Raw genomic sequence first — 72,089 nt, 5'->3', positions numbered from 1 at the left:
GCGAGTGGGATCAAAACCGGTGGGGGCACGCCAAGTGCACCCACTGGGTGTAGTCCCCGAGACCGCGGTCGACTGCTGGCAGTCGACTGGGGTCTGAACAGCTTGTTGTCCACTTCTTTCTTGACGGCGCAATTGTTCTTTCTCTCTCTTTTTTTTACTCCCAGCACTCGACTCCGGCGGGCCGGTTAAGTGGGATCAGAACCGGTGGGGGCACGCAAAGTGCACCCACTGGGTGTAGTCCCCGAGACTATGGTGGACTGCGGGCAGTCGACCATAGTCTTAATATTTATTGTCTTTGTCGTTTTTCGCTTTAAAATAACTTCCCCTCCCGGATTGCAGAAATCTTGTGATCTTGGAGCTCGCTTTGCTGACTTGGAGAAACAGCAGATCCAACTAAACCTTGACTTGGAATTGGCTCAGCAAAATCTGAAAAAAGCTCAAGACGAGGCCGCTGGTATGGAAGGTAACTGATTGCCGACTGAACTTCAATATATCTCTTTGGTCTCTTTTTTGATTTGATTACTTCTTTTGCAGAGAAAATGAAGTTGGCTCTGGACAAGAAGGACTCGGACCTCGCCGCCGCGCAAAAAGCAGCCCAAGACAAAACCGCTCTCGTAGAGAAGAAGCTTGCTTCAGTCGGAACGCTTGAAGGAGAGGTGACTAGACTGACATCTTGTCTAAATGAAGCTAACCGCGAAGTGACCAGCCTGAAGAAGGATAAGGTCGCCCTGAACGAAAAGTTGGAGTCTGCGATCCGCAAGAGGAACGACACAGAAGCTTATCTGAGGACCCTTGCCAAGAAGCTTTATCTCGTGCTGGGAGGTATTTCTTTTAATCCGACTGTGTTGATGCTTGCCATCGGATTTTGCTAGGTTGATTGAACTGACTTTTGGCTGCAGAACTTTGTCAAGACTTTGATGAAGAAACTGGAAGGGTCGAGACGGGTCTGGACCCTATCTCTTCCCCGGTCTGCGACGAAACTGCGATGAACGTGCTCCGACTGGAGTCCCGTATCGCCAGCGCCACAAGCTACCTCGCATGCCTGAAGGAGGTTGTCTCTCGAATCGACTCGATGCTTTGGCCGGGGGCGACGCTTCAGAATGATCTGGAATCTCTGATGACTCGACTGAACGAGATCCCTGGCCGAGTGCAAGAATGGAAGAAATCCTCCGCCCGGTGTGGTGCTGATGTGGCTCTGTCTTTGGTTCGTGTCCACTGCAAGGAGGCGCGAGAAGATAAGCTGGCAGCAATCAAGGTCGCCAACACCCAGAGGCATGACTTCCGATCTTTTATGGAGACTTTTATTGCTGCAGCCACTCGGATCGCCGACGGTGTTGACCTGGACGAGTTCGTCGAGCCTGCCAGTCCTCCTCCTGCGGAGTGAACAAACTTTTATGCCCCACTTTAAATTTGCCTCGGAATGCCGAGTGGTTTTTGTAACCGTTAACCTCTTTCGGGATGAATGCCCGAGCACTTCGATCTGCGGTCTGGAACCTTTAGGATTTATCCGAACTTGGTTTATCGTTGAATATCTTCATGAATTCTCCGTCGAGTGGAACTCGTTCTTCACTCGAGACAACTTTTGTATTTGTGACGCAGCTCCGAAGGAGGAGGTAGCAGTCGACCTGCACCTCGTCGTCCTTGTGGGTCGGGATGGAGCGCACGTTGTATTTGTGGCGAAGCTCCGAAGGAGAAGGTGGTAGTCGACCTGCACCTCGTCGTCCTTGCGGATTGGGATGGAGCGCATGTTGTATTTGTGGCGAAGCTCCGAAGGAGAAGGTGGCAGTCGACCTGCACCCCGTCGTCCTTGCAGATTGGGATGGAGCGCACGTTGTATTTGTGGCGAAGCTCCGAAGGAGAAGGTGGCAGTCGACCTGCACCTCGTCGTCCTTACGGATTGGGATGTGTTTCGTACTTAGGCGAGTACTGGACTGCAGCTAAGCCTCCGAGTGGGAGGGTCGCTCTCCACTCGGTAGGATTTTTCAAACTTAGGCGAGTACTGGACTGCAGCTAAGCCTCCGAGTGGGAGGGTCGCTCTCCACTCGGTAGGATTTTTCAAACTTAGGCGAGTACTGGACTGCAGCTAAGCCCCCGAGTGGGAGGGTCGCTCTCCACTCGGTAGGATTTTTCAAACTTAGGTGAGTACTGAACTGCAGCTAAGCCCCCGAGTGGGAGGGTCGCTCTCCACTCGGTAGGATTTTCAAATACTTAGGCGAGTACTGGACTGCAGCTAAGCCCCCGAGTGGGAGGGTCGCTCTCCACTCGGTAGGATTTTCAAATACTTAGGCGAGTACTGGACTGCAGCTAAGCCCCCGAGTGGGAGGGTCGCTCTCCACTCGGTAGGATTTTCAAATACTTAGGCGAGTACTGGACTGCAGCTAAGCCCCCTAGTGGGAGGGTCGCTCTCCACTCGGTAGGATTTTCAAATACTTAGGCGAGTACTGGACTGCAGCTAAGCCGCCGAGTGGGAGGGTCGCTTTCCACTTCGTAGGATTTTCAAATACTTAGACGAGTACTGGACTGCAACTAAGCCCCCGAGTGGGAGGGTCGCTCTCCACTCGGTAGGATTTTCAAATACTTAGGCGAGTACTGGACTGCAGCTAAGCCCCCGAGTGGGAGGGTCGCTCTCCACTCGGTAGGATTTTCAAATACTTAGGCGAGTACTGGACTGCAGCTAAGCCCCCGAGTGGGAGGCTGGCTCACCACTCGGTAGGATTTTCAAATACTTAGGCGAGTACTGGACTGCAGCTAACCCCCCGAGTGGGAGGCTGGCTCTCCACTCGGTAGGATTTTTTCAAACTTAGGCGAGTGCTGGACTGCCATTAAGCCTCTTAGTGAGAGAACTTAGGCGAGTACTCGACTGCGGCTAAGCCCCCGAGTGGGAGGCTGGCTCCCCACTCGGTAGGATTTTTTCAAACTTGGGCGAGTGCTGGACTGCCATTAAGCCTCTTAGTGAGAGAACTTAGGCGAGTACTCGACTGCAGCTAAGCCCCCGAGTGAGAGGATTGCTCTCCACCCGGTAGGATTTTCAAATACTTAGGCGAGTACTGGACTATAGCTAAGCCCCCAAGTGGGAGGCTGGCTCACCACTCGGTAGGATTTTCAAACACTTAGGCGAAACGGGTTCGCAGCTAAGCCCCTGAGCGAGAGGCTGGCTCACCACTCGGTAGGAAATTATTTTTGCAAACTTAGGCGAAACGGATTCGTAGCTAAGCCACCCACTGGGGATTTCTCACACAAACAAAAACAATAACAATTACTGGAAAAATTATAACGCTCTTGTCTTTGATAGATAAACTATAGAAGTTTTTCTTATTACATCTCATCCGAGTGATAATTCAAATATAAAAGGGGCGGAGCAGCTCCGCATTCCAGGGTCGTGGCTCATCAATCTGGTGATCAACATTATAAAGGTGGTACGCTCCATTGTGGAGGACTCTGGTGACTATGAAGGGACCTTCCCAAGTAGGAGCGAGGTTGTGTGGTTTCTGTTGATCCACTCAGAGGACCAAGTCTCCTTCTTGGAAGGCTCGATTCTTCACATTTCTGGCATGGAATCGACGCAAGTCTTGCTGATAGATGGTCAATCGGATCATGGCCATTTCTCTTTCTTCTTCCAGGAGGTCGACTGCGTCCTGCCGGGCTTGTTCTGCTTCATCTTCGGAGTAGAGCTCGACTCGGGGTGCGTTGTGAAGCAGGTCACTCGGCAAAACTGCTTCGGCTACGTAGACCAGAAAGAATGGGGTTCTTCCAGTCGATCGGTTCGGGGTTGTCCTCAATCCCCAAAGAACTGATGGAAGCTCGTCGACCCATGCACCTGCTGCGTGCTTGAGATCGCGCATCAGTCGGGGTTTCAGTCCTTTGAGAATTAAGCCGTTTGCTCTTTCCGCTTGTCCATTCGACTGGGGGTGAGCGACTGAAGCGTAATCGACTCGTGTGCCTTGAGAGGCGCAAAAGGCTCTGAATTTGTCAGAATCGAAGTTTGACCCATTGTCAGTGATGATGCTGTGCGGAACTCCATATCTGAATATCAACTCTCTGATGAAACTGATAGCAGTGCAAGCATCAAGATTCTTGATAGGCTTAGCTTCAATCCATTTGGTGAACTTGTCGACTGCTACTAGCACATGAGTGAAGCCGCTCCTGCCCGTTCTCAGTGGTCCAACCATGTCCAGTCCCCAAACAGCAAAGGGACAGACGAGTGGAATGGTTTTCAGGGCTGACGCGGGTTGTTGCAACATATTGGAGTAAAACTGACATCCCTCACATTTGTCGACTATCTCTTTCGCCATTTCATTCGCCCTTGGCCAGTAGAAACCCGCTCGGTATGCTTTAGCCACAATGGTCCGAGAGGACGCATGATGACCACAGGTCCCCGAGTGGATATCATCAAGGATTATCTGACCTTCTTCTGGTGTTATACACTTCTGACTGACTCCAGTCACGCTTTCTCTATACAACTATCCCTTTATGACTGTAAAGGCCTTGGATCAACGGACGATCTGTCGAGCCCCTTCTTCGTCTTCTGGGAGTTCTTTCTTTAGGATGTACGTGATGTACGGTACCGTCCAGTCGGGAGTGATGACCAAAACTTCCATGATCAGGTCGACCACAGCTGGAACTTCAATTTCAATCGGATCCGTGGCACTTTTTGGCTGCGGGGCCTCTTCAGTGAAGGGATCCTCCTGAACTGATGGTGTGTGGATGTGTTCCAAAAACACATTGCTGGGAATGGCTTCTCTTTTTGAACCTATTTTCGCCAAATCATCAGCTGCTTGATTTTTCAGTCGGGGTATGTGATGAAGTTCTAACCCCTCGAATTTCTTCTCCAGCTTTCTCACTACATTGCAATAACCAGTCATGGCCGGACTTCTGACATCCCACTCCTTCATCACTTGGCTAACCACCAAATCTGAGTCGCCATAGACCATGAGGCGACGGACGCCGAGTGAAATGGCCATGCGCAACCCATATAAAAGTGCTTCATATTCTGCTTCGTTATTGGAGGAATCAAAGTGGATTTGAAGAACATATCTGAGCTTATCTCCTCAGGGGGAGACCAATACTACCCCGGCACCAGAACCATTCAGCATTTTGGAACCGTCGAAGAAGTGAACCTGAGTCGGCAGTTGTTGTTCAATCCACTCGGCGATGAAATCTGCTATTGCTTGGGACTTGATAGCTTTCTTTGCCTCAAACTTGATATCTAGAGGAAGGAGTTCAATCGCCCATTTTGCCACTCGACCAGTTGCATCTCTGTTGTGCAGGATCTCTGACAATGGAGCATCGCTGACGACTGTAATGGAATGATCAGAGAAGTAGTGAGCAACCTTCTTTGTGGTCATATAAATCCCATATACAAGCTTCTGATAATGAGGATATCTTTGCTTTGACGGGGTCAAAACTTCAGAAACATAATATACTGGGCGCTGAACTTTGAAGGCTTTTCCTTCTTCTTCCCGCTCGACCGTAAGTACCGTACTGACGACTTGTCCCGTGGCTGCGATGTAAAGTAGCAAAGGCTCTTTGCTGATTGGAGCAGCAAGCACCGGCTGGGTGGAGAGCAGAGCTTTGAGCTCTGCAAACGCTGCATCAGCTTCAGGAGTCCACTCGAACTTGTCTGACTTCTTCATCAATCGGTAAAGAGGCAATGCCTTTTCACCGAGACGAGAGATGAATCGACTTAAAGCGGCCAAGCAACCAGTAAGCTTCTGGACGTCGTGCACTTGCACAGGACGTTTCATCCTGAGTATAGCACCGACTTTTTCTGGATTGGCATCGATTCCCCGTTCGGAAACGAGAAAACCGAGTAACTTTCCGCCAGGAACTCCGAATGTGCACTTTGATGGATTAAGCTTGATATCGTACCTCCTGAGGTTGGCAAAGGTTTCAGCAAGGTCAGTCAGCAGGTCGGAACCCTTCCGTGACTTGACCACAATATCATCCATGTATGCTTCCACATCCCGACTGATTTGAGTGAGCAAACACTTCTGAATCATCCTCATGAATGTGGCTCCAGCATTCTTGAGGCCGAATGGCATGGTAACATAACAGAAGCACCCGAATGGAGTGATGAAAGCTGTTTTGATCTCGTCAGGTCCATACAAACGGATCTGATGGTACCCGGAATAGGCGTCTAAAAAAGACAGTCGCTCACATCCCGCAGTCGAGTCGACTATCTGGTCGATGCGGGGGAGAGGAAAGTGATCTTTCGGGCAGGCCCGATTGATATGTTTAAAGTCAATGCACATGCGAAGTGACTTGTCCTTCTTGGGGACCATGACAACGTTGGCGAGCCACTCGGAGTGGTAAATCTCTCGGATGAACTCCGCTGCTAAGAGCCGAGCCACCTCCTCACCAATAGTTTTTCTCTTCTGGACGGCGGACCGCCGGAGATGTTCTTTGACGGGTTTCACTTTCGAGTCGACTCGTAGGCGGTGCTCAGCCAGCCCCCTGGGAACACCCGGCATGTCAGAGGGCTTCCATGCGAAGATGTCCCAGTTCTCACGGAGGAACTGGATGAGCGCTTCTTCCTATTTGGAGTCGAGTGTTGTTGAGATATGAGTCGGAGCAGCACCGGGATCGGTCGGGTGAATGTGAACCGGCTTCATTTCACCAGACGACTGAAAAGCTGATTTTGTAGCGGGCTTCTTGGCTCGCAACAAATAACTCGGGTCTGCAGTCTTCTGGTACTCCTGCAGCTCCACCACTGCCATCTGAGCATCAGCTATCTTTGAGCCTTTCTGAAAACACTCTTCTGCTTTCTTTCGATTACCCGTAACAGTGATCACACCTTTGGGACCAGGCATCTTCAATTTGAGATACACATAACATGGTCGAGCCATGAAGCGTGCGTAAGCTGGTCTGCCCAAAATAGCGTGATAAGCACTCTGGAAATCCACAACTTCGAACATCAACTTTTCTTTGCGGTAATTTTTGGAATCACCGAAAACCACATCAAGAGCAATTTGGCCGAGTGACTCAGCCTTCTTCCCAGGAATGACTCCATGGAAACTCATGTTGCTGGTACTGAGTCTGGACATCGGAATGCCCATCCCTTTCAACGTCTCAGCATACAGTATGTTCAAACCACTGCCACCATCCATCAAGACTTTGGTCAGTCGAGTGCCTTCAACAACTGGGTCGACCACCAAAGCTTGCCTCCCAGGGGTGGCAATGTGCATTGGGTGATCGGACTGGTCGAATGTGATGGTAGTCTGAGACCACTTCAGATAACTGGGTGTCGCCGGAGCAACCATATTCACCTCACGGTTGATAACTTTTAGTCGACTTTTGCTTTCAACATCAGCAAAAATCATCAAGGTGGAATTGACCTGGGGGTATCCATCATCACTGTCTTCCTTGTCCTCAACTTTGTCCGACTCCTTTTCCTTATCTTTGGGCTATTTGCCCTGGCACTGCTGGATCAAGAGCCGACACTGTCGAGTGGTATGTTTCGGGTAAATGAGCTTACCCTCTTCATCTTTCTTGGTGTGGATGTGACATGGCAAATCCAACACATCATTTCCGTCTTGATCTTTAACTTTCTTGGGGTTCCAAGGCCCTTTGGGTTTCCCCTTAAACTTTCCTTGAGTTACAGCCAAGGCTTCCCCAGGAGCAGCTGGCTCGACTTTCCGCTTCTATTTCCGATTGGAATTTCCTCCTCCGGTTTCTTAGGTGACTGACTTGTGCTTGCCACTCCGGAGTCGATCCTCATCTTCACCATTAGCGTACTTGGTGGCAATCTCCATCATCCGATTCAGAGACATGTCTCCGGTTCGACCGAATTTCAGATTCAGTTCTCTGTACTTGACGCCTTCTTTGAAGGCACATACTGCTTGGTGATCAGGCACATTCTCTACCGTGTGATGTAACGTGATCCATCTCTGGATGTAATCCCTCAAGGTTTCATTCGGCTTCTGCACGCAAGACCGCAGTTCCGTCAGTCCTGCCGGTCGCTTGCATGTTCCTTCAAATGTAGTGACAAACACTCAAGCGAGATCTTCCCAAGTGTAAATGTTGCTGGGTGCTAACTGATTCAGCCACGCTCTGGCCGAGCCCTCCAACATGAGAGGCAGGTGCTTCATGGCCACTTCATCATTGCCACCGCCAATCTGGACGGCCACTCGGTAGTCTTCAAGCCAAGTATCGGGCTTGGACTCACCAGTGAACTTACTAACTCCAGTCGCCAACCTGAAGTTGGGAGGAATCACAGCGGCCCTGATGGCTCTACTAAAGCACTCTGGCCCTGAAACATGTACTCTGATGCTGTTAGGTGCATCTCTGTCGTGACCTTCTCGGTGAGCTCTGTTCCTGTCGACCAAACCTTGAACGAGAATGGATCTCGCATCAAAGCCTGGTTCCCTGGGGTCGACTGGAATCCTTTGCCCAACACTATGAGGGCGCCTGTCATCCTGCTGTCGAGGCACATACGATCCACTCCTCAGGGGAGGGGTGGGCACTCAACGTCGATCGTCACGATCGAATCGGTGATCATACTGCTCACGGTTTCCGTACTGATCACGCCGGTCCCCACGTCCGTCACGCCTCGGGGGCGATCTTGGACTATGAGCCGACTGGACTGTGTCTGCGGCAATGGATCTGCTATGAATCCTGTTCTGCGACTGAGAAACAGCGGAATTCTGGTCTCCTGCTGCTCGGAGTAACGCTCTGATCTGCAGCAAGCTTCTGCCAGCCTCTGATTGGGAAGGCTGGATTGACTCTGCTATACGGGTTGCAGCTGCTAAATTCTGAATCGGAGTTCGATATACCTGCGGGGGCGAAAAGAGCTGACGTCGACTGGATTCTGGAACCCGTTGTCACGCACGCTCGTCGAGTGCTCGCTGGAGGTTCTCCAGTCGAGTGCGCTCAGCCAAGTTTGCCAGGCGCGCGTCCTCCAAGGCACGAGCCTCGGGGGTTTCTCCAACGATAGGAGTGTGCAGTGCATCCATGTTCCGACGACGAAGTTCTTCTCTCTGCAGCGAAGTGAGAGGCTCGGGGAGATATTCCTCATGGGGATGCGACGGGTCGCCTCCACCTGCGCCTCCATTGGTGCGGGGAAAACCGGGAGGACTGCGCGGTCCATCAACCATCAGAACCTCCGCCGCCGGATCACTGCTGTCACACTCGGATGCGGTCTCTGCGGAGCCAGTCGACAGGTCGAACAGGCCGTAGAGGAATTCGTCGAGCTCGATCGCCGCGACTTGAGGGGTGGCCGACTGGCGTGCCACCGCGTGTCTCACCCACCGCTGAAGTCTCGACCGACCGGAGCGCTTGCGCCGGCGGGAAACAGGGAGGGAGGACAACACAGGGGCCGACCAATAATGGGTCGACGGTTGCCGCAAGAGGACGCCGCGAACGCACGCGTGAAAGTGTGTTGCCCTACGGACAGGGAGTGCGTCGACGTCGAGCGAAGCCTCCTGGAGCCAAGCGGAGTCGTCGGCGATGAACGTGAGCGCGCCGAGGCGGATCTCGCGGCCCTCCACCAAAACTCCGCCAGAAACCATGATGATTTGGATCGGAAAAGATCGCAACTCTTCCAACAAATCGCTAAGACACCTGCCCCACGGTGGGCGCCAACTGTCGTGGTTCTAAGTCTGACAGTAATGTAGGGGGGTAGGTATGGAGAGGCAAGATCTTAGCTATGGAGTAGTTGTAAGCACACGAGGTTTACGAGTTCAGGCCTTTCTCGGAGGAAGTAATAGCCCTACGTCTCGGAGCCCGGAGGCGGTCGACTGGATTATGTGTGTATGAATTACAGGGGTGCGAACCCTTTAGACTGAAGAGGGGGGTGGCTTATATAGAGTTCGCCGGACCCCTACGGCCCTCAGTTATGCAGGGTTTTAAGTATATTAAGGTCGGGCGTTACTGATAACGTCCCTAATAAAGTGCTATGATGACCATAAAAGCTACTTAATGTCCGACCGTTAGCGTGCGGAGTGACTTTAGGTCTCCTGGCCGTCGAGTGGTTGCTTCTTGGTCGAGTGATTGCTTCTTGGTCGAGTGTCTTCGAGTCTGTCGAGTGGAACACCTCCAAGTCGATTGAAAGGTGATTTCTTCTAGAGATGTCCTTGGATAGGGTAGTTAGGACAGGTCCATGACCCTACCCTAGATACATAGCTTCATCAATTACTACGTTCCCCAACATGCATCTCTCCAACTTTCTCTTATATTGTCTCCTTGGGACTTACAAATTTCATTCAAATAGAACTTAACATATTCGTGTGTAGATCAGTCCAGAGGAATTATGAACATATGACTTCTATTAATGTGGCACTGAGCTTTGGTGTCTGATGGTGTCTTCACCTTTATTCAAACAGAACTTAACATATTCGTGTGTAGATCAGTCCAAAAGGAATTGAATTATGAACATAGGACTTCTATTAATGTGGTAACGAGCTTTTGGCGACTGATGGTGTTTTCACCATCCCTACTATTTTGTTTCTATTTAGCACCTTTATTGCATAGCTGTTTTCATGTTGGAAGTTCTTTAAGAATCAATGTTTTGAGAATGTGTTATATTTATTTTATCAAATTTGATCTTCATCAAATTAAGGTGATAACTTAATTATGTCGCATGCCCATGTTCTAATTTAGTTTGTTACAAGGTAATACTCATGTCTTAGAAAGATAGTGGACATTTCTACTATTAAATGTGTAATTCATCTCGCAAAATATAGTACATTTTCCATGATTTGCACGGCACATTGTGGAATGAATTATACGAAGTACCACGTAATCGACTGCCAGATACATATTTGAGATTATATCCTTGTAGTTCTATTTTTGTTTTCTCTTGGAAAATAAATATAGTTAGGGTAACAGATTTAGGGAAAACTGGCCCTTGCACATTCACAATTACTAGTAATTTAAAATGTGCATCGGTACATGTTGCTCGTTCGACTGGGTCAGGTTGGAGAAGTAGGAGGATTATTTCAAGAAGAATCAAATATTAGAAGTCCTATATGGAAAATAAAAAGAGCAACAGACTAAATTTGGGTGTTGCTTTTGGAGAATTCCTCAATGTAATTAAACTCATGTACCGGTGTGTTTGTAGAACGCCACAACGCTAATAAGTAAAAAGTTGTGACACTTATTTTGGAACGGAGGGAGTAACACGGTTTCCTGCAATGTATGCACGGTCTCTAGCTAAGTATTGTTTCATTTTTTTTCCTCAAAAAAAAAGCTAAGTATTGTTTCATTTTCTTGTGTTGAACCCTTGCTGGTTCCCTGCCAAATCTTCCAAAAAAAAGGGATCATATAAGGAAGATTGGAACATATAAAACCGGTTCTTGAGAAAAGGGAACGACATATATAGAGCCCTTATTACGTAGGGCGTACGAATGTCTTCCGCAGAAATTAAATTGCTCGGAGAGTTTTATGTGCTTACGAATGGTTTGAGTACATTCTATATATATGAACCACACATGTTAACGCGTACGTGTCCATGTTCCCGGTCTCCTTCGCCGCCGCCGTTCCAAAACCCCAATCGCAAGTGACGTACGGCTCACGCCTAGGGCACCGGGCACTGCCGGAGTGCGACGGCAGACGGCGGCAGCACTAGCCGCGCAGGCCGACATCGACAGGCCAGGAGTAACAGGCTGTGTACGCCGTTAGTGCGATCTATCGATCGGGAACCGGCTGACGCGACCGGGAGTCGATCGACTTCCTTTCCCCGCTGCTTCATCTCTTGAGGTTGTCCTTTGCTCTTTGCCTTTTCTCTTTTCTAAGTTTGGATTGGGGGTTTGGGGCATGTGTATTCTCCTTCCGTTTCATAATATATGAAGTGTGTTGATTTTTCCAAAAGGGTCAATATTGCTATGTTTGATCAAATTTACTGTAAAATATGTCAATATCTACAACACTGAATAAAATCGAGATGGTTTTTGTGTGTACGTCGCAGTGCAGATACGTGACGTCCGGAGACATGAGTTTTGCGGTCGGTTTGAGGGGGTCGATCAGGTGTTGTGAGTTTGTAAACCTTGACCGAACCTTTGGATGATAACTTAGTAACTTTGCCTTACCAGTCTCGTTGAATAAATGAAATTGGGGGCGGGAGTTCCTTCTAGACACTTATTTCTCTCTCCCTCTCTATAAACTTGGCCAAAGTTAGTGATTTTAACTTTTGAAAAGATGAATATACCTTATCTTCTATACCTTAGCTAGCCCCTACTAACCTTTTTCCTCTTAATATGTAAGCATTTGTCACCTCACAAAGCAACAAATGCTCACTTCAACATGCAACTCTGCATAGCAAAAGGCCCACCTAAATATGCAAAGCATGCACGAGAATTTTCATTGTATTATGCTATTTATATTATTTGCCAAAAAAACTATACAATAATCAAGCACAACAATCATACATATTTTTCAGTTCTAGTTCTGTCATATTACTCCAATATTCCATACAATCAAATACTATTCAGATATATTGCAAATATTCCTACAACAAAGTGCAGGGCATCATCTACTCCCTCTGTAAACAAATCTAAAACATCTTAGATCACTAAAGGTCTTACATTTGTTTACCTAGGAAGTGGTAGTTTTAGAACGGTGGAGTGTATAGGAATCGATTCATATGCGCATGGCATTGGCGTGTTATTACCTAGGAAGTAGTAGTTTTAGGCACGGCCGTGACTCTTGATAAAGCACAACTGTGCCTCATCCCACCATCTCCCATCCATCTCGATCTTGCAAAGATTCGAGCTGTCGAGGCACGAGTACTCCAAGAAGACCCTCCCGACTCCAGCGACCACCGGATCAACATTGCTGGGGCCGGGCCGCGGGATGACCACATTCACCAAGTTGCTAAACACGCATGCTTCTTCGTCGACATCCTCCAAAGAGCGCTGGTAAAACTCGTCCTCCTCGAGGAGGTGGTGTGACGGGAGCATCTCGGTCAGGCATACCACCTTCGTTGCTCCGTCTTCGTGAGGTAGACAGTGCACGGTCTGATTATTAGGAGGATAATATTCGTGTACATAAGCACGTTCATCACCTGGAGGGAGTTGCTTGGGAATGACCATGGGCCGGGGAAAGCCTGGAGCGCCCCACTGCAAGAAGCCAGGCGGAATCAAGTTAGTATGGCTGAAACAAACACACAATTCATCAATTAATTATGTTAACAGAAATCAAGGCAAACAACGGAGTATGGATGTATGCTTTGTTGGGGTTGAGAAAAGAAAAGAAATTAGGAAGGAGGTGCTAACATGGTAGTGGCTGGGCGGCAGGGACGGGTAGCTCAAGTTGGTCATGCGATCAAGGCTGCGGCGTCTCGGGATCCTGTCGGTGGCCGTGCTACCAGGGCGGCGGCGGCTCGGATTCTCTCCTCGATGTCAGCCTCAAGTTGGCTCAGATCTGAAGCACCTTGGCTGATAATGAACACGCGCCGCACAGTCCCCCGCTGCTGCAAGCCATGTAAAACCAAGTCGTCGTCGGTCGGCGGCGCCGGCGGGGAGGGGTTTCCGTAGTTGGCCATGCGATCTTGGACGCGGGGGGAGGCGATTCCGTCGGCCGGCCCTGGTCGGTTCCTGTTGTTGGGCCGGCCGGGTTGTTCGTATATAGAGGCCCGATGGTCGGTACGGTCTGCGGAACGTGACCAGTTTCGGTTCGGTTCGATACTTTTTTCCTTGAATTGTTTTCTATGTAATCCTTGTGTTGAACATATTTTTTTGGAAGGCCTTGTGTTTTTTTTTTTTGAGGGGATGGAAGGCCTTGTGTTGAACACTAGTTCAAAACTACGACACTTATTTAAGATCAGAAAAATTATTATTTTCCATAACTACTAGTTTTTCTAGGAACAGGAAAGGTCATCATGACTAGTTTTATTATTATTTTTTTACAAAAATGATCTAGATTTATTATTGAAGTTTACAGGAAGTACAAAGCACCTCAAACATAATAAAATTATATCGAGATTTCGAGACCACCGAACAGCCACTACCGCCGCCAGAACAAGCCGTTGACGTGCCGATATCTTTGTTCCACTACCGAAGCCGGCTTGACCTTGTCGATGACAATCGGGAAATCTTCATGCACATGCCCCTAAGAACTATCGCCCCGGAACCGCAGTCGTCGTTGAACCCTCGACTAGTTTTTGACTATCTTTGACAGCTGTTGAACAGCCTAGTCAAACCTAACCCCCCTCCCCCTCTCTCTCACCACGGCCTCCCACCCCGACAGCTCAAATTGTAGCGCCGCTCGACAAATCCACCCCCTGCCATCCCTTCCAAGCCCACCGCAAAACCACCGATCGGCGAGCACATCCCCCTTTCGCGCGTCTCTCCTCCCTCACCTCCCTCTCCCTCTTCACCTCACGAGGCCACCGTGTTCGAGGCACCATAGACGTCGCCGCCCATCAGTCGCATCACCGCCCCGATTCGGCACAACAACCACTGCTCCAGCCTCCTCTTCCTCCTCTTCTCCCTCTTCCCTGCTCCTCATCCAGCCTCCCATTCCGGCCGAACTAGCGGTCGAGGCTCAAGCCAAATAGGGGCATGAACCAACAAGCAGAAGCGAAGGTGGACCATGGAGCGGTGATGTCGAGATTGGGGGCGGCGACTGCATGGAGGTCGTTGGGTGGCGCGAGGTGGGGTAGAGAAGGAGCATGCGAGAGGGAGAAGAGGAGGAGGCCAGACTTGCACGGTGGCGATTGGCTAGAGGCCATGGTGGCATGGCAGAAGGCGGCGGCGACAGCCATGGGGTGGGGCAACTGTAGGCAGTGGTTGGGTGAGTGAGGGGAGAGAGATAGGGCTAGGTTAGTGGGTGGGTGATGTGGCAGACTGGTTGGGCTGATGACTAGGTAGACAATGGTCAAAACCCGTCCAGGATTATTGTTTTGTCCTTTTTTGGAAGTTTGAGTTTGTAAAATAGATGATTTCATTGTTTAGAGTTGTATATTACACCTTGGTGGTAGTTTGAGTTTGTAATATGGACTTCTCTCAAATTAGTTTCAAGTTATAGTATGAGAAAAGAAAGTAGAAAACTTCACAACAAAATAAATAGGAAGCTCATTTTGTTTTGAGGGTACATTAGCATCATTTAAGGATTGATAAATAGCACACAATACATATATATTCAACATAGATATATGCACACACGACATGAGTGGTTATTATTTAGTAATTAGGAAGACTGGACATGCCATAGTAGTCATGAGCCATGACATGGCCATAGACCAACACACCTTACTTAGGAGTAATAGATAGGCATAGGCACGTAATATAACTCTCACACAGACGGCGGATCTGGCCGTCCAACGAAGCAAGGAAGAAACTCATCAACTTGGTCCAGGATGGCCGCCGCGAGCTCAGGATTACGATATATGGCGATGAGATCATGAGCATCGATTCCCAGATTAGCCCTGAGGAAGGCAACCATGGCTCCTCTCATGGTCCTCCTAGCAAGGTCTTTGGTGTTGTGTTGGTTCCTCATGCACATGCAGTTGTTGATAATGTAGGGCAAATTTGTTGGAATTGATCTACGGTTGAAACAAACCGTGAGAGAAAAGGGGGAGCCTTTTGACCCCAGGTGTGCAATGATCGAAAGCACACCACACATCCACATGTTTGATTTTGGTCCCATGTACCCAGCACACACACATATATATAAGGAAAAGGGGGTTTTCATTATGAAAAACAGAACCACGATCTAAACCCACCTAACAGCCGATCCTGAATATGTGCTGAGGTATGTGAAGGCCATCTCCACCACCGGCCACCGCAGAGCTGTGCCTGCGGCAAACCTGCTGCCATCCTCGTCGCCGTGCTGCTTCTTCCCCAACATCTCCTCGCCACTGGAGACGCAAAGGTGCAGCCCTAGGCTACACATGGGCCGCATCGAGTACGCAGGAGATATCGCCAAGTATATGTAAGTTTGTACGCTTCCGCATAAAGTACTTGATCTCCGTGAAGTTTTAGGTCATTCCGAGAACTTTTATTTCTGCACAAAAATAATACCATGGCAATTCTGCTGAAAACAGTATCAGTCCGGGTTAATTCCATTCAAATCATGCAGATTAGAGTCCAAAATAAGGGCAAAAGAGTTTGGAAAAGTAGATACGATGGAGACGTATCAGTATATTACACTTTGGTGGTACTTTGTGTTTGTAATATGCACTTCTCTCAAATTAGTTCCAAGTTATAGTATGAGAAAATAAAGTAGGAAACTTCACAACAAAATAAATACATTTTGTTTTGAGGGTACATGAACATCATTTAAGGATTGACAAATAGCACACAACACATATATATTCTACATAGATACATGCACACATGACATTAGTGCTTATTATTTAGTAATTAGGAAGACTGGACGTGCTATAGTAGTCATGAGCCATGACAAGGCCATGCACCAACACACCTTATTTAGGAGTAATAGATAGGCATAGGCACGTAATATAACTCTCACACAGACGACGGATTTGGCCGTCCAACGAAGCAAGGAAGAAACTCATCAACTTGGTCCAGGACGGCTGGCGCGATCTCAGGATTACGATATATGGTGATGAGATCACGAACATCGATTCGCAATTTAGCCCTGAGGAAGGCAACCATGGCTCCTCCCATGGTCCTCCTAGCAAGATCTTTGGTGTCGTGTTGGTTCCTCATGCACATGCAGTTGTTGATGATGTAGGGCACATTGTCATCCAGCATGTCGAGATGCCCGTAGTCCTTGACCACGAGGTGGTAGCGAGGCGGCGCGCACTCCTTGTAGAATTCGGCGTGGTTCACGCCCACCGGGGCGCATGGAAATCCGCCGATGTGCTTGGGACCCAGCCCAGTCCCCATGACCAGCACCGGCATCCCCACGTCGAGACAGTCAGGTTCAAAAGTGAGCACCTTGGGCTCCAACTGTTGGGCTCTGGAAACCCCGGCCACGGGGTCGACGCCGATGAGGGCGGAGAACTTGAGCTCCAGCTTGGTCTTGGCGTCCCCTAGTCCCAGGGCGACGGCGAAGGCCGTCTGGCCGCCTCGGCTATGGCCGGCTAGGGCCAGCTTGGACAGGTCAGGCTCGACATGCTCAAGTTTGAGCACGTCCTTGAGGACGTGGGCGAGCCCCTTGTCATGATCTGCAAGCCAGTTGGTGATTCGCTTTGTGGCGTCTATGTCGTCCGCATCGGGCTCGGACACCATCCAGTAGAGCTGTTGCCATTGCAAGCTAGTAGTAGTTAGTCAGATGATGATATATAGACTGATATTTACTCCCTCTATAAAGTAGAGTAGTGATCTAAACACTCTTATATTTTCTTAAAGAAGGAGTAATTATTAATGAGCAGGAGATGAGAGACCTGTGGTGCGACGGCGATGAAACCATGGGAGGCGACGTGTGTGAGGAGCTGCTCGTACCAGCTGTTGAGCATGTTCCAGCCGTGCAGGAAGACGATGACGGGGTACGCGCCGGTCTCCTTGGGCGCCACCACCATCAACGGCCTGGCCAGGTTCGGGATCATGCTCTTGTCCACGTGCTTCACATCCACCTCCATTGGCCCCGCCTGGAACACCGTCGTCGCCATTGCAGCCATATCTTAGTTACTTAGCTAGCTAGAAGCTAGAGCGGAAGCAGCGCGGAGATGGAGATGAGAGCTTGCATTGCTTGGTGCAGGAAGATGTCGATGTTTTTATACACGAGGCTGGGCGCAGGAGATGATGTGCTTGTGGTTGCGGATCAAAGGGTCGTGCAATCGTACGTGAGGCACACATTTTTTTTCCACAAGAAATTGCAGCCTTTTGTTTCGCGCTGCATGCTGGCGTGGATGTAGGATTATTGGTTCTTGTACTAGTACTAGTACGTAGTGATCGACAAAGCAAGTCGTGAGGCATGCACGGCTAGCGGCCATTGCCGACGTACGTGTAGATGGAGATTTATTACCCACCGTACCGGTGCATCGTATCAGCGCGCGATTTGACACCCTCCAGCGGTCCAGCCCGGTCGTGTTGCACGCTAGCTCCAACGTACTGTACCTACTCGCGCGGCCGTGTTGCACGCTTTTGCTGGTGGAAATTGGAAATGTCGATTGGAAGAAGAGTGAAACGAGCAATAGATGATAACATGGTCCTGGCTAGAGCCTTAGCGTACACCTTATATCAAAGACACAACCCTTCGGTTAAAAAAAAAGGGCACAATTCTTTCACAATCCGATTAGGACAAAGCCTTCCTCTGTCTGTGAGTCTGTGAATTCACCTTCCATCTCAACGTTGTGATTCTGCGGCCACTTATCTTCTTCCATAGTACTCCCTCCGTCCCTAAATATAAGACATTTTAGATTGTAATAAGGTCTACATACGAAGTAAAATGAATGAATCTACACTTTAAAATACGTCTATATACATCTGTATGTAGTCCATGTTAAAATCTTTAAAAAGACTTATATTTAGGAACGGATGGAGTAGTATGAAAAGCATTATCTACAGCTTTCTCTAAGTTCGCACCAAAAACACTTTTCAAGTTCATTCGTTCCACCGAAGTTCTCTTCGTCCACAGTAGTTTGCGATTCAAGCAAATGACTACTCCCTCTGTTCCTAAGTATAAGGCTTTGTAGAGATTCTAATATAAACTACATACGAAGAAAAATGAATGAATCTACACTCTAAAATACATCTATATACATGCATGTAGTGCATATAGAAATCTCTAGAACGGTGACTTCGTAAATCTCAAGATAATATGCCGGCTCAGTCTCTCGGAGGTGCTCATAGGGGTAGGGTGTGCATGTGTGCGTTCATAGGGATGAGTGTATGCGCGTGTATATGAGCGCTTGTGTCTGTACTGATGCTCAAAAAAAGAGACTTATTCATTTAGGAATGTAGGGAGTATTATTTAGTGGTTGAACTCTCTGTCACTTGTGTTCATTAATCAGTTTTTTTTCTCCAATACACATGGAAGCGTATCATTGCATTGATAGATAGAGTGAATTACAGGTGTTGAGATCCTCCGGCTTGTACACTATAAGGTGTGTCGGAGGCTCTCATGAGCAGAGGACAGGGGGTTGCTCAACTCTATTACATCACGGTTTACATTACATCAAGAAAAATTTGGATCCCTTTGGTGTCGGCCTTGGACCAAGTGCGTGCGTCATCTTGAATGGATGAGAAGAGGTAGCTGATGGAGGGTTGCTGTTGGTCGAAGATGCACTCAATGCGGTGTTTCTAGATTTCCCAGGCGGCCAAGGGGACAATCGACACGAGGGCCTTGCGAAGGGAGGGAAGAGTGGAGTTGGTTGCAGCCCTCCACTATTCGTACAGTGGGAGATCGCCATTCGGAGGACCGGTGGTGAATTTGCACAAAGCCAGGGTGCGGTACCAGACCTCCTTGGAGAAGACATAGTCCACGAGCAGATGATGAATGTCCTCGGCACCTTGGACACAGAGCACGCAACGCAGAGGGTGGGCCAAGACACGTTTGAACAATCTTTCAGCCGTCCAACACTGATTTTGCTTCGCGAGCCAGAGGAATACCTTGACATTGGATGGTGCCCATCCCTTCCAAATCAACCGCCAATCCATGTTGCTGATAGAGCCTTGAAAGAGAGTTATCTAACAAAAGGAGGCGGAGTAGATCCCACTATCGTCCACGCCATCGAATGGAATCTAGGACGGAAGAGAGGATCACTTGGAGAAGACTCCTCCAAAGATGGATGTACTCGACGGTGGCCACAACGCCCAGCGCGCCATGGATGTCTCCGGCCCAGGCATGGTTTAGAAGCCTTCATGCACGAGATGTCTGCTGCAACATTAATCAATATATTATCAGAACAAGTCTTTAAAAAGTACTCATAAATACATGGAATTTCCTATTTAATTATTTCTAACAATGGGCACTTTTTAAGCATAGTAATATTCTTCAATAGTACTTCACACCCAACATGACGTGTAAATTTTTCAACTAGCTTTAGAGGAAACCTAGAGCTCTCATTATGATAATTAGCCTCAAATGTATAAGGAGTATTATTGCATTGAAAAATAAAGTGGCCAATGTCATCATTGCAGCATTCACAAGTAATAGGATAAATATCACAGAGCTCCAAAGCAAGATAATCAACATGTTCAAGCCGTATGCTAATTTATAAACTGCTTGACTATGATATTATACCGAGATCATGATCATTAGGCATAATCATAATAGGAGCAACATGCTTTGGGAGGGACACCATTTTTGTCTTTCTTCTTCACCACCTTAGGAGTGGGGTCAAGTATTTTTTCTGACCTCTTCTTTGGAGAGAGTGGTTGGAAAGGAAGCTTCAACATGTCCCATGATTCATTCTTAGAAAAAAAAAGGGGATAAAGTTGGGATACTTTTTCTCCCACATGAGTGGCAACATGAGAAAAAAATATTATTTTTATATTCAAATAAATTTTTCTCCCTAAGTTTGGCTATGTAGGCATTCTTATTGCAATTCACCACATAAAACATATAGATATCACTTAGGACATTATTAATCCCATATGTGAGAGTGCAATTAAACCAGGAATTTTTATGTCTCAATTCTTCACACCCCAAAAATAGCCTAAGTTCATCATAAAGTACATGGGTGATCATGATGGTACATGATCATGCCGTCAGAGCATTTGGCAATGATTTGGTCGTGATGGTACATGCATTGCAAATTAAAATGACCAACCTCATCACAATGTTCACATGTAATTGGATGGATGCATCAAAATCATTTAGCATGATCATTGAGTTTCTTAAGTCATATTTTAGTTCTCTCATGCTTATGCCTCTTACAATACCTCCCATCGAGAAATTCCACTCTTTCATAAGGTCTATTCTTTCCACAATAATAAACACACTTATATGAAACTTTTTTTGTAAAACATTTATCATGCCTATTGTAACCATGATTAATATTCAAAGAACATACATCAATAACCTTTCTAATTTCCTCTTTTATTCATTCATGACTAGCTTTTCATTCCATGCTTTCAGGATAAATTTTATAAAGATAATCAAGTACCTTCATTTTTTGTTGTTTTCTTCCATAAGAAAATTAGTGAACAAGAAATTAAAATATTCAATCGCAAGATCTAAAGAAAACACTTTCAAGCACTAACTCCCTGGCAATGGCTCCAGATCTTGATGTCTACTACGCACTTCTATTCTTGTAGATTTTGTTGGGTCTCCAAGTGCATTGGAGTGTAGGACAAAAACAGTTTCTCTCAAGTGGATCACCTAAGGTTATCAATATGTGGGAGGTGTAGGTTGAAATTATTCCCTCTCAAACAACCTTGCAATCAAGATACAAGTAATCTTTTGTGTCCTCAACACATCCAATACAATTGTCAATTGTAGATGTGCACTAGTTCTGCAAAGAGATTCATAATTTGGATGTGACAATATTTTTACGTTTTTGTAATAAATAAGTACAAGAAGGTAACAAGTAGCAAAAGTGAGTAAAATGGTGTTTCAATCCTTAAAACTAGGGTTCATACTTTCACCTATGTCTCTCAACATCATTAATAAGTATGGCAAAAAATCACTCGAAAGGTCCACTTTTTATTAGATCAAAGTGATATGAGATAGCGCAGGTATGGCTAAGCATACCTCTAAGTTTTTCTTTCTAATATTAATCCATACGACACGCCTCAATGCCACTTCAGGCAGCCTCGAAAATTATACTAAACAATCACATCATTATCGTCTTCGTTCTAATCTTAATCTATAGAGTCACTACAATGTCACTACAACTATATTCGACGATTATACTAGATATGCATCACATAATCTCATTGATTCCCAAAGATTCAATCCAACATAAAGGAACTCATAGCATGAGAAATATTCAATTAGCCACAAAGAGAATACGACGGGATACATCTTAATTCAACTTAATTAACAAAATCCATGATCATGGACAATATTGAAAACTTAGATGATCAAGCAGCAGAGAAATAACACATAGCTACCGATACAAACTCTCAGCCCCGAGAGAGAACTACTCCCACATCATCATAGGAGCGACAAGGAATGATGGAGAGCTCTAAGAAGATCCCCCCCCCCCCCCCCATCCGGCGGGGTGCCAAAAAAGTGCTAGTTGGGCCTCCCCCGAGAAGTAGAGAGGCGGCAACGGAAAAATCACATAAAAATATTTCCAATATTTTTAGTATATATAGAGTTAGGGGGCGTGAGAGGCGGCGAAGAGGCCACCAATGGCTCCACAGGCCCTCTCCCCGTGCTGCAACCCTAGGGTGCATGGTGGGGTCGCATGGAGGCCCTAGGCCTCCCCCTCTATGTGGGCTTCTGGCCCAAGGTATCTTCTAGCTTGAAACTTCACGAAGGTATTTTCTCAATTTTTTTTGGGCCCCAAAAATATTATTTCTGCAAATTTGAAAAAGATATCGAAAACAACAACTAACACTGGACACTAGATTATATAGGTTTGTCTAATAAAATCATATAAAAAGGTGCCAAAACCATGCATAATTGGTATGAATATAGCATAAATACTTTAAAAATTATAAATACATTGGACATGTATCAGTCATCGACAATGTCAGACCTACTAAGGTATGGGAGTGTGGACAGTGCCAACGTCGGCGGCTCGTCCCGGCGGCAGCGGTGGTCGTTCGGTCTAGCGACCTTGATGTAATTTTATTACATTTAAGGTGTTTTATACCTTTGGTGAACTTTTTATAACAGAACTTAGTCATTTTTGCATAAGAAAATACCAGATACTACAGGACACTTGGGTTATTTACGTCGCAATGGGCTCATCCTTGGCACTGAATTATTGGTTCCGTTCGAGCGAGTATCAAAGGCTGAAGCTCTGCTTTGGTTTTCAGGTTGTCAGCTCCTTTACACTATTTCCTGGATTTACAACATGTAGGCCAAATTTTGTGACAAAAACAATCTGGAACAAAATTGTCATATTTACCAACTAAACTTACCACTCACTAAAGTTATCATAAAAAACGTTTGGATTGTCAAGCTTAAAGTCCGACCGTTCGGGATTCATCGGGGTCCAAAAAAGACCACTCTAGTGGGTCGACCCACACGGAGGGGCAATTCTGTACTGTCATCCGACCAAGAGCGCGAATGTTATATCCCGCTTAGCATCGGTCTCGCCTGAAAGGCTCGCGTGTATGGGCCGGACTCTTAGTGATGTCGCTCTCCCGCTAGTTGAGTCGCTCGCTCGCTCGTTTTACGTACGGTTTCGTCTGTTTTTTCTTTCGGTTTTCTTTTTTTCTCTTGTTGTTTTGTTTTTCCATCATGTTTTTTTCGTTTCTTTCATGCTTATTACTAGTATTATTTTATTTTCCTTATTTCTTTATTTATTTTTTCATTCTCCGTTTTAACTGTTCTTTCTTTTCTTTTTTTGTTTCCTTTTTTGTGTTTCCTTTCGGTTTTTCAAGGTTTTCCTCATTTACTTTCTACATTTTTTTATATAACCAGGAACTATTTTTATGTACGCTTTTAACATTTTCTCAATACGTGATTAACATTTTTCCAACTTATATTTTTATGTCTACTTTTCCATATATATTGTACATTTTTTTGGTATACAGCAGGAATATTTTTATATAGATGTTTAAAATTTAAAAATACATGATTAAAAAAATTAGACATATTTTTTGAACACAGTACAATCAAAGTCGGTCACATACACAAGTATACACTCACCCCTATGAATGCATGCACGCACACCCTACTCCTATGAGCACCTCTGAAAGACTGAGCTGACACATCATGTTGGGATTGACGAAGTTAACACAAATGCCTTCATACTAGACAGGATCGTCTCCTCGCACTGAACGCACATCGCCAAAAGGACTATAATAAATCTAAACATAATGCGAGCACCAATGTGAAATATAGAACTTAAACTCTGATGGGCTGAGGATATCACTATCCTCCTAACCATCTAACCATAGGTTGGCTTGCGACATATCTTTTGATGCCTACATTTTTCATAAACATTTTACATCTTTTGTACACATCAGGAACATTTTATATATACATATTTAACATTTTCCAAATTCATGATTAACATTTTTAAACATATTTTTACATATACTTTTTTCATACATATTCTACATTTTTTCTATGCATGGAAAAAAATTATATCCACATTTAACATAGTCCATAACTCCATATACATGATTAACATTTTGAAAGCTTACATTCTTTGATGTCAACTTTTTTCCAAACACATTGTACTTTTTTGTATCCTTTAGAAACATTATTTCTATAGACATTTACATTTGTAAAATGCATGATTACATTTTTTAGAAAAAAATGAAAATTATTTTTTTCTACTTTTTTCGATACGCATTGTACCCTTTTTGTATACATCAGAAAGATTTTTTATTACACATTTAACATTTGTTTAATGCATGATTAACATTTTTCAACTTTCGCATATAAAGTGATTTTTACAATAGACATTCTTAAAATATTTCGAAATATACGAAAAAGTAACAAAAGATTGCAAAAAAGTGAAAAAGGAAGAAAAAGTGCTGAAGGCCTGTGTCCACGTTGGGCCGGCCCAATTTGGCGGCTGCCTTCAGCGAAACATCCTACTGTCTCTAGGCGAAATCACTAATTAAAGAGTACTCGTTGCAAAGAACACTTCACTTTCCCGGTCGCGACAAGTGATGCACATACAGCACGCCACTTGTCGCAACCTGGGAGTTTTTCCTTTTTTTGTAGATCCGTTTATTCAAAACGTTTTATCTCTTAAACCGTGCGTACAAATCTCAAACCGTTTTCACCATTGGACTTCTCGCGTCGAGATCTTTAAAACTAGTTCCCATGTTGATAGGTTTTGACGAACTTTTTTTTCAGGAAAAACCGGACGAAAAAACCGGGTGAAAAAACCGAACCGGTAGCACGGTTTTTTTTCCTTTCCGAAAGAGGCACGCCCGTGCTTCTTGCGAAATCACAATCGTGCCTCTCGTGAAAGCAAAACCGTGACTCTTGTGGAAGGAAAAAAACAGAAAACGCGTTTTTCCGTTTCCGAGAGGCACGGCCGTGACTCTCGCGAAAGCACAACCGTGCCTCTCACGAAAGCAAAACCGTGACTCCCGTGAAAGAAAAAAAACAGAAATGCATATTTTTCTCCCTTTCCGAGAGGCACGGCCGTGACTTTCGCGTAAGCACAACCATGCCTCTCGCGGAAGCAAAACCATGACTCTCACGAAAAAAATAGAAAACGCGTTTTGTTTTTCCCTTTCCGAGAGGCACGGCCGTGACTCTCGCGAAAGCACAACCGTGCCTCTCGCGGAAGCAAAACCGTGACTCTCGCGAAAGAAAAAAATAGAAAACGCGTTTTTTTCGTTTTCGAAAGGCACGGCCGTGACTCTTGATAAAGCACAACTGTGCCTCTCGCGGAAGAAAAAACCATGACTTTCGCGAAAGGGAAAAAAACACATTTTTTCACGCAATTTTTTTCGAAATTGTTTTTTTGATCGAAAAGCTAAGATAGACCGGGGGAAAACCAAAACGTCGAAAAACCCGAAAAACCCCGTTTAAAAAGCCGAAAACGCGTGCGGAAAAATAAAAAATAAAATTCGAAGGAAGCGTCCAGAGCACGACACGTGGCAAATGGCTGAGAACGCGCCAAGTGACGCTGATCGTTATGAGGCTCCTAAGGGAGTGCTCGTTAACTAGTTGCTCCCGTCTCTAGGCACCGAAGCTATTTATCAGGGTGATAACCGGGAGCGCCTATACGCCGCACTCTGCGGCAAAAGGACGCCCCTTCGCACAGGGGACGCACCAATTGGGCAAGCCCATGGAAGATACCGCTGGTCTGTAGCGCAACAGGTGAAAATAAGGAAAAACGAAGCTCTCCAAGACCTTACAGTAACGAGGTCCTGTCGAATGCCATGCGAGCTGATGATTCTTAGTGACAATTTGCAGCCTTAATGTGTAAGAACTAACAAAAGTGCCAGAACTCTAGCACATTTTGATTTTATTCAAACAAATCTTGGAAATTATAAACAATTCTCTAAAAGTTAAGTAATGTTTCAAAGTTCGAACATTGGTCAAACAACACGAAAAAAAAAATTGAAACTCCAATTTTTTTAATATGTGAACAAATTTAAAAACAGGAACATATTTTGAAAATTTCTGAACAAAATTTGAAACGTGAACATTTTATGAAAAATGCGAAATTTTTTTTGAAAAAAACGAACAATTTTTGAAAAACCGGAACAAAGGTGAAATTCCAAATCTTTTTTGAAAATTTGAACAAATTTTAAAACGCGAATATTTTTTGAAAATCATGAAAAAAATTTGAAAAATGAGAACAAATGTGAAATCCCAATTTTCAAAATTTGAACCAATTTGAAAAAACAGACATTTTTTGAAAATCACGAGCAAATTTTGAAACAGCAAACAAATTTTGTACATTTTTTGAAAAGAACAACATGTCTTTTGAAAACCTGATCAAATAAATTTGTACATTTTTTAAAGCCGAACAAAGTATTGAATATATTGAAATTTTTTGAAATTGCGATTTTTCTAAATAAAAAAAGAAAGAAAGAAAAAGAATAATGAAATGAAAAATGCGAAAAAAAGGAAACACATAATAGCCAACCTCTTGCATGTATAGGACACTAGCGTTGTGAAGCTCGACGAGTGGGAGTTTTGAGGTTAGATTCCTCGCTCTGTCGGTTTTTGGGGGGATTTATTCTGTGTGAAGTACCCGTCATGGGACGGCCCATGAACGATCGATGGGTGTGCGGGAGGTCAACATTTTGCCGCAGAATGCGGCGAATAAGTTTTCCGTGATAACCGGGGCGACCAACCAGTCCACCAATGCTGGTTAGACGTACGATCGCAGCCTAGTAGATAGCAGCGGAAGGTAAAAAAGAAGTAGATGCGAGCGGAGGCACTCTTCTCAGATTCTTTGTTCTCTCATTTTTCTTCACCGATTTTTTCATTCTTTTCTTTTTATATTCTCCATTTTGTTTCATTTTTTGGTTTTTTTGTTTCCTTTTGTTTTCCATTTTTCATTTATATATACATGTTCAACTTTTCCTCATATATTTGTTCAACATTTTTTAAATACCTATTCAACATTTTTATAGACATGATAAAAAAATAGTTGCTCAACATTTTAATTTGTTGTTATCTTTCATTCTATTTTTCATATATGTCAATAACATTTTTTGTATACACGTTCAACATTGTCGCAATGCTTATTCAACATTTTTCAAACATTTGTTCAACATTTAATACCGATGCCAACATTTTTCAAATACTCGTTCAACATTTTTTAATACTTATTCAACATTTTAAATGATTGTTCAACATTTTTCAAATATTTATTCAACATTCTTTAATACTTCTTTATCATTCTTTAAATACTTGTTCAATATTTTTAATATGTTTTCAACATTTCTTAAAATAATTTTTTAATATTTTTCAAATATTCATTCAACATTTTTCAAATTTGTTTTTGAAGAGTGCATTTTGTAATGTATATGTTGAAAAACATATTGAACAAGTATTTGAAAAATGTTGAATAAATAATTAAAATGGAATAAGCACTCGAACAATGTTGATTGTGCATACAAAAAATGTTGATTGCTTATTAAGAAAATGTTTTTGACATATACAAAAATAAAGAGTGAAAACAAAAATAAACATAAGAAAAAACAAAACCAAACAAAGACAAAAGAAAAGAGGGAAAAGAAAAAACCCAGAGAAAACCGAGTAAAAACAAAGAAAAAGAAAGAAAAGGGCAAATATAAAACCAGAAAAGAAAGTAAACAGGGTAAAACCCAGCTCATTTTCTTTTTTTTTAACATCAGTACAGACACAAGCGCCCATATACACGCGCATACACTCATCCCTATGAACGCACACGCACACACCCTACCCCTATGAGCATCTCCGAAAAATTGAACCGGCATATCATCTTAAAATTTATGAAGTCACCGTAGACACCTCGTCGTCGATGAAAACGTCTCCTCCACTGAATGCGCATCGTCGAAAATCCCGAAATAAATCCAGAAATAAATATTTTTTTTTGCGGGAAACATAGAGCTTTATTCAATCATAAACGGCTCCAGCGCGATCAGCCATCAGGCTCGTCACTAGGAAACCGGGATGAGAGTCCATCCAACAATCAGTCACTCCCAATGTGCTTGCATGCTTTGCACAGAGGTGCGCTGAGTTGTTAGCTTGTCTCAATACATGATGAACATCAAAACTAAGAAAAGTTGAGGCTAGCCCTTCAATTTCGAGAAGAATAAGCGCTATGACAGAGCGCGAAAATTATCGCGAGTTCCAGAGTTGTACCAACTCCAGACAATCTACTTCGAGCACCACTCGCGAAGCACCTTGAAGCTTGCCGAAAATGACTCCGTCTCGTAGAGCCATGGCTTCTGCGATAAGCGGATCCATGACATGATGATATGGCTTGCTCCAGGCAGCAACAAAAGCGGATGAGGTGCGAGCAAGTCCCCCCGCTCCGCTTCTGTTTTCAGTCAGTGAGACACTAGCGTCTGTATTGATCTTTAGCCACTCGGGATCAGGTGGCCGCCAACCATAACCAGGCAGGATCCTGGTATGTTCTTTGGGAAGCTCCAACAGCATTAGGGCTTCTCGGATACGCTTCAGGGACTGGCCTGGATTCAGGCTCTCTCTATCATGTGTTATATTATTGCGAGAAGTCCATATAGCCCACATGACTGTGATGATCTTCGGCCTATCCCCTTCAGTGATGCGTGAGTCACACAAAATATCCTTGCACCAAGTGATCGGATGTAAGTGTGGCAGCTTGACATTGAGCCATTTCCTAGCTTCTGTCCAGAAACTTTGAGCATGAGAACACTTGATGAGAGCGTGCGTCATGTCTTCGTCTGCACCCTTGCAGATTTTGCATCGGGCCATAGTGGCAATGTGCCTGTATTTCAGTGTTGATTCGACCGGCAAGATGCCGCGAAGGACCCGCCACCAAAAAACACGGACTTTAGGTAGCACCTTGAGCTTCCAAAGCCGAGTCCATAACTATTTATCCTTCTCAGAAGTTTCAGTAATCGTCCCTTCCTCTAGAGCCAACTGCTCGTTACGAGTCATTAGAACACGATACGGAGATTTTACAGTATAGGATCCCGACCTCTCATGAGCCCACGCCCAGAAATCGTCGCCACCACCTTGCCAGAGAGGTAGATTCAGGATTGCGTCGGCATCCGGTGGGGTGAAGTTACTCCTTATAAGATCAACTTTCCAACTCCAGTTGTCTGTATCGATAAGGTCTGAAACGGTGTGAATGTTGGCGCTCCCAATCTGAACTGAGGGTTTCAGAGATAGTTTTCCAGGCAGCCAGCGATCAGTCCAAATTTTCACAGAAGTGCCATCACAAATTCGCCATAGCAGGCCGGCTTCAAGTGCCTTCCTCCCAGCTATGATACCCTTCCATGTCGTGGAGGCATTTCGTGGCACAGAAGCACTCATAAAATCAGAGTTTGGGAAATAGCGTCCTTTTAGCACCCTAGAGCACAAGGACTCCGGGTTTGTCATCATTCTCCAGCCATGTTTGCCCAAAAGCGCAATATTGAAACATTCCAAATCGCGGAAACCCATTCCTCCTTTTATCTTAGGAAGTGACAAGGATTTCCAATCAATCCAGTGGAGAGATCTTCGATCAATAGAACTGCTCCACCAATATTTTGCCATCGGCGACGAGATGCTCTTGTAGACTTTCTTGGTTAACTTGAAACAGGTCATAGTAAATGTTGGAATGGACTGGGCAACTGACTTGAGCAAGACTTCCCTTGCCGCGCAAGAAACCAAGCGCTCAGTCCCGCCATTCATCCTCGATCGCACCCGTTCGCCAATGTAAGCAAAGGTCCCGGAAGCGATCCGACCCAGTGCAGTCGGCAGGCCCAAGTATCTCTCACTAAAAGCCTCAACCGAAACGCCCAATGTTGCTTTCAGGGCAGCTCTAACCGGATCAGGCGTGTTTGGGATGAATAATATGGAGCTTTTGTCCCTGTTCACACGTTGGCCCGAACACAATCCATAAATATCCAGTATATGGTTTAACCTAGCAGCACTCTCCACCTTTGCATTCATGAAGATGAGACTGTCATCTGCGAATAGCAGATGGTTTATCCAAGGTGAGTGGATGCTGACACGAATTCCTCTGTGTACCTGAGCTCCACCAAATCTGTTGAGTAGAGTTGTGAAGCCTTCTGCACAGAGAAGAAAGAGGTAGGGTGACACCGGGCATCCTTGTCGCAACCCCCTGGAAGGGGTGAAGAATGGCAAGAGCTCACCGTTCACGCGAACTGCAAATCGAACTGACGAAACACACTTCAAGATCAGGCGAACAAAGGAGGCACTGAAGCCTAGCTTAGACATGATGGCCTCCAGGTAGTGCCATTCGACGCGGTCGTATGCTTTCATCATGTCCAGTTTGACAGCACAACCGAAATTCTTTCCTTTTTTTCCTCCTTTTCATTGCATGCACGCTTTCATGTGCTATGAGCATGTTATCAGTGATGAGTCACCCCGGTACAAAGGCACTTTGCTCCTCATTGATGATATCATTCAGAAAACCTCTTATCCTGTTGACAATACACTTTGCTGCTATTTTTGTATAAAAATGGACAAAGGGAGATGGGTCTGTATTGTTTGATGCTTTGAGGATGCCGTACCTTAGGGATTAGTGTAATAAATGTATCATTCATCCCCTACGGTAGTTCACCCCCATTTAGAAATTCAAGCACCGCCGGAATAATGTCATCCTTAAGGATTGTCCAATGCCTCTGAAAGAAGCCCGCGGTGAAGCCATCCACTCCCGGTGTTTTTGATGGCGCCATCTGGAACAGCGCTGTTTTGACCTCCTGTTCAGTATAGGCCATATCAATGTGTGCGTTCATTTGATCAGACACACGGGTTGGAACTAAGTCCAAAAGCTCATCCATGGGATTGAACCCCAGAAATAAATACGGGCATCAGAACTTAAACATTGATGGGCTGAGATACCACAATCCTTTTAACCATTCAATCATAAGTTGATTCGCCATTTTCTTTCTAGTAGGACGCGTGATGTACCACAAGTAGATTTTGGCGCGGTGGGTATCAGCCGCTGGGAATATAGTAGTTGATCGCAGGACCGATTCTCAGCTGTAGCACCATTTAACTTAGTTTTTTTCGAAAAATACGCGTCACCGTGGGCCAGCCCGATACGATAGCGATCGGCGCGATAGTTTCCCCTCCACTCGCGTAACGCGAGAAATAGGGGCGCCCCTCTCTGTCTCGGTTCAAGCCAGACATAAGCGCACCGGACCAAAGGGAGTTCAAAATTTTATTTTATTTTTGAGAAGAAAGGGAGTTCAAATTTATTTTGGGACCTTGCAGTGCTGGCGGCCCGGTACACAACAGCCCGTTAACACCAAGTGATCCCGCGTCTCCGTTTGGGGAGCAACTAGTTAACTAGCGCTCCTTCGGGAGCCTCGCAACGATCAACGTTACTTGGCGCGCTCTTAGTCATTCATCACGTGTCGCGTTTTGGACGCTTCTTTTGAATTTTGTTTTTTTATTTTATTTTTTCGCACGCGTTTCCAGCTTTTTAAACAGTTTTTTTTGGGTTTTTTCGACGTTTTGGTTTTCTCTCTGTCTTTCTTAACTCTTTTATCAAAAAAATTCGATTTTTTCCGTGAAAAACGCGTTTTCTTTTTTTTGTGAAAGTCACGGTTTTTCTTTCGCGAGAGGCACGGTTGTGCTTTAGCGAGAGTCACGGCCGTGCCTCTCGGAAACGAAAAAAATGCGTTTTCTATTTTTTTTTTCTTTCGCGATAGTCACGGTTTTGCTTTCGCGAGAGTCACGGCCGTGCCTCTCGGAAAGGGAAAAACAGAACGCGTTTTCTGTTTTTTTTTTCTTTCGCGAGAGTCACGGTTTTGCTTTCGCGAGAGTCACGGCCGTGCCTCTCGGAAATGGAAAAAAAACGTGTTTTCTGTTTTTTTTCCCTTACACGAGTCACGGTTTTGCTTTCACGAGAGGCACGGTTGTGATTCTGCGAGAGGCACGGGTGTGCCTCTTTCGGAAAGGGAAAAAAACCGTGCTCCTGGTTTGGTTTTTTCGCCCGGTTTTCTTCGTCCGGTTTTTTTTGTGAAAAAAAAATTCGTCAAAACCTATCAACATGGGATCTAGTTTTGAAGATCTCGACGCGAGGAATTCAATGGTGAAAACGGTTCAAGATTTGGACGCACGGTTTAAGAGATAAAACGTTTTGAATAAACGGATCTACGAAAAAAGGGAAAATTCCCAGGTTGCGACAAGTGGCGCACTGCATGTGCGCCACTTGTCGCGGCCTGAAAAAGTGGAGTGTTCTTTGCAACGAGTACTCCTTAATTAGTTATTTCGCTCCGTTTGTTGATTCCTCAAAATAAGTCTTCGTCTCTGTTTCAAAAAAAAAGTCTCCGTGTATTGTTAACTCATGGTACTTCATCCGTTCCAAAACACGTCAAGTTCTATTTTTTGGTCCGGAATAAAATATCTTGAAGTTTGATTAAATTTATTGAAAATATACCAATATCTGCAGCACCAAATTAGTTTCATTAAATTCATTTCTTTAAAACACCACCCATATATTAATTACTATCAAAATTAAACTTAGCAATCTCATGCACCACTATATTGATATGTCGATCAATCTTCATGATCTTGAGACTATCAATAACCTTTGAGACACTTAACGCTTCCTTTTTCAGATTCATAAGAGGAGACCTGTCTATAGTTTCTTTTGCCAGAAAAGATGTCATAAAAGAGCAACCAGTTTTCAAAAAATTGGTTTGTGGAGAGTAATATCAATGTATAACCTGGCGAGGCACACCCGGAGTTCCTCCTCATCCACACATGTACACGTCTGAATAAAGTCCCACGACGAAACAATAATTTCGCCCGAATAATTCCTTGCGGCAACTCCGACGCTAGCAAATCTCATGCCCTCTACAAAACTAGCGTCAATATTTATCTTAATATACTCAGGAGCAAGAGCAAGAGGCTTTCAAAGAACACAATCTTTCGTCATAAGATTAACGTACCTCCAAGTATCAGTTACCCCCTTACCTTTGTTGCTTAAGTTCACTTGCACACAAGCGTTGGCTGATGATAAGCTCTTCCAATAATTATCCACAAAGATATCAGAGGCGGACACAGATTCTCTCCCACTTCCAAAAATCAAATGATTTCTCACATGCTAAGTGAGAACATGAATAAAACCTGCTCGCGCACCTGCGACCCAAGCTGGTCCAACAAAATGAGAAACCAGTCTAGACCCGTAAATCTGAATAACTCCTCTCCCCGAAGATCCCACACTTCCCCAAGGCAAGATGCAAAGCCTAAGCCTTTGAGCAAGTCAAAATAGTATTGGAAAATACTTTCATCTTCAACACCACATATAGAGCACAAACCTGATTAGTTTGATGATGAGATACTCTATTCATCTGGATTGCCAAATTGTTAGACATGGCCCATCAGGCAAAAAAATCTAAATTTTTTTGCGGAACTTTGACCTTCCAAATAACATCCCAAAGCCTCATTTCCCCATTAGTGGCACTACTGGCCAGTCATGTATCTCCTTTGCCATCCTTGAGATTTAAGGCCACTTCATACGCACTTTTTACAGAAAACATATCGTTTTTTCATAGTACCACGCAATTAAATCACCCTCTCCCACAGACTGAATACGCAAATTTAAGATCTCCTCAGCATCATGGTGATAGAACAAGTGCCTAATCAAATTTGCATCCCATCTTCTTGTCCCGCTCATGAATAATTTAGACACCCATTTTAGTCTAGAACTCTAGAACAATTCTTTTTGCCCGAAACTTTTAATCCCAAATTCCTTGGTAGCCAGTTATCGCTCCAGATATTTATACTGTTACCGTCCAACACTCACCAAATGACACCTTTTTTAAGCAGTTTCAGGCCATGCGCGATACCTTGCCAATTCACCGACGTGGACTGCGGGAAGACAGTATCCAAGATGTGATCATTGAGGTAATACTTTGCCTTCATTACTTTAGCACATAACGAGTCCGGGTACACCAATAAACGACAAGCCTATTTTGCCAAGAGCACTTGATTAAATAACCTTAGATCACGGAACCCCATACCGCCCTCCCATTTTGGCTTTGTTAGTTTGTCTGTTCAAATGAAAATCTTGAAGAGCTCCTCTATCGCATGCATCCTTTGACAACAATGATAGAGCCTCTTTCATAAACAAGAACAAACACTAGGATAATGGATCCCCGTGCCTGAGTCCACAAGACGGATAGAAAGATTCTAAAAATTGTCCATTAAGCCAAACAGAAAATTTCACTGATGTGGCACAGGTCATAATCCAATTGACTCATGTTGGCAGAAAACCAAAAGCCCCACACATACATTTTTAAAACTGCCAATCCACTCGATTGTATGCTTTTGCCAAGTCTAATTTGTATGCGCAAAAAATCTCCATGCCGATCTTTTAATGTACTCAAAGAATGAATACATTCAAAAGCAATGAGTGCGTTATCAGAAATTAACCTGGCTGGAATAAACACACGCCGAGTGGGAGAGATCATACCATCCAAGAGAGGTCTCGGTCTGTTCACAAGACACTTCGAGATAATTTTATAGATGATATTACACAGGCTGATCGGTGTGAAATCTTTGATGGACTGGGCATTCTTCACTTTGGGAATGAGGACAATAATAGTTTCATTGATTCCTTCAGGCATAATTCCTGAGATAAAATATTGTTGAGCTGCCCTTACAATATCCTCCTTAATTAAGCCCCAATTCCTCTGGAAAAATTTAGCAGGAAAGCCATCCGGACCTGGGGCTTTTATCAGACCAATATGGAAAAGAACATCACTAGTCTCTTTCTTAGAAAAAGGTTTGCAAAACTCCGCATTCATATCGTCATCGACAAGAGGTTTCACAAGCGGAATAATACGAGAAGGGTTAACATTAGGGTCGCATGAGTATAGTTGCTGAAAAAACGAATTTGTGATACCTTGAATCTCTTCCATATTGTCCGAGAGTCCCAACACTCCTCCTGAGAGCATAATTTTTTTTTCTTCGCCCTCCATGAGGCCCTCCTGTGGAAAAAAATTGTATTACGATCCCCCAAAATCATTTTGTCAATATAAGACCTTTGCTTCCACATGATTTCTTCCTTTATAAGAAGCTCATTGATACGTCTCCAATGTATCTATAATTTTTGATTGTCCCATGCTATTATATTATCTGTTTTGGATGTTTAATGGGCTTATTTATACACTTTTATATTATTTTTGGGACTAACCTACTAACCTAAGGCCCAGTGCAAATTGTTGTTTTTTTGTCTATTTCAGTGTTTCGCAGAAAAGGAATATCAAACGGAATCCAAATGGAATGAAACCTTCGGAGAGTTATTTTTGGAACAAACGTGATCCAGGGGACTTGGAGTAGACGTCAAGAAATCAACGAGGAGGCCACGAGGTAGGGAGGCGCGCCCCCACCCTCGTGGGCCCCTCGTAACTCCACTGACCTACTTCTTCCTCCTATATATGTCCATATACCTTGAAAACATCCAGGAGCACCACGAAACTCTATTTCCATCGCCGCAACCTTCTGTACCCAAGAGATCCCATCTTGGGGCCTTTTCCGGAGCTCCGTTGGAGGGGGAATCGATCATGGAGGGCTTCTACATCAATACCATAGCCTCTCCAATGATGTGTGAGTAGTTTACCACAGACCTTCGGGTCCATAGTTATTAGCTAGATGGCTTCTTCTCTCTCTTTGGATCTCAATACAATGTTCTCCTCGATCTTCTTGGAGATCTATTTGATGTAACTCTTTTTACGGTGTGTTTGTCAAGATTCGATGAATTGTGGGTTTATGATCAAGTTTATCCATGAACAATATTTTATTGTTCTCTGAAATCTTTTATGTATGATTGGTTATCTTTGCAAGTCTCTTCGAATTATCAGTTTAGTTTGGCCTACTAGATTGATCTTTCTTGCAATGGGAGAAGTGCTTAGCTTTGGGTTCAATCTTGTGGTGTCCTTTCCCAATGACAACAGGGGCAACAAGGCATGTATTGTATTGTGGCCATTGAGGATAAAAAGATAGGGTTTATATCATATTGCTTGAGTTTATCCCTCTACATCATGTCATCTTGCCTAATGCGTTACTCTGTTCTTATGAACTTAATACTCTAGATGCATGATGGATAGCGGTCGATGTGTGGAGTAATAGTAGTAGATGCATAATCGTTTCGGTCTACTTGTCGCAGACGTGATGCCTCCGTAATACTTATGCTATCTTGAGAGGAGCCACTAGTGAAACCTATGGCCCCCGGGTCTATCTTTTATCATATAAGTTTCCAATCTATTTTACTTTGCAATCTTTATTTTCTTATCTGTATCATAAAAATATCAAAAATATTTATCTTATTATTATTATCTCTACCATATCTCACTCTCGTAAGTGATCGTGAAGGGATTGGCAACCCCTTTATCGCGTTGGTTGCGAGGTTCTTATTTGTTTGTGTAGGGACTTGTGTGTAGTCTCCTACTGGATTGGTACCTTAGTTCTCAAAAACCGAGGGAAATAATTACGCTACTTTGTTGCATCACCCTTTCCTCTTCAAGGAAAAATCAACGCAGTGCTCAAGAGGTAGCAAGAAGGATTTCTGGCGCCGTTGTTGGGGAGGTTGCACCAAGTCAAGTCAAGATTTGATCTCCCGTCAACAAGCCATTTCTGGCGCTGTTGCCGGGGAGATCTACTCACAAGTCAAGACATACCAAGTACCCATCACAAACTCTTATCCCTCGCATTACATTATTTGCCATTTGCCTCTCGTTTTCCTCTCCCTCACTTCACCTTTGCCGTTTTATTCGCCCTCTTTTCCGTTCGTCTCTTTTTCACTTGCTTCTTGTGTCACCGTGTGTTGTCATGGCTAGTCCTTCTATCATTGTTAGTACTCCCGATCATGAAGTTCTTAATTTTAAACAAAGGGAGGGGGAATCTAAAAGATGCTTGGCATAGAATTTGCAAGGCTCAGAATAGATCTACTAGGAAGCAATCAACTTCCGTTCTTCTTCGCAATTTTTATGTAGGCACCACTCCTTGGAATAGATATATTTTTGATACCATTACCGAAGGAAATTTCTTGGGTATCCATACTTTTGATTCTTATAATGCTATGATAGATCTGTTTGGCCCCCTGCCTTTTTTGGTTAATGGAACTGTTTTAACTTTGGAACATGTGATGCAAAGGCTTGAAATTATTGAAAATAAAGTTGCCTCTGTGGAGTTGATTGAAAATTTGGATAAAAAGATCCACAACCAAATCACTCAATATGGATCTAAGGTAGGGGTTACTCTGATTTTTTTTAAAGAAAAACAACATATAATTAACGAAAGAATAGATCCAGATTCCACAAGAATTGGTAAACTTGAGGATATTATTACTAATTTAGGGTCTGCCTTTTCATCCGTTAAAAATACTCCAAATCCTCCAACTACCAAGATTGCTAAATTAATGTATGTTCCTAAAAATAAGGGTGAATCTTCTAGTAAGGAAAATGCGGATCTCAAATCAATAATTATTCACCCCAACTTCTTCAATATCATTATGGAACCTTTTGCTACAAATGAATTTCTTGATTTCTTGCCTAGGAGTTTGATCATCAATAAAAAGGAGGAAACTCCCAAGGGTTAAAAGTGTTCCATTGAAGAATTGCATACCAAAGATGATAATACCTAGATCTATTCTTGCTTTTATGCCTAGCTAGGGGCGTTAAACGATAGCGCTTGTTAGGTGGCAACCCAATTTTATTTTTGTTTCTTGCTTTTTGGTTCTGTTTAGTAATAAATAATTCATCTAGCCTCTGGTTAGATGTGGTTTTATGCTTTTAATTAGTGTTTGTGCCAAGTAGAACCTTTGGGAAGACTTGGGGGAAGTTTTAGCGATCTTTTTGTAAAAAACAGAAACTTTAGCTCTCACGAGATTTGCTGCCATTTTTTACTGGAGAGTGCGATTAGGTTGATTCTTTTTGCAGATGATTAATAGACAAATTCCTCACGTCCAACAATTTATTTCAGAATTTTTGGGGTTACAGAAGTATTCGAAAACTACAGATTACTACAGACTATTCTGTTTTGACAGATTCTGTTTTTCGTGTGTTGTTTGTTTATTTTGATGCATCTATGGCTAGTATCGGAGGGTATGAACCATAGAGAAGTTGGAATACAGTAGTTTTAACACCAATATAAATAAATAATGAGTTCATTACAGTACTTAAGTGGTGGTTTGTTTTCTTATACTAACAGAGCTCATGAGATTTTCTGTTAAGTTTTGTGTTGTGAAGTTTTCAAGTTTTTGGGTAAAGATTTGATGGATTATGGAATAAGGAGTGGCAAGAGCCTAAGATTGGGGATTTCCAAGGCACCCCAAGGTAAAATTCAAGTACAACCAAAAGCCTAAGCTTGGGGATGCCCCGGAAGGCATCCCCTCTTTCGTCTTCTTCCATCGATAACTTTATTTGAGGCTATATTTTTATTCACCACATGATATGTGTTTTGCTTGGAGCGTCTTATATGATTTGAGTCTTTGCTTTTTATTTTACCACAATCATCCTTGCTATACACACCTTTTGGGAGAGACACACATGAATTAGAATTTATTAGAATACTCTATGTGCTTCACTTATATCTTTTGAGCTAGATAATTTTGCTCTAGTGCTTCACTTATATCTTTTAGAGCACGATGGTGGTTTTATTTTATAGAAATTATGGATCTCTCATGCTTCACTTATATTATTTTGAGAGTCCTTTAGAACAGCATGGTAATTTGCTTTGGTTATGAAATTAGTCCTAATATGATAGGCATTCAAGATGGGTATAATAAAAACTATCATAGAAAGTGCATTGAATACTATGAAAAGTTTGATACTTGATAATTGTTTTGACATATAAATATGGTGATATTAGAGTGTGCTAGTTGAGTAGTTGTGAAATTGAGAAATACTTGTGTTAAAGATTGCAAGTCCCGTAGCATGCACGTATGGTAACCGTTGTGTAACAAATTTGAAACATGAGGTGTTCTTTGATTGTCTTCCTTATGAGTGGCGGTTGGGGACGAGCGATGGTCTTTTCCTACCAATCTATCCCCCTAGGAGCATGCACGTAATGCTTGGTTTTTGATGACTTCTCAATTTTTGCAATAAGTATGTGAGTTCTTTATGACTAATGTTGAGTCCATGGATTATATGCACTCTCGCCCTTCCATCATTGCTAGCATCTTCGGTACCGTGCATTGCCTTTTCTCACCTTGAGAGTTGGTGCAAACTTCGCCGGTGTATCCAAACCCCGTGATATGATACGTTCTATCACACATAAGCCTCCTTATATCTTCCTCAAAACAGCCACCATACCTACCTATTATGGCATTTCCATAGCCATTCTGAGATATATTGCCATGCAACTTTCCACCATTTCATTCATGACACGCTTCATCATTGTCATATTGCTTTGCATGGTCATGTAGTTGACATAGTATTTGTGGCAAAGCCACCATGCATAATTTATCATACATGTCACTCTTGATTCATTGCCCTCCTCGGTACACCACCGGAGGCATTCATATAGAGTCATATTTTGTTCTAGTATCGAGTTGTAATCATTGAGTTGTAAATAAATAGAAGTGTGATTATCATCATTAATAGAGCATTGTCCCCCAAAAAAGGCCAAATAAAAAAAGACCCAAAAAGGAAGAAAAAAAGAAAAAAGAAATAAAAAGGGACAATGCTACTATCCTCTTTTCCACACTTGTGCTTCAAAGTAGCACCGTGATCTTTATGATAGAGAGTCTCTTGTTTTGTCACTTTCATATACTAGTGGGAATTTTTCATTGTAGAACTTGGCTTGTATATTCCAACAATGGACTTCCTCAAATGCCCTAGGTTTTCGTCAGCAAGCAAGTTGGATGCACACCCATTTAGTTTCTTTTGTTGAGCTTTCATACATTTATAGCTCTAGTGCATCCGTTGCATGGCAATCCCTACTCCTTGCATTGACATTAATTGATGGGCATCTCCCTAGCCCATTGATTAGCCTCATCGATGTGAGACTTTCTCCTTTTTTGTCTTCTCCACATAACCCTCATCATCATCATATTCTATTTCACCCATAGTGCTATATCCATGGCTCACGCTCATGTATTGCGTGAAAGTTGAAAAAAGTTTGAGATTACTAAAGCATGAAACAATTGATTGGCTTGTCATCGGGGTTGTGCATGATGAGAGCATTCTTGTGTGACGAAAATGGAGCATGACCAAACTATATGATTGTGTAGGGATGAACTTTCTTTTGCCATGTTATTTTGAGAAGACATGATTGCTTAGTTAGTATGCTTGAAGTATTATTATTTTTTATGTCAATATTAAACTTTTGTCTTGAATCTTTCGGGTCTGAACATTCATGCCACAATAAAGAAAATTATATTGAGAATTATGCTAGGTAGCATTCCACATCAAAAATTCTGTTTTTTTATCATTTACCTACTCGAGGACGAGCATGAATTAAGCTTGGGGATGCTTGATACGTCTCCAACGTATATATAATTTTTTAACGTTCCATGCTATTATATTATATGTTTTGGATGTTTAATGGGCTTATTTATACACTTTTTATATTATTTTTGGGACTAACCTACTAACCCAAGGCCCAGTGCAAATTGCTGTTTTTTTCCTATTTCAGTGTTTCGCAGAAAAGGTATATCAAACGGAATGAAACCTTCGGGAGAGTTATTTTTGGAACAAACATGATCCAGGGGACTTGGAGTAGACGTCAAGAAATCAACGAGGAGGCCATGAGGCTGGGAGGCGCGCCTGCCCCCCTGGCGCGCCCCCACCCTCGTGGGCCCCTCGTAGCTCCACCGACCTACTTCTTCCTCCTATATATGTCCATATACCCCGAAAACATCCAGGAGCACCACAAAACCCTATTTCCACCGCCGTAACCTTCTGTACCCAAGAGATCCCATCTTGGGGCCTTTTCCGGAGCTCCGCCGGAGGGGGAATCGATCACGGAGGGCTTCTACATCAACACCATAGCCTCTCCGATGATGTGTGAGTAGTTTACCACAGACCTTCGGGTCCATAATTATTAGCTAGATGGCTTCTTCTCTCTCTTTGGATCTCAATACAATGTTATCCTCGATCTTCTTGGAGATCTATTTGATGTAACTCTTTTTGCGGTGTGTTTGTCGAGATCCGATGAATTGTGGGTTTATGATCAAGTTTATCTATGAACAATATTTGATTGTTCTCTAAATTTTTTTATGTATGATTGGTTATCTTTGCAAGTCTCTTCGAATTATCAGTTTAGTTTGGCCTACTAGATTGATCTTTCTTGCAATGGGAGAAGTGCTTAGCTTTGGGTTCAATCTTGCGGTGTCCTTTCCCAGTGACAGCAGAGGCAGCAAGGCACGTATTGGATTGTGGCCATCGAGGATAAAAAGATGAGGTTTATATCATATTGCTTGAGTTTATCCCTCTACATCATGTCATCTTGCGTAATGCGTTACTCTGTTCTTATGAATTTAATACTCTAGATGCATGCTGGATAGCGGTCGATGTGTGGAGTAATAGTAGCAGATGCAGAATCATTTTGGTCTACTTGTCGCGGACGTGATGCCTATATACATGATCATGCCTAGATATTCTCATAATTATGTACTTTTGTATCAATTGCTCAACAGTAATTTGTTCACCCGCCGTAATACTTATGCTATCTTGAGAGAAGCCACTAGTGAAACCTATGGCCCCCGGGTCTATCTTTTATCATATAAGTTTCCAATCTATTTTACTTGGCAATCTTTATTTTCTTATCTCATAAAAATATTTATCTTATTATTATTATCTCTATTAGATCTCACTCTCGTAAGTGACCGTGAAGGGATTGACAACCCCTTTATCGCGTTGGTTGCGAGGTTCTTATTTGTTTGTGTAGGTACGAGGGACTTGCGTGTAGTCTCCTACTGGATTGATACTTTGGTTTTCAAAAAGTAAGGAAAATAATTACGCTACTTTGTTGCATCACCCTTTCCTCTTTAAGGGAAAACCAATGCAGTGCTCAAGAGGTAGCGCTCATCCATCACCACAAGAATTTTCTTTCCTTCCACAATCACGACATTATCGCTCCTTCTGAAAAGAACATTTAATCTTTTGCGAGCAGCCTGAATTTTTTTGGAGATAACCAATGTGAACCTGACTCCTAGTATGAAGGGATTTCATTAGTTGATCCAGGTTACTCGCCACATGCCCCAAATCCTTAACTTGCATACTTTTAATCCAGCAAGCTCTGACCGGTTCATCCAAATCCATACTTTCCCTCTCCTAATATGATTCGTATCTCAAATGCTTGTTAAAAATAAGGCTAATTACCCAACATTTGATTATACGAAGGGCAATGATCTGACCTGGAGGAAATAATATGTGAAACCTTGCAATGAGGAAACATAGATGACCATTGAGGCACGCCACCACATGATGCAGACACACCTTCACATTTCGATTGCCTTCCTTCTTATTATCATACGTCCAAGGAACACCTTGAAAGCCGGCCAAATCAAATGAGCTGCATTCGAAAGAACCTCCCGAAAGTCAGCCATGAGTTTTGACAATCTCTTTACGTGAAAAATGCTCATGTTGCCACAATGCTGCATTAAAATCGCCCACCATAAACCAAGGACCAACACCAAGAGATTTAATTAACCCGTCTCAAAAGCTTGAACATGAGATACCTTTGGTTTGCCTTCGGTTTCCCATAAACAAAAGTGCATCTCCATTTTGATCAATTACTATTACAAATATACATGTCAATAAAATGGTCACCAATTTTTTTAACTCCACGGAGAAACACTCATCCCAGAACACCACTAACCCACCACCTTTGCCTTTAATCGAAACAGTACACACATTTTTCATGCCAACCAATAACGCAAACTCTCGACATATTCTTTATTTTGCCTTGTTTCTGCGAGAAAAATAATGACCTAGCTTAATCATCAATTTATTCTCAAAATATATATTTGATGTCTAAGATGTTAATATATTTTTCTATATAAATGGTCAAACTTATCTACAACTTTCTTATAGAAAAATTTAAAACTTCAAGTATTTTCTAGTTAGACAACATTATCTTGTCTTAATATAGTCTAGAGACATGTAATATGTAGCCTCTTTGTTTTTCGGTTAAGATTGGAATGACTTCATAAAGTAGGAACCTGGTTTCCCATGAGACATTTCATATGTTTCTTTTGTACAAAAGACCTTTCATACATGTTTACAAAATGGTTGGTCAAGCAACAAGTTGTTTCTTATCAACCTCACAAAAAAAGTTGTTTCTTATCAAACAAAATCTTGACAATGCATTGTACACTCTTGAATATTTGAGCAATTTTCGAATCTGTTTAATCCAAAATAACGATGGATAAAACATGATGAACAAAATGGACAGGATTATTTGACCACATAAAAATAAAATACTAATCAAAGTAAGCATGCAATCTATATGTAAGATAAAAGTAGCATGCCCATGTCAATTGCAACTAGCAAAAATCCAAATACAATCCCTAAAACAGGGGACACAATCACATACGGACTGGTGGAAGAAGAAGCATTGCATTGAAAGCCATGTCACCAAAGAGATCGTTGGCGTTGGGGAAGTAGTCATCGTTGAGGAAGTCGTTGTGCGCAGTCACACTTGAGAAGAAGCCAACAGTCACGCGAGAGCACTCCCCCTCCAAATGATTGTCTCCCTCGTGTACAGGATGACAAGATATAGAGCTTCGAAGGCATGGTGCTCTACTTCACGGTGCACATTGTGAAGCAGAGTAGGACATGCGTAGGTGGCACAAAGCTTTGGAATCGGGAGGTAGTCACATATGCGTATATGGAATGGCTAATGTGTGTTGTCTATGGATAGAGGAGCAGGCTCCAAAAAATGAAAATGAAAGCACTAAAGAGTGGACGAAGGGGAATAGTCCATCACTATTCCCGGTTTCGTTTTCCATTAGTGCAAAACATTTCGACCTTTTTCTCGCGTGTCAAAAAAAGTCAGTGTGCGCATGTGGCACATGTCCTAGAACAGCTCGGCTTGATCACGAAACACGACGCGTGTGCGAGATGAGGCGGGCGATGGAGAAGGAGCACATGTGTCCTCTTCTCAGACTTGGTGGAACCAACCTTATATGTCGGTCCAACACATCCTACATGATTGTGGTAGGACTAAACTTTCCACACACCATTGTCACGCATGAATGAGCCATATGAGCCTCTGTGGTGTTCCTATAAATTATTAAAACTAATTCTAGTGACTCCCATCAGATCCCAAAGGCACATAGATTTTTCTAATAGTTCCAATACCATTATTATATATTGGTCTTCCGGTGGAGACTGTTAAGTTAAACGTCCACGTTGAATTCCACGCTACAGTTATTCACAACTTAAACATTGGACTTTGCCTCGAATTTATGTGGAAAGAATTGGATGACAATGAGAAGTGAAAAATGAGGACCGAGGAGGCTCCTCCAGGAAAAAAAATCAAGGCCATGGAACTCTTCTCTTCGAAGTTGGATGGCGGCAAGGAAGTTGATGGCGATGGAGAGGATAGGAGGCCTACATATCCCACTCTGATGTCTAGAGTGGGACAGACTGACGAAAGGGTCGAAGAAGATGATCAGAAACAAGGAGATATGTGAGACGTGAGATACAAGATCGATGAGTTGATGAAATCAATGAAGATGTTGGTGGAGAAGAGAAATCATGAAAAGTTGAAGACATATCGAAGAGGCTACAATAGAAGAATGCGAGATGGGGATGATATGCACGAAAGGAGAAAAACGCAAGGAAGAGATGGAGGTGCATATATCCTATAACTTGAAGAGACTTGGTTGGTGCAAGAGAAGATGCCGTATGAAGGGGAGATGACTGGCATTGTTCACGTATGAAATCATTAACATACACATAAACAAAATCGTCTGAATTTTGTATATAAAGACAAAAGAAGAAACAAGTTTAAAATCCCATTACTGATTATCCTAGAGAAAACATCAAAAGTGTTGAAAGATCGGTTGATTGCAAGTAAAAAGTACTCCATGCATGTTTGGGCTCACCTGCGCTGCAATCCACGCACGCAGTCGCTCCCGGACACGGGCTACACGCCGGCAGCACCGCAGCAGGAGAGCCCGGAAAAGGCCCCGTGAATCCCGCCGACGCGCGCGTTTCCATTCCCCCAACCCCACCGCCACCGGTAACCGAGCCCCACCCCACTTTCCCCAACCCCCACTCCTCTCGTCTCCCCGACGACATAATCCTCCAATCCAAGAACCCATCCCTGACTGACCACACCGGGCGGGGGCCATGCTCTCCATCCCCTCGCTCGCCAGGGCCCTCGTCGCGCTCTTCCGCGCCTTCCTCCTCCACCTCCGCGCGCCCGCCTCCGCCCACCACCGCCTCTTCTTCTGATCCACCCACCCACCCATCCCATGTCTGGAGCGGCCGCGCTGCGGAGATCCGGCAGCAACAGCCTCTCCGCCCTGCTGCGCGCCGAGGACGACGACCCCGGCGCCCTGGCCGCCACCAAGCGGCGCGACGGAGGGGGGCGCCGAGGGAGGAGGAGCTGCCTCCGCCTGCCCCTCGGCGGCGCCGGCGGCTGCCGCGTCTGCGCCTGCGACGAGGTCGACCCCGCCCCGCGCCGGCGCGCGCCGGGGGACGGGGACGGCGACGGCGAGGCGGAGGCGGGTGCGGACGGGGAGGAGCAGCGCGTCCCCGCCGCGCTCCAGTGCTTCTCCTGGAAGAAGGGCCCCGCGGCCGCCGCGCGCATCGGCCGGGCATTGCGGGTCCAGGATGATGCGGTGGCGGAGGACGCGGCGCCGTCCCTCACGGCGCTCCCGGACGACGTGCTGGAGATGGTGCTGAGCCGGCTCCCGCTGGCCTCGCTCCTTGCCGCGCGCTGCGTCTGCAGGCGGTGGCGGGACCTCACCGTCGCGCCGCAGCTGCTGCGCCTGCGCCGCGAGGGGCCGCGCCCGGCCACGACGCCCTGGCTCTTCCTGTTCGGGGTCGAGGCCGACGGTGGCTGGGGCGCCTCCGCTGCCGCCACGGCCGTGCACGCGCTCGACGTGGCCGCGCACCGGTGGCACCGGGTCGGGGCGGCCCCGCTCAAAGGTAGGTTCCTGTTCTCCGTCGCCGGCGTCGGGGACGAGCTCTACGTCGTCGGGGGCCGCTCCGGGGGGTCCAGCGCCGGCTCCGTCAAGACAAAGACACACAAGGGAGTCATGGTGTTCAGCCCTCTCACCGGCGCGTGGCGGAAGACCTCCCCGATGCGGGCCGCGCGGTCACGGCCGGTGCTGGGGGTGTTCGAGATGTCTGCCAGTCGCAGCATTGTCCACGCCCGCGCTGAGAAGCATGTCCGGCGCGCCAACGCCGGCGGCAAGTTCCGGCTGGGAGGCACCTCCGCCGTGTACGAGGACCCGCACCGGCTCTCGCTCCGGCGGCTCCGTCTCAGGGATGTGCTGAACGAGGACACCGATTCCACTGTCCCAGCTCACGGTCACGGCAAGGCTGCCAGGCAACAGAGGCAGCCAGCTCAGGCAAGGCAAGCCCTGATCGCTGTGGGTGGCCGAGGGCCATGGGACGAGCCCCTCGTGTCCGGCGAGGTATACGATCCGGTGACCGACAAATGGGTCGAGATCGCCGGGTTCCCCACCGACGTCGGCCTGGCGTGCTCCGGCGCCGTCTGCGGCGACACGTTCTACGTCTACTGCGAGTCCGACACGCTCGTGGCCTACCATCTGGACGCCGGCTCATGGTCCGTCGTCCAGACGTCCCGCCCACCACCCCGGCTCCGAGACTACACGCCGGCGCTGGTCTGCTGCGCGTCCCGGCTGTTCATGCTCTGCGTCTCGTGGTGCGACCCGGCGAACCGGAGGGACAAGGTGGTGCGGAAGGTGTTCGAGCTGAACCTCACCTCCACACCGCTGCTCCAGTGGACCGAGGCCTCGGCCCACCCGGACGCGCCCATGGATTCCAACGCGGTGTTCGCCGCCGGCCAGGACAGGATCTACGCCGTGGAGATGTTCAGGATCTTCGGCAAGGTCCTCGACTTCGCGACGGCGTGCCGGGTCTCCGGCGGCGAGCAGAGCTGGAGCCGCATCGGCCGGGAGAACGCGGCCGCCGAGGCCGACGCCATGTCCTGCCGGCTGAAGTCAATGGCCATGCTGCTCCTCTGAAGATCGCCGGTGTCTACTCCGTTTTTCTTTTCCACTTACACTGATGATGATTTGTTTGTTTCTTCCACGAGCTGGTTGATGTGCAGCTCGGTACAGCCATTCCATTGCCAGATTGCCTGCAGCAATTGCTGTGATTGTTCATGCTGAGTTTGTTCAACATGTTTTATAAAAGATGATTATACTACAATCTTATTATGATATGATGATACCAACCACAATCAGACTCTCACTTTGTAGCAACCTTGTAAATTAGTCGAGATTAGAGCAACACTTGTGGACTTGGTCAGTCTACACATGATTGTTCATACGGCAGCAAAGAGAAGAGAAAGGGCATGTGACTGTGCATGCATACACTCTGCACTTTTCATAATGTAATACAGGTTTGTTGGCAAATCAGTGTCGACGGCAGTGAGACTATCACAATAATCCTGCGTGGATGATTAAGATTTGTCATCACTGGTAGTATTAGTTGATGGCTCCATGCGGTTGGTACAGGCAGCTCCAGCCAGGGCCGTGGGTCTCTTTTAAACTCTGCTCATGTGCAAGTGCCATGATCCAAAATTTGGCATTTAAGTATACGTATATATTTTATCAAGGAAAGGGAGAGAGATGAGGACAGATCTGTAACCCGTGCAAAATTGTACTCTAGTACAGATCTGGCCAGAGTATTTTAGCACTTTCATTCTCAAGAGCCATTGCACTAGTTTACTCCTGACAAGGGGTAAAAATGGAATCTTGATAATTCCGGTTGGTGTCCGGTCACCTCTCTCTCTCTTTTAACATCTTGCGGTGAATGTCATACCATTTGAGAATTCATTCATTGCCTAAAAAAGTGAACAGTTGAGAATTAAGGCCAGTTCTATCCATATTTTATCAAGAGCTGACACTGACCACTCAAATATTATTGTTGCTTTTAGAAGAGATAGTGATCACTACTACCAGGACCGGCTTTGGGGCCAAGAGCATCTGTTGTCACCTTATCATGAACCAGAGCATCATTTTTTTCTTTTTCGAAAAAGAGAAGAAACCCAGTCCAAAGCATCATCATGTCATCAGCTTGCATTGCAGCAGGGATCACCTTTCTCATCAAAAAGAAAAGATAAAAAGGATCACCTTGCAAAAACATGTCGTGCAAAAGTACTGCCACTAACCAAGATCAGTTGGCACCATCTACTTAGCTAGCAGTGGTGGTGAATCGGCCAATAATGATGCGATGCGATGTGATGTGCTTGCTTGCGGTGGTGCCGGCCGGTGGCAACCTCTTGGGCCGGCGCTTAACTGCCGGAGCTCAACCACACATGCATGAATGAATGGGCTGGCAAATGGCCACTCCCCTTTACTACTGGCATGGCATAGCGTCCAGGGCACTGCTGAACACGACATGTGAAGATCATAATAAGGGTTGGTTCATGAATGTGATCATGGATTCATGGATCCCATCTTGCAGGCAAAGAGAATTCTACTGAGAGAAGACGCGAATATGCACCTCTGTCCTGACTTTGATGAGTTCATGATCATTTTGGCAGCTGACTCCTGCTCCCTGTCATGATCATGGTGCAGTGAAACTGTTGTCCAGGTAAAAGTACAAGAAGAGAAATGGTGTAGTGAGTAGTGACAGTTTCAGTCCCCAGAAAGGATGATAGCAACAGTTTTGTTCCTTGCAGGTGGTTAGCAGTCAGGATGAGCTTCCGTGGTCCATGTCAATCTGATGAACAGACTGTTTCTGAGCTTTTAGCTCCCCTGTTATGTGGTTGGTGAGGCATCGCAGCCATGGCAGCGGCTCCTCAGCGCTGCCAATGTTATGCCACCCCACCTAACGGTCTCTGCACAAGGCTTGAAACTGAAACAATATGTAATAACTGAGCAGGACTACTGAAGTATTTATGGGCACATAGATTGAGGAACATTGACATCTTGTTCAACCCATCTTTTGGTCAGGATCATTTCAAGTGCACTGCTTTCTTCTTCAGTAGATGATATTAATATTCAGAAACAAAAAAAAATGTGCCGTTGGACCTAGCTAATTCTATCACGCAGACTAACACTGTGGCCAACAGACTATTGGCGACGATGGACTTTGGAGGTTCCCCTTCTATTCGTGGATTTCCTCTACAAGTTCATGATCATTTCCACCGATGGTTTATGGGAAGTTCTTCATGTTAATAAAGTTGCTGCCACCATTTATTTTCTCAGTCAGGTCCTTGACAGTGTAAATAGGCGCGATGTTGACATCTGCAAGGGGCTAATTCCAGTGCTGCATTGTGTTACTTCTCTCTACAAGTCTACGCGTCCCTATGCACAAGCTTAGTGGAAGAAACTGTATGGCATAATCTTCAATCTGCTTTTCTGTTTTTGTTTTGTTAATACAACTCTAACATCTGTAAACTTGTATTCTGGTGGCTCATACTAACTCTGAAGTTAAAAGGAGTGCCTAGAAAAAGTGGTGTGGATGGTAAAAAAAAACTGAACAAGTTCAGATAAATGTCACTGCATTATATATTTTCATCATTTCCAGGTGTATATTTCATTTTTTTCCCAAGTGTATATTTCATTTGGAAGATGAGCATTCAACCTTTTAACCACCTGCGTACAAAAAAGCATTTAGACTTTTTTCACATAGAAATGGTACTCCCTCCTTCCATCTATATAGGGCCTAATGCGTTTTCCAAGACCGCCTTTGACTATTGATAAAATTAATACTACATGATATGCATAATGTGAAAAATATATAATTGAAAGCTCCTTTCACATACGAATTTGATGATGTGCTTTGTGTAAGTTGCATGTCATATATTATTGCTCTAACATTTGGTCAAAGTTAGCCTCGAAAAATGCATTAGGCCCTATATAGATGGAAGGAGGGAGTACCAGGTTTGTCGTAAAAAAAGGTTTCTACGCTTTGTTCATGAATGTGATCATGGGTCCGATCTTGCAGTTGTTCCACTAGGCAAAGAGAATTCTAATAAGAAAAGACACAAATATATTGATGAGTTCATAATGACTTGGCAGCTGACTTCCTCCCTGTCATGACCATCATGGTGCGGTCAAACTAATGGCCAGGTAAAAGAGCAAGAAAATTGGTGTAATGATTAGGGACGGTTCAATCTCGGATGACAAGTATAGTTGGCTGCTTACAGGTGGTTGGCAGTTAGGGTGATCTCTTGTCGTCCATGTCAATCTGATGAACAGACTGTTTTCGAGGTATTAGTTATTGTGCAACATCACAGCCAAGGTAGCGGCTCTTGAGCGCCGCCGATGTGATGCCACTCACCTAACGGCCTGAAACAGAACCGATTAGCCAACTAAATGGGCAAATAATAAGTTGTGCTTTGTAGTTTTTTTTTTCATATATATGAATGCACCTTGACTAATAAAGCCTGAAAATATGGCATGTGCAGCTGCAAATTCAAATGAGTCTAGCTGTGCTTTCACTCTTTGACATGGCTTACCTTCAGGTTTCAAGGGTCAAGCTACTCAGAGATGGACATTAGCCTTTGGCGGCCCATGTGCAGCATTATCGGATCACTCCTCAATATACCGCTTCACACGTCTACGATGAGTTCTTCTGGTTGCACAACCAGCATATGCAGAGAAGCTAAATGATACGACAAATGAATAACTGTCGCATATATCTCGTTTGAGCTTCCATGCCAGCATCATTGTTGGTTCACTCCTAAATAATTTCTTAAATCATTTTTTACAGTTTCTTGAAAGAGCAACCTATGGAATAATCGCTGCCTCCATAATGTTCTAGATCATGAAATTTGGTGATGTGTCAAAGGGTCCATCTTCCATTACACCGGAAGAGACACATATGACCACCAGGCTCCCGCCGTTAGGGACCATAACTACTAACGACAAGCCTAGTAGAGGAGCAAGGCATGTGGGCGAGGGTAAACACCGCAAACAATGAGTCGGAACTGCAGAGAAGGACCAAAGTTTGTTATAGCAAACTATTTGATCTTTGTCTCGTTAATAATCCCTTCAACTGTAAAAGGAGGGTGTGCATGCTTTTAAGATTTAGTTTTTGGGGCTATTTTTGGAAAGTACTAAAAATATACATATAACGAAATAGATATACACAAAAGAAGTTCATCTGACAAATAATCCTTTTAAAAACACATGTAATTTTCATGTAATTTTTTTTAATGTGAGACACACTAAGTTAGAAATAAGGGCATCTAGAATGGTAGGTGCTTCTCTGAAGTCTGAACGCTAATATAGATATAATATAAATATTATAAATAAATAAGTCACACGAGCACCCTTTCTCCCAATTACTGATGCAAAACTACCGTCCGGCTGGTGCGCTAACTGCTTGTGGAGTCTTGTCTCGTACCAAAAAAAGTGCAAAGCTCGATGCAATTTTTTTCATCAATGCCACACTTGACATTAGGACTCGAGAGTGCAACTACCGAATTGGCACGAAAAATAATCTTGGCGCCCTCCAATAGCGCTTTGCGATGGAGATGTCCTAATAACTCTCACCTATTTATACTAATTTATTTTACCTTTTGTAATATTTACCTTATTTTGTTGAAGTAATATATTAACTCATGTATTTCCATCATGCTTAGCATAATTAACCAAATTACAATGCTACTAAATACTCATATATGTTGTTTTTTTGTTGTAATTCTCATGTGTGTCATTTCTGATACATTAAATAGAAATGTGCTGTATTTAAGTCTCAACCATTGCTAAAAACCATTCATTCAATTAGTTCGCAAAAAAATTCATTCAATTGAATCTTTCTTAAATACAAGAAAAAAATATCGTAATGCCTCGTGGGTCAACAGATGTGTTATAGTGTATTCGTATAATGTAAGGCAATCTTTAGTGTTCTTGAGAACTATAGAGCCTGTGTCTCTAAACAAAATCTTGTTAAATATTTATATCATTAGTCTGTTCACATTCTATTAAAAACAAAACAAATCCCATTCACTTTTAAATACAAATCAAAAAATATGAAAAATCTAATTTCAGAAGCTTTCTTATAATGTAAGGCAATCTTTGTACATGTCAGTTCCTCTCTTCTTCTTCATCTTTTGTAATTATATTTTGAAAAAAAATGTAGATCTAACATTTAAAGTGTAGCAAATGCCCGACTAATGTTAGTTTAATACATGGTATTGTTGGCATAAAATATGTGCGGTGGCATTCAATACTAAAAAGACAAATATGAGGTTTAGTTCAATGGTGATGTGCACTTTGAGGAATAAATTAAATAACATTTCATATTGTGAAATTTTTGAAATATTCTAAGCACTTGAGATTTTGAAAATCGTACGGACTAACAGACAGCATAAGCTATGAAATACACACATAAATATTTACATGTGTAGAAACAACTAATAAATAAATTTATTTATTATGCAGAAATTCATCAATTTGATGTGTACAATAATGTAAATATTCAAAAAAGAAACATTTAATTTTATAATAATGCTGGGATGAAAGTTTTTTTATTTTACTCCCTCCATTCTATGCTGCATTGATTTTTGAAAAGTCAAACTTCAATCTTTGATGAAGTTTTTAGAAGAAAATATCAACATTTACAATAGCAAATTAGCATATATAGATCCATCATTAGATTCATTTAATAGTTTGTTTATTCAGTAATGGTTTCATGAAAACCAATAATATTTATTTCAATTTTGCAAAATTCTTTTTAAAAATACCATAGTGTTAATTTTGCAAAATTTATTTATTGTTCTTTTTTATATAAAAACTGTAGAAAACAAAAAGACAACAGTTTTCAATTTACATAACATTTGGAGAATTTGTGTTAATTATAACCAGTACTGAAATTTTAAAATACTACTCCCTCCGTAAAGAAATATAAGAGCGTTTAGAACACTAGTTTCTTTACGGTGGGAGTAGCAGTTAAAAAACTATTGTGATTAATACTCAAAGAGACTAGTAGTGATTTTGAAATGGGCGAGAGAGAAACACCTAATTTCGATAAATAAGATGGGCAATTAATCAAGCTGCTGAGACAACAACACTGGAAGCTAAAACAGAAGTTACATGGGTTTGCAACAGCTTCAAGAGACTATCAAGTGTGATCAACTTGACATTAATTATATTCCCCTCCACTAGATTAGTTCTGATATCTGGTTTGTAAAGATGAAAGATATGGCCAACTGAAAATATGGGAAGCACAAATACCAAAGCGCCCGTTAATCTTGGACCAGTAAATCTTCTTATAGCCAGTCCTCACATAGGATCGTTCGAGGTAGCTCAATTCTTTCCCACTTCTGTACTAATTTAAAGTTTGTATGTGCAGAACTAGCGCCTTTTCAGATTTGGCATCACTGCAGAGAAACACCGCCTATAATTTCAGTATTCAGTACAATAGCCAATGCATTATAGTTTCTGTAAGATTCCCCAGCTTTACTATTTTTTGGGTGTTCTAACCACAGCGAAAATAACTCTGCTCCTCTCTTCGGAGTTAGAATGCCAGCGTAGAGTTAGTATTTGTTGCGCATAGCACTAGATCTTCTGGTAAGGGCAATTTATGTTACTGTGTTCTTCTGGTCACTTCATTATCCTCTCCTGTTCAAGGAACTACGCCATTGGCCTGATCTGCTTATTACCATGTTATTATACGAGAAACAAGCGCACTGTTCATCCACAAAAAGGAAAGAGAAGCAAGTGCCCACTGAATTCAGATGACGACTCCTATATTTTTTTTTCCGAAAAAGAGGTTGAAACCCCCATCTAAAATGTCACACCCCACGGCCTGACCGGCTTGTCTCCTCCAATGCCAGTGACCGAGTGCTGGTGCTATATCTTGCTTATTGCGGGATGTAACGCTGTCTCGCCTCTCGCGCTCGCTGTACGCTCGTCTTAGTGGGCCGGCCAAATGGAGCTGTTACGGAAGGTTCTGCATAACAGTTTTAGAGCCTTTCATGTGTGTTTTTTGTGGTTTTTATTGGGGTTTTGTGGTTGTTCTTTTTAGTGCATTTTTATTAGTTTTCTTTGTTTTTCGGTTTTTTATTTTTTATTTGTTTTTCTTCACCTTTTCAAATAAATGTCAATTTTTGAAGATTTTTTATATACACATTGAACAATTTTTGGATATAGGATGAACATTTTGTATATATAGGTTGGATACTTTTAAGGTACACATTGAACATTTTTCACATATATGTTAAACAATTTCTGCATACACGTTGAACATTTGTTAAATGCACACTGGACATTTTTCAATACACATTGAACATTTTTCATAAATGCCCTGAACATTTTCTCAGAATGTGTAAAACATTTTTAAAATGTTATGGATATTTTTAAGTGTCACAATTTTTTTGTATGGTATGAAATAATTTTCAAATTAACACTAATATTTTTTTAAAAAAATAATATAAATATGTCACAAACATATTTTTGAAACATGTGGATATTTTCTAAATAAGAAACAAATTTTGAATGCTAATAACAGTTTTTACAAATTAGGCGAACAAATTTGACACCAAACACTTTTTAGTGCGTGCTGAACATTTTTAATGCATATCATAGAAATTGAGGAAAATATTTTGAAATATTTAATACATTTATATATCAACCATTTTGGAATATATATAAATAAAAGAGAAAACAGAAAACAAAAGAAGGAAAGAAAGAACGAAACTGGCCAGGAACGGAAGGAGGAACCGAACAAGGGAAAACACGTTGCTGGCCGGGCAAGTGCCATGCATTGCACGCGAGCTCATTTAGAAGGAACCAACGAGGATGATGGATTGCGAACCAACCTGTGTTGGATGGTTAGAGGGACAGTGGTATCCCCAGCCCACCAGGCATCAGGGTTCAAGTCCTGGTGCTCGTATTTATTTCAGGATTTCCGGCGATGCGTTTTCAGTGAGTGTATGCGCGTATGTATGAGCGCATAAGTCTGTACTGATGTTCACAAAAAAAAACCGAGGATGATGGATCAACTATTATTTGGTACTTCTAAAAATATATGTATTATTTGGTACTACCTCCGTTGCAAATTATAACATGTCTTGGATATTTCAGTATAGACTACATAAGAACTAGAATGAGTGAACAAACACCCTAAAATGCGTCTATATACTTTCGATTAAAAAAAAGTTAGAACATCTTGTAATTCGGAACAAAAGAAGTAGTTGATTGATCTCTTATATGGAAGCACAATGTATGGAAACGGTGTTTTTGCATGTTCCATGTGTTATATATAATTCGGAACAAAAGGAGTAGAAGAAGAATACGAAAAAATCGAACAATCATATATGATTGTTTACAGGTTAGTTTTGAAGTATTAATGATGCAAATTAATAGAACTTGTGGTAGATTATCTATTCACAATAGAATCTTGTTTTCCGCAGGCAGAACTCAGGAAGTGTATAGTGTATGATGAGCAGATTCAACTCTTACTTTGGTCTGTGAACTGCACGCAAAAGAGCTATATTTTGATTTCCGAACTAGGCAAAACCTGGGAATTATAAGGAGTTTAATGCAAGGGCAGTCCTGATTGTTTCGCCAAAATGTCAACCGAGTCCCTATTATTTGAAAATGCACATCCCAGTCCTAATTCTTCTCCAAGTAGATCATCACAGGTCCTACCACCACGTAGTCAATATTTTGCAAAAGGAGGGAAGGGTCGTGAATTTAGAAGAAATGAATTCTAGGGGTCATTTTTGCAAAATATAGATTATGTGACGGTGGTCAAAGTGCCATGCAAGCCGGTTATCACGGGTCTAGCGATGAACCATTTAAAGATGAATTGAGACTGGGATGTGCATTTTCAAAAAATAGAGACTCGGTTGACATTTCAATGAAATAATTACGTTCACCTTTGCATTTAACTCAATTATTAGCTTATGATGTACTGTGCATTTCAATGTGTACTGCAATGTTTTAGTTTGCCAGAAGGTCGGGCTGGGCAAAGATCCAAGATTTGGCTCAAAAGATGTTGGAGTTGTATCCATTTTGCAAAAGGGCGCACATCATAAATTCTCCGAATGTCTTTGACCCATCTTAACGGGTGTGATAAAAAAATATAAAACCTTGTTATATCAATATGTCAGGAGAGAGTGTTCCAAAAAAAAAAGAACTACGCCGCTGCCTTCTTCACTATGCAAAAAAATTAGGTGATTTGGAATGAGAAATGCGAGTGTTCCAAAAAAATATATGCCACCAACTTTCCTAATGTGCATGAAAGAAACGACTTGATGCATGGGTGCATCTGCACCTGGGCGTGAGGTGTAATACTCCCTCCATTTCATTTTAGTTTGCATATAAGATTTGGTCAAAATCAAACTTTGTAAAGTTTGACTAGCTAAGTATAAAAACAACTTAACATTCATACTATGAAATCAATACTATTAGATGCATGATAAAATTAATTTTCATAACATATAACTTTAGTATTGTAGATGTTAATATATCTTTTAAAGTCAAACTTTGTAAAGTTTGACTTTGATCAAATCTTATATGTTTTGGACCCAATACCCTCTCTAAAAAAAACCTTGTCTTCTAACCACCCCTAAAAAAAACCTTGTCTTCTAACCCTATCTCAGCCCGAACCGGCCGATGGCGGCGCGCCGCTCCGCCACGCCCGGCCGCCGCAGCTGCTTCCCCTCAACCGCCGCCCGTCCTCACGCCCAGTAGCCCCAGCTCGGTCTCCGCTCCCCCGCGCCGCCTCTCTCCTGTGCACGTCCGCTCGCCACCTGCTTGACCCGCTCATTCCCCACCCCCGCCCCCGCCCCCTTCCTCTGCCGGAAGGACGACGCCCTCTTATGCTGGATGTCGATGAGGAGTTGCTATTCTTCTTCTCCTTTCCTCCGTGGGATCTCTAGAGCGGCGTGGAAGCACGCGGTGGCCGGCACTCCGAGTCTGAGCGGCAGCCACAATCTGTGCCACTTGCCCCTCCGGCCTCGCGTGCCGCCCATCGCCCTCGGCCTTGCTGGACGCTTCTTCTCTTCCTCCTCATCCAAATCCAAGCGCTCCACCAAGAAATTTGACGCAAAGAAGGACACGCCGACGGGCTCTGCCGGCGGCGGCCAGTTCTATGTCGTCCGCAAGGGGGATGTCATCGGCATCTACAAGGACCTCGCCGACTGCCAAGCTCAAGTCAGCAATTCGGTCTGCGATCCTTCAGCGACCGTGTACAAAGGCTGCTCTCTGCGTAAAGAAACCGAGGAGTATCTCGCAAAGCGTGGGCTAAAGAATGCTCTGTATTCGATCAACGCAGCAGATGCAAGAGATGAGTTGTTTGATGCTCTGGCTCCCTGCCCTTTCCAGCAGCCTGATGGAATTGCATCCTCTGCTTTGGAAACCGGACCATCAAAGAAGCATCCCAAAGTCGCTGAACAGGAGCCGTTACCTGATAGTCATCTGTCCTGCATTCTCGAGTTTGATGGTGCTTGCAAAGGAAACCCTGGGAAATCAGGTGCCGGCGTGATAATCAGGCGACCGGACGGATCCGTGATCGCTCACCTACGCGAGGGTTTGGGTATTGCAACATGTAATGCCGCTGAATATCACGCATTGCTCCTGGGGTTGAGGTATGCTGCTAACAAGGGATTCAAGTACGTTCGTGCTCAAGGCGATTCTAAGCTTGTCTGTAACCAGGTCCAGGATCTCTGGCGTGTTAGGAATGATAATATGGCTGACTTGTGCAAGAAAGCTAAGGAGCTCAAGGGAAAGTTTCTTCAGTTTCAGATCAACCATGCTTTGAGGAAATTTAATGCAGATGCTGATGCCCAAGCTAACTTTGCTGTTGAACTTCCTGTTGGTGAAGTTCAAGAGCAGACAAACTTCCCATGCTAGCTAGTGGTTGTGCGTTGTGCTTCTGGGCAGTTCGCGTCCTGCTCCACCTTTTTTTGCTGCCACTGAAGCTATGTGACATCTGCTCATTTCACATTGACAGAAACAAGAATTCAAAGTCGAGCAGTTGGTGCGTAATTTGCGGTTGATCCGTGTGGTTGCGAGCTGGAGTCGAGATATTCGGATAAGAAGTGTAAGCTGAGGAAATTGTGCCTAGATTTTTGGATGAGCTTGAGTAGAAGCTTGGCACTAGTATTTAACTTGCTGGTATTATGGAGACTACATACAACGTTTGATACTATTTGGTACTCCCTCTGTAAACTAATGTAAGACATTTTTGCAGTTTACATTGAACTGTAAAAAAACGTCTTATATAGTATACAGAGGTAGTAGCATAGTTAATTTATATTGCCTCGGCAAAGGGAAATATGCTACTGCTGCAATTTATCCGTCTTGCAACGTTGTTCAGAGTCGCAATACTACACTTTCAAAATACTAATGCAATCTCTAAGAGCGCCTTTATTCAAAAGAATTTTAGGATTTTTGAGAATTTGAGTTCTTAGTAATTTTCTAAAAGAAAGTGATCGTTTGATTCACATGATTGAAATCCTTATGAATTATTATTTACCGATTCAATTGCACTCTGTTTTGGAGCAAAATTACCATCAACTCAAACCATTGTTATAATCCATTTGTTTCTTTCTATGCTTTCAGAACTTTTCAATCCAATAATCTGTATTTTTTATCTTATAAGATTCAAGAGGATTTGGCACTCTAATTATACAGTTTTCCAATTTACACATTTGAGAATTTTGTGAATGGCCTCTTTAGGTAGGCCGAGGTCATGGTTACGAAGGAACCAAGTTAAAAAGCAGTCTATGAGGAAAAACCTAGGCGACTCGTGTGTGTGTGTGTGTGTGTGTGTGTGTGTGTGTGTGTGTGTGGCATCGAGTGATGAACACAATCATATGTTATTAACTATGAAAAATGTTGAACAAATCAGCTTACATAGATGAGAAAAAAATTGAGGCGTGATTGTTACCAAGTTATAGCCAAATAACATAGTTGAGCCCACCAAGTGCAAGGGTTTATAGGAAGTAACAAGATTTTGCTTCAGTGAGAAATCAAGATATCAATTCATGTAACTACAAATTTCCTAAACCAATAATAAGTTCCGCAACAAAAAGAAAACTTCACTTGTGCCTCCAACAACACTAAGAAGGGTGTCAAGCTTACTGACCCACGTGCGAGTTAGGGTGGTGCGGGTGTGGCGGCGCACACCGGCGAGGAGCACGAGAGGGTGCGGGAGGATCTAGTGGGGGTGTCGGGGGTGCCATGACACCCCCTCCAAAATTGTAAAATAAAATTTACTGTGTAGTTAACACTAAATATCGATAAAGTTTTTGTTATTTTAAGAGTATTTGTTGAGATTATGATGATGTGTAGTGTAAACTTTGAACTGTTGCACTCCAAGCCTGCTATTCTAGGTTTGCCACTGCGAGAGGGGATGAGAAGCGGCGGTAGCGAAGAGGGTGAGACGGCGGGGGGTTGAGCTTCCAAGTGTTGTGACTTGGGAGCCCAAGGGTGGTGTCGTGCCCCTCTTTCTGGCCGCCTGTTGCGCTCAGAGGGGTGGGCGAGTGGCAGTGACCTGCAAGGAGAAAGAGAGCCAGTGTCAATGTCCTGCTGTGATCATAGGGCAGGGTGGCTGGCGTTGACAGCGGGGGAGTGGAGGAGGCGTGCGTGAATAGGAGGGGAACGGAGGCAGCTAGGGTTCTCTCACTAAAACGAGGGGCTCTTATATGCCTCTATGTAAAATCCTGATTTTATGCTGGCCAAACCACCGAATAGCCCAACAATGCTATCTTTAAAAAAATTCCACAAGACGCATGTTAGAGCGCAACCAAACCGACTCTCCGCACGGCCTGGATATATATGAGCAACCCGACCAGACCGGCTATCTCCTCGCCTAACCTAAGGCTAGTCATAGTACGAGTAACATAAGTAGTAACATAGATGCCACATAAGCAAAAAAAATAATGTGTCATGTAATTAAAGAGGAGAGAGACAAATAAAATAACATAGTATTTTACCATCACATAGCGGTTCCTAATACAAAATGAATCTACAAAGTAATAAATAAAGACATGTAGATTACTACATCTATGACACTTCCCACGATGAAGAAGGATGAAGGTAGCAAATCCCCCACACATCGATCGAGCGATGGATCCCACTCCCCACCGCCGGAATCGAATCGATCGCGCGCGGTCGACTGCAAGGTCTACGACGCCTTCAATCTGCCGGCATGCCCACCTTCCCTCTGCCACCCACTCCCGATGGCACGCCCGACTACTATAGCTACGAGCAGCTCAAGGTCACCGTCTCCGTTCCTTGATGATCCCTCTCTATTCTATCTACTTGTAGTACGAATTGACTTTTTTTTTCTTCTGACCCCCAACCTGATTGCGGGATCTGAAACTTAGGGCTTATAGTTGGGGAGTTGTTTTTGTTACTCAGGTGTTTTCTTGATGTCACTCAGTCCTACACCCACTAATGTAAAAAACACTATTATATTATGAAACAGAGGGAGTAGTTATTAATTAGTCTAGAAAATGTCAATACGTTCTAGATACATTTTCGTCTTATAAATACCTGATGTTGTAAATCAAGGCATATTTTTTCAATTAGTTTTGAACGGAGGGAGTACAGAATCTAACTTAATGTTGGTTTGTCAGCAGCCGCCAGGATATGATGCTGCTTCGGGCTGGCAGATTGGCTAATACCCGCCAGGCCACCCACAACACCGGCGAATGGAGAAAATTACTAGAAAATACCGAGATGATCAAGACCAGCATGACGGACGCCCGACGAAAATGAGAAAATACCTAGAAGAGGATGAGTATGACGGGGCCCCAACCAAAGTAGTGCTCCTGACTCGGATGTTCTCGCCAGATGACCACCTCGAGGACGACGACTTCTACCAGGACTTCCTACTGGATGTCATGAATTGGGCATGCAAATACGGCAACCTGCACTAATGCAGAACCGGGCAATAACACCGGTTCGTAAGGCTCTTTAGTGCCGGTTCGGTAATCGGCACTAAAGCCCCCCCCCCCCCCCCCCCAGTACCGGTTCAGCACGAACCGGTGCTAAAGGGCAACCACGTGGCATGAGTCAGCTCCATGGGCGCGTAGGACATTAGTACCGGTTGGTAACACCAACCGGTACTAAATGTTTGGGTGTGTTTTGGTTTTATTTTTATTTTTACTTTAATTTTGTGTTTTCAATTTAATTTAGTGATTGTTTTACATTATAATGGGTTATTAAATCATTAGGTGAATGTACCGCATATTAGTTTGACTGGATGCATATAGATCCTAGCTAAGTCATCAAGTATATGTCATATCCATATTATATATACTTGATCACCTAATTAAGTGATCGAGGTAATATGGATATGACATATACTTGATCACTTAGCTAGAATCCATTCAGTTGAAACTAATCTGCGGTTTCTTTCATAAATGATACAATAACTCCTCATCATCATCATTATCATATTAATATAAAAACTCTTGCATCATATATATCATCACCAACAACAGTTTTCATAGCTAGCTAAAAATCATCATATAATAGTCGTCTCATTAGCACTACTTAATCATCATATAGTCATTACCGCTATCTAATCACCACCAACACTAGCTTAAAGAAGAAACATTCACTTTATCAGAAGCAAAGATATCATCGAGTTCAACATGGTAATGATATTATAAGCGTTCATAACACCACAAAAGCAAATCACTCTTTGAGATTAAGTTCAAGACGAAGAACACGAACATGAGAGGACAAGTACTAAGAGCATGAACTAGCTAATTAATCACTCCTACTGCTCTCTCTCAGGTAAAATAGTATAGAACGTGTATAGCTTTCCTGATTCATCATATTGGAGCATGCAGATGAACTTGTCTCCTAATCGTGGGTTGCGCTTCTGATTGCTGCCCCTAGTACTTATCTGTGATCGTTCATAATTTTGCTCCAGTCTTTTACTATTAAGCATTCCTCGCTATTAGAAATCCCGAATGCACTAAAGTGCATTGTAGGATATCTTGGCCGTAAGCTAACAATATTCATGGTACCTTTAGTCTCGATCCCATAAGGCACAACATTCATCGGGAGTCCCTGTTGAAGAACATCGTATAGTAACATACTTAGTAATGAAGTTTAGCTTAAAAAAATAATGCATGCAAAAGATGCACTGAGGAGAAATAGTAGAAGTCTTACCATCTTTCCTAAATATATGTGACCGTAGTTCAGTACGAACACTATTGGTCGCACGTTTTGAGTACTAACATTTCTAAGTGCAGGCAAAAAATTTGTCTTGACAGCATCAAGATCCTCAAACCATGAAACATAATGACTTGTCTCCTCACAGTTTAGTTCAACCCTGGGACAGTGGACGGTCTTGTCTATTAAGGGCCGGACATGTTTGCTTGATTGGAAATAAGCTGTCAATATAAATTGAGATCTATTAATTATTCAACTGGTTCAAATAATCTCATATCGAAGACATAAATATGGTTGAGAAACTCACATAATGGTAGAACTGGAGGCGTCTGCACATTGACCCAGATGTCTCTATTACCTTCAATATCATCATCCGGACGAATATCAAATGTGATAACCATATCAGGCTCAAATACATAAGTCTTGCATAGTGCTTGCCAAGTTTTGCATTCAACTAAGCATTTACTAAGAATAAACTAATTATATTAATTCAACTAGTTCAAATAATCTCATATACCTAATTATTTAATATCTAACTAATTCATCTAACAATTGACATTAATATTTAACTTCTCTATCTAATTTATCTTACAATTGACATTAATATTTAACTTCTTTATATAAAAAACATTTATATATAACTGACATTTCTAATATTTCTATAACTAAAAACAGAAAAATTTCTAACATTTCTATAAATAAAAAACATAAAATTTTTTATAACTAAAATTTATAACTAAAAAACAATGTGTGTGTGTGTGTGGACATGCATGGCGGCCGTGGCACGATCTCACCGGCGAGGTGACGAGGGCGGCGACGGGGACGGCGACGGGCGGCGCCGACGGGGATGGTGACGACGGGGATGGCGACGACGGGGATGGGGACGGGGCGGCGACAACGGGGACGAGGACGGGCCGGGCGGGGACGACGGGACGACGGGGCGGGGCGGGGCGCGGCGACGGGGACGGGGACGGCCGGGGTGGCGACGACGGGGACGGGGACGAGGACGGGGCGGCGACGGGGGCGTCGACGAGGGGTGGCGACGGGGGCGTCGAAGAGGGCAGCGACGGGGGCGGCGGGCGACGGGACAGAGAAGAAGAAGTAGATGAGAAACTGAATTTTTTGAAGTGTTTTTTTATATAGGATGGGCCTTTAGTACCGGTTGGAGCCACCAACCGGTACTAAAGGCCAACTTTGGCCAGGCCAAGAGGTGGGAAGAGCACCCTTTAGTACCGGTTGGAGCCACCAACCGGTACTAAATGTTGTGCGCTGCCACCCGCGGTGCACAAAGTTTAGTCCCACCTTGCCGGGCGAAGGGCAGCCGCACTGGTTTATAAATCCAGCCGCGGCTGCCCTTTCGAACTCCTCTATAATGCAGGCTTCTGGGCCTAACTACGGCGCGCTGCCCTGTGAGTCTGCTGGGCTTTGTGGGCCTGAAATTGCACGCCCGTGGTCTAGCAGGCCCACAGGACATCGCCCCAAATTTTTTTATATAGTTTTTTTTCTTTTCTTCTATTTATTTCTGAGTAGTTTTTTCTTTTCTGCTATATTTATTTTTCTTCTATTTATTTCTGAGATTGTCCAGTTTGTACACGAAGTGCGTTCAATTTTTGCCGTGACCCTCTCTACTCTTTCGCACATGCTATGCGGGTGAAATGATGATACCATGCCAAGTTTCAACATTTTCACGGTTTATTTTGTAGTGATTTTCAATTTCACGGTCATTTAGCTCTCTAAACAATTAGGTAAATGACTGAAAAACAACAAATGTAGTCAGAACATGTTGCAAATTGATGACGTCGCTTTGAATGCTGCATACTGAACGCAAAAGAAGTCGGGAGTTCAAATAAGTTTAAAAAATATTAAAGTGCTCATGTAACAGACAAGTTCTCGTCCGAAACCCTCATACTCCGAAAGAGATTGTCCAGTTTGTACACGAAGTGCGTCCAGTTTTTACCGTGACCCTCTCTACTCTTTCGCACATGCTATGCGGGTGAAATGATGATACCATGCCAAGTTTCAACATTTTCACAGTTCATTTTGTAGTGATTTTCAATTTCACGGTCATTTAGCTCTCTAAACAATTAGGTAAATGACTGAAAAACATCAAATGTAGTCAGAACATGTTGGAAATTGATGACATCGCTTTGAATGCTGCATACTGAACGCAAAAGAAGTCAGGAGTTCAAATAAGTTTAAAAAACATTGAAGTGCCCATATAACAGATGAGTTCTCGTCCGAAACCCTGATACTCCGAAAGAGATTGTTCAGTTTGCACACGAAGTGCATCCAGTTTTTGCCGTGACCCTCTCTACTCTTTCACACATGCTATGCGGGTGAAATGATGATACCATGCCAAGTTTCAATATTTTCACAGTTCATTTTGTAGTGATTTTCAATTTCACGGTCATTTAGCTCTCTAAACAATTAGGTAAATGACTGAAAAACAACAAATGTAGTCAGAACATGTTGAAAATTGATGACGTCGCTTTGAATGCTGCATACTGAACGCAAAAGAAGTCTGGAGTTCAAATAAGTTATTAAAAATAAAAAAAAGACGCAATGCTGGTTAATTTGCTTCAAGCCTTTCGGAATAGTGTAGACTGCACTGCACATAGCTCAGTGCAATCTATGCTATTCCGAAAGGCTTGAAGCTAATCAACATGCAGGTGAGCATTGCGCCTCTTTGTCATTGTCTCTGCACTCACGGCTTATAAACCGCTCATACTGCCTCTCCCTTGGCGAGGTGGGACTAAAAATCAGCTTACTAAGAAACTCTAGTACCGGTTTATGCATGAACCAAAAGCGGAAACTCAGCCAGAGTGCACTGCCCGTTGTGCCCCGAGAGAGATCTATCCAACCTCCCACAACTCCCACGCCCTGGACTCGAGCGTAACTGCACTTTCAAACAAGTTATTTCCAAAGAAGAAGGGGATGGCATGTCCTACTACTACTTGTATGTGGAGTCTGGCAGGCGCGCAGAAACAGAATCTATCCTACACGTATATATGTTGCAAGATGGTTCCCGATGGACGCATCATCTCTTGGACATAGACAACTTCCCTGAACCACGATGGAAACTGAAAGCTGTGCTCGTTGATAATAAAATCTACATGGCGGCTGCCGAGAGTGCCATTGTTGTTTTGGATTTGTCGGACTTGAGTCTCTCTACAATTCGGCTTCCGCAAGGTGTGGCGCATGGCGTCATCGGCACCACTATGTTGGCACGTGCTCATGATGCTTCTGGTGTATATCTCATCCATGTTGAGGAGTTTCAACTTCGCATCTGGCTCTACAAGGGGGGAAACTGGTCACTGGTGGATACCTTTTTTTTGCGTGAGATGTGTGCTAACTTGAGGAATTCATGTTGCACAATCGAGGATGAGGATAAACTCCTAACACTGAACCAGGTGGTGGACTATGGTGACTTTGTGTTCTTGAAGATGGGTGAATGTGCACTCCAGTTGGACATCAAGTGCAGGACACTGCGTAAGGTGTATGAAGCAAAAAACGGTCGTTTGGGTTTTAATATCCATCCTTTTATGATGATCTGGCCTCCCACATTCCCAACGCTCAAGTATGACCCTGCAAGGTTTGTCTTTTGGCCCTTAGATGATCTGTATACTGCCCTTATTTTTTTTTGCACGAATGTATACTGCCGTTGTTGAGCTTACAGAATTTGTAATGTATGTCGATCACACTGTCGAAATGTGTTAGATATATGATTGATTCCTTTGGGATATTTTAACAATATATTTGCCATAAGAAGATTTGAAATCACTTGCTCTTTTTTTTGGTATGAGGACACACTGCCAACATATGCTAAAATCAAGTAAAAGAACAACTCATCATAAATAATATATATGAAAATTAGTATATGGCCAAGGTGGACCGATCCTAATGACAACTGACACCCTACCAACTTGCAATCTTCAAAATTCAGGCTTCAGTTGCAGTTGTTGCACACTTTGCCTGAAGTGATCTTGCCTGCTTATTTCCTTAAACAAGCCTACAAGATCACGGGATGATAATAATGGCGAGTTTTCGCATCTTTTTTTGTCACAAGCTTGATGATATTTTTCCTAAGCTTGTTAAATGCTTAAGAACATATAACAACATGCATTTCAGAATTCAGATCCTATTTGCATATCATGATAGTCATTTAGATATCTGAATCTGAAGAGAGCTGGATATACTGAAAAATTGCGGAGCTGTAAACAGTCAGATCAACTAACCGACTTCTCCTAATCCTTTGTGAAGTGAACCGTGGAGCTTTAAGCTGTCATATCAAGTAACTGACTCCTATTTCCTTCGTGAAATGAGCCAGTTTGCACTAATGGTCAGATAAACAATTCTGGATACTATTAAATATCTTAAGTGCATCTCCCTAGTCTCAACAAAGAAGAAGCTGTCAGCAAGATTGGTCCCATTAAACATATTTTTTAGATGGCCCATAAGACTAACTGAAGCAAACCGTATGTATAAAGACAATAGCTTAGAATTTTGTATTGGTTGAAAATGCTATTTGCCTGGTCAAGACTGCAACATCTTGATGCAGAAAGGGGTGACCATTTTCCAAGGTAGACTTTGTGTAGGCTTTATTATATGTATGAGAACATTTTGAAAAGCTTCCATGTGTGACATACATAATGATTTTGGAACTAAATTTTTGCTGTTTATATCCATTGTAGCCTTGTACTACCTCTGTACCGAAATACTTGTAGCTGGGGGAAACTAGTACAAGTTCCCCCAGCTACAAGTATTTGGGTACAGAGGGAGTAATGTTTAACGAAAAGAATAAACAACATACAACATGGAGCCACTGAGTCTAGACAAATATTTTGTAAAATCAGGCATGTTGATTTATGCATTATCAATATGTACATTGTCGTAGGAATCAACACAAGCATGTCATAGGTCTTCCACATCCTTTAGGTGTTTGTTCTGTTGATCTATGGATGCAGTGAGGTTACTGGAGAGAATTTCCAACTTTGAAGCAAGTCCAGCCCTAAATGGGTTGACCACTGACCTATTTGCAGGACCTAGCTTATCTCCTCTTGCCATTTCTGAATGCAGTGAAGTATTATGGCGGCTACATTTTACCCATTCTGATCTCAGGACATAGGCTTTATGTGTAATGATGCATTAAGAAAGGTGCTATTGTGGGAACAGAAAATGGGACACATTTTTTGAATCTTTCTGCATGTAGATAATGAACTCTATTTCCTCCAGGTTATAATGGCCGTAAGATAGAATTTGTATTTAAATTCCTTCTCAGATGCTTACATAATTTAATTAGTATCATTGTTCTGGTCAATGTCTAGGGCAATACCCCCCCCCCCCCCCCCCCCCCCCCCCCCCCAAGATGCAACTTAGAACCTTGGATTAGAATTGCACACGTAGCTGCCCGAAAGATGGCAGTGCTGCCATATGTGACCAAATAGCAAGGATGTCTATGATGTCTGAACAAATGCAGCAAATTTGCATGTAAAATGGTACGGTTGTTCAAAATGGGCTCTCATATACCTATATGCAGTTGTGGGAGGTGTGGTTGTCCGTTGGTCAACCGGTGCAGCTTGCTAGGGGAGGGGAGACATTGGCCGGCCTTTGGCTCATCGACCTCACGGGGAGAGGCTGCGGCAACCTTGGCACTGTGAAGGAAGGTCTGGGATTGGCAGGCCTCCTGTACCACCTCAGCTCTATCTCATACATGGCCGACGGTACCAGAAAATGAAGAAGCAGCAGACTTGGCGACAGGGAGAGTGGATCTGGAGGAGGAGCAGGAGGAGGGAGGGCTGATTGGAGAGACAGGTTGAGGAGTCACGGTTGCACCATTTTTGTGGCGGCCGTCCCGGGAGATTGAGTCCGAGTTTATACTCAGCATAGCCCGAAACCACTGGAAGTGGAAGGAGTGGGGATGGACTCTAAAAAGGGCCACATGGACGTGCTGTGGCTGCATGATGATTGGAGGACTCTGAGGAGTAACCAGAGCGTGGGATTCGTAGGGAGCTTAGAGCTTGGAAGGATTTATATGGACTCAAGACTAGTTAGAGAATTAGATTCGATAGTGTCGATGGCTGTCGTTGTCGTTTCCTTGACATGTACTGAAGTATGAGACTACGGCAGGCAGGACGCTCCAGGGAATGGTTACTTCTGTTCTGTTAACGCTTCTGGTTCACAACGTATGGCATGCTTCTGAATTTGTTCTTCTCTCTATAGTTTCATAATAGTACATTCGTAGTGGTGGTGAAAAATGGCTTGTTTGATGTCTTAGCTTGGACCATTATTCTGCTGCATCACTGTTTTCTAAACTATCAGCCACGCTTAAATGCGAAACTAAATCTTGGACCTATAAAAGTATAATGTACATTTTCCCCCCAGAATGTTGATGTATATATTGGAAGGATGCTTGTTTAGTGAATTGTACTCCCTCCGTCCCAAAATAAGTGACTCCACTTTATGCTAACTTTAGTACAAAGTTAATACAAAGTTGAGTCACTTATTTTGGGACGGAGGGAGTATATTTCTTATGCATGGTTCCTAATTCAGATACTCCCTCTGTTCCTAAATATAGGTCTTTTTTTAGAGAATCCAATGCGGGCTACATACGGAGCAAATGAGTGAATCTACACTCTAAAATATGTCTATATGCATCCGTATGTAGTCCTTATTGAAATCTCTAAAAAGACTTATATTTAGGAACGGAGGGAGTATATCGTAGTGAATTTTTTCCTTCCAGTGGTGCAGTGGAGACTGTATAGTGGAAAGTTTCATGTATGTGATATGAAGACATTTAAAATAAATGCCATTTTAACTTTTGACTTTTGAGCGTACATAATATTTTACTTTCGTTGTACTAGCCACTCGTCTTTGTTGTCCATTTGATATTAGTAATTATCTCCATCCTGACTTTTGTTATGTTTCCTTTGAAACAGAAATGCAATGGGAAGAAGAAATATACCAGGAAGCTCATGGATGGCACCTACGCCAAGAGTGACCAGAGCGGCATCAAGGAAGAGCAGTAGTGGACTGCATTTCCTCTAGTACGTGGACGTGGTAGCACTATTAATGGTCTTTATTATAACATTTCTGGATCAACTAATTGGGAATCAGGATGCTATGTAACTGGAGCAGTTACTTGTATCTGACTCAGATTTTCGTTTTTAAAATGTGTTTTTTAAGAATATTCCCTGTATGCCGAGTAATTACACGTTTAAGGGCGCAGAGTGCATGTTGTCCTTCCTGCAAGCACACAAGTTTAAGCTGGCATTGGGGACTCTGGAAGAAAAAATAGAAGGAAGAGATATAGAAATAATAATAATAATAATAATAATAATATAAAAAAGGAGTTAGTAATAATTCAGTACTTGGAAAGAGTCTGATCTTTTCCATATTAGTATGTTTTGCTCAAAGTAGGAGAAAAGGTTGTTTAAAATGCCACAACAATCTGTTTTCACCATATTGCACATTATAAGGTTATTTGGCTTATACAGAGAGAAATGGGTAACAAAGATTGTCATGAAGAACCTGATATATAATGGTTTCATGAGTCTAGGTTGCATTTTTGCTATTGTGCTTCTGGAAAGATGTTTGCGCAAAGTATTAGTTCTGCTTTTGGGGAGGATGCTTGCGTAAAAAAATATCAAGAAGTATTACTTCGTTGAGAAGTTCCTTTCTCGGACCAGAAAATTTCCGCCATAGTAAATCCCCACTGGTTCATCGCTTTGCAGAACTAACCCGCAAGTTTGGGCATGGTATGGGACTTCCTTCAAGCAGTTTGAAGGCCAGCGGGAAGAGGTTTGTGCATTCTGATCCAGTGAAATTATGTAGCGACGCTTGAACATACTGCAAGTGGAACTAACAAGTTAGAAGAAGAAGAAGAAAAATACAATCATCACGCATCATTGGTTCCTTTTTTCTTTCAAAGTATTGACAGCGCAAAACGCGTTATCTGCTTACGCTAGAATCTTGCTTTCGCTGGTAGAACTTGAGGTTGTTAAAGGAAATTCACAGGAAGCATGTAACGGGTGATGAGCAGATTGGCCAAGGAAGTACTTTGGTCTGTAAGAGAGCTATATATTATGTTTCCCGAACTATACATTTCACTGCACAGTGCAGTGTTTTAGCTTGCCCAAGTGCTGTGCAAAGTCTGATATTATTTTTCGACACTACTTGTAGAAGAGCTATGCTTGTGTTTGCCAAAGTGTTGGCGACAATGGCTCTTTTATATTTTTCTGCAATAGATTTAGGCTTGTACAGTAAATAGACTAAAGATTTAGACACATATGTAACTACTAGTATTTCAAATAAATCAATTTCACGGCCATAATAATGAGAGTGAGTTTGCATGGAAGCAATTTCACAACCATGTACTGATCCATTATACCAAGCTAATCACAATATTTATGGCATAACATAACAGAGCATAATAGGCATTAACTCCCATGTGTTGTTACCGATTGAGACCTCGAACAGCAACGCACTCATACCTGGGCAGCTACATTACCAAAGATCATATTAAACCCAAGTAATCCTCATCTAACAAACTACAGAAGTCAAAGGCTTAGAGCAACTAGGGATAAAATTCCTGAATCCATGATCATGGCACACCTCCTTACATAATTAGATATTCCAGGCCATCAGGCTACATATTCTCCTCCACCCATGGCACCCTCCTCCCCCGCCTCCTTTAAACCAGAGGCAACTCAGTCTTGTGGATGGACCAGCGAAAGGTCCTCAGGTGCATCCAGGTGAACATCACGGTGAAAGCGAAGGCCATCATCGCGTTCTGCCAGCACATGATCTGGTGCTGCCAGGACATCCCCGGCACGAGGAAGCTCAGGAGGATGTAGATGGCGCTGATCGACAGCATCACACCGATCTCCACAAGCGACCTCTTGTACTTCTTCGATTCGTGGACTGCCCGTGCCCTCGTTGCTGCGTCTTTAGCTGCCCACATCTCGTTCTTGGCAACCATCTCGAACGTACTCCCTGCCTCAGAGCACCTGTACCAAGATAAGACAGGCAGAGACCAAGTCAATCGCACGATGTAATATCTCAAGATTCTAAGGAATAACAAGTCTTTTACAATCTACATCACCACAGGTCTCAGCAATGTACGATCAGAACGGATGACCTCAGAAATGGAAATATCGCACTGAAATACTAGAACTGAAGAAGTTTGGGGTTTTGGTCGGCCAATTGACTGAATTGATCTCTCGAGAATTAATCGGTAGGTTAAACGCCTACATATAGCTATATTTTGATGTACTTCCTCCGTAAACTAATATAAAAGCATTTAAATCACTAAAGTAGTGATCTAAATGCTCTTATATTAATTTACAGAGGGAGTATATCCTAGGCTCCCAGCAATTCAACTTGCTCTCTGTCAATCTGATGGATCAACAAAGACTGCAAATTCCCATCCCCAAACGTGATGCACTCTTTGAGGCCATGTGCACTTGCAGCGGTAGCATGTAGTAGTACATTTTACATTTAAGACATTTTGGTATACAACAATATCGCAAGGCGCAAGCAGAGGAGCAGCAGCACAGCAAAGCAGCAACAGCATGGCAGAGGAGCAACTTGGCAGCAGCAGCGGCGGCAGCATCATAGCAAGCAGTAACAGCAAAGCAGAGGACAGGAGGAGGGGAAGGAACGGCAGCAATGCAGCATATCTTCCGGCGGACGGGGGCAGGGGAAGGCGGGCTCTAGCGCCTGGAGATGGCGCGCGGTAGTTGAGGGGGCCCGAGATGCCTCGCCGTCGGCTGGCCGAATCAAGCGGGAA

General features: G+C 43.5%; 4 protein-coding genes across 4 annotated transcripts; 3 read left to right on the top strand and 1 right to left on the bottom strand.

Moving 5' to 3' along the window:
* Window positions 1–16,158: 16,158 nt before the first annotated feature.
* Window positions 16,159–17,597, bottom strand: LOC125529299 (chlorophyllase-2-like). Its single transcript, XM_048693711.2, has 2 exons — window positions 17,288–17,597; window positions 16,159–17,141 (listed from the first exon to the last, which is right to left on the bottom strand). The coding sequence occupies exons 1-2, from the start codon at window positions 17,519–17,521 to the stop codon at window positions 16,404–16,406; spliced, it is 972 nt and encodes a 323-aa protein (XP_048549668.1). The 5' UTR covers window positions 17,522–17,597; the 3' UTR covers window positions 16,159–16,403.
* A 27,647-nt stretch (window positions 17,598–45,244) lies between these two features.
* On the top strand, window positions 45,245–47,421 carry LOC125531983 (F-box/kelch-repeat protein At5g42350). The gene has a single exon (XM_048696168.2). The coding sequence runs from the start codon at window positions 45,479–45,481 to the stop codon at window positions 47,219–47,221; it is 1,743 nt and encodes a 580-aa protein (XP_048552125.2). The 5' UTR covers window positions 45,245–45,478; the 3' UTR covers window positions 47,222–47,421.
* Window positions 47,422–56,738: 9,317 nt separating this feature from the next.
* On the top strand, window positions 56,739–58,297 carry LOC125556594 (uncharacterized). The gene has a single exon (XM_048719293.2). It carries the CDS (start codon window positions 56,993–56,995, stop codon window positions 58,016–58,018), a length of 1,026 nt encoding a protein of 341 aa, XP_048575250.2. The 5' UTR covers window positions 56,739–56,992; the 3' UTR covers window positions 58,019–58,297.
* A 4,775-nt stretch (window positions 58,298–63,072) lies between these two features.
* On the top strand, window positions 63,073–69,346 carry LOC147972641 (uncharacterized). The gene is made up of 3 exons (XM_087524419.1): window positions 63,073–63,152; window positions 65,109–65,894; window positions 69,238–69,346. The coding sequence occupies exons 1-3, from the start codon at window positions 63,073–63,075 to the stop codon at window positions 69,344–69,346; spliced, it is 975 nt and encodes a 324-aa protein (XP_087380545.1).
* The last annotated feature ends 2,743 nt before the right edge of the window (window positions 69,347–72,089 follow it).

The sequence above is a fragment of the Triticum urartu genome, chromosome 5A (genome assembly GCF_056163025.1).
Source record: "Triticum urartu cultivar PI428250 chromosome 5A, HENAU_Tu73, whole genome shotgun sequence".
Classification (NCBI taxonomy): Eukaryota; Viridiplantae; Streptophyta; class Magnoliopsida; order Poales; family Poaceae; genus Triticum; species Triticum urartu.
The sequence above is the reverse complement of the archived record's forward strand: the minus strand, read 5'-3'. Positions and strand labels throughout refer to the sequence as shown.

Excerpts from the sequence above, each read along its gene's own strand:
- LOC125529299 (XM_048693711.2), bottom strand. The coding sequence starts at position 17,521 with ATGGCTGCAATGGCGACGACGGTGTTCCAGGCGGGGCCAATGGAGGTG. Across the intron at positions 17,142-17,287 it reads TCATCGCCGTCGCACCACAG|CTCTACTGGATGGTGTCCGA; the intron begins GTCTCTCATCTC and ends CAATGGCAACAG.
- LOC125531983 (XM_048696168.2), top strand. The coding sequence starts at position 45,479 with ATGTCTGGAGCGGCCGCGCTGCGGAGATCCGGCAGCAACAGCCTCTCC.
- LOC125556594 (XM_048719293.2), top strand. The coding sequence starts at position 56,993 with ATGTCGATGAGGAGTTGCTATTCTTCTTCTCCTTTCCTCCGTGGGATC.
- LOC147972641 (XM_087524419.1), top strand. The coding sequence starts at position 63,073 with ATGGCGGCCGTGGCACGATCTCACCGGCGAGGTGACGAGGGCGGCGAC. Across the intron at positions 63,153-65,108 it reads GGGCGGCGCCGACGGGGATG|CGGAAACTCAGCCAGAGTGC; the intron begins GTGACGACGGGG and ends ATGAACCAAAAG. Across the intron at positions 65,895-69,237 it reads CTCAAGTATGACCCTGCAAG|AAATGCAATGGGAAGAAGAA; the intron begins GTTTGTCTTTTG and ends CCTTTGAAACAG.